At 45.7% G+C, this 72,089-nt stretch overlaps 1 protein-coding gene across 1 annotated transcript; it reads left to right on the forward strand.

The window, feature by feature from the left end:
• The first annotated feature begins 38,701 nt into the window (after positions 1 to 38,701).
• On the forward strand, positions 38,702 to 41,352 carry LOC125513845 (uncharacterized). Its single transcript, XM_048679052.2, has 3 exons — positions 38,702 to 38,997; positions 39,224 to 39,353; positions 40,491 to 41,352. The coding sequence occupies exons 1-3, from the start codon at positions 38,862 to 38,864 to the stop codon at positions 41,086 to 41,088; spliced, it is 864 nt and encodes a 287-aa protein (XP_048535009.2). The 5' UTR covers positions 38,702 to 38,861; the 3' UTR covers positions 41,089 to 41,352.
• Positions 41,353 to 72,089: the final 30,737 nt, after the last annotated feature.

The following is a 72,089-nucleotide window of genomic DNA, read 5'->3' on the forward strand; positions in this document are numbered from 1 at the left end:
CAAGAAAGTGAGTGGGAGCTCTATAGCATTTCTGATATTATATGTAGATGACATATTACTAATTGGAAATGATATAGAATTTCTGGATAGCATAAAGGGATACTTGAATAAGAGTTTTTCAATGAAAGACCTCGGTGAAGCTGCTTACATATTAGGCATTAAGATCTATAGAGATAGATCAAAACGCTTAATTGGACTTCCACAAACCACATACCTTGACAAAGTTTTGAAGAAGTTCAAAATGGATCAAGCAAAGAAAGGGTTCTTGCCTGTGTTACAAGGTGTGAAGTTGAGTAAGACTCAATGCCCGACCACTACAGAAGATAGAGAGAATATGAAAGATGTTCCCTATGCATCAGCCATAGGATCTATCATGTATGCAATGCTGTGTACCAGACCTGATGTGTGCCTTGCTATAAGTCTAGCAGGGAGGTACCAAAGTAATCCAGGAGTGGATCACTGGACAACGGTCAAGAACATCCTGAAATACCTGAAAAGGACTAAGGATATGTTTCTCATATATGGAGGTGACAAAGAGCTCATCGTAAAAGGTTACGTTGATGCAAGCTTTGACACTGATCCGGACGATTCTAAATCGCAAACCGGATACGTGTTTACATTAAACGGTGGAGCTGTCAGTTGGTGCAGTTCTAAACAAAGCATTGTAGCGGGATCTACATGTGAAGCGGAGTACATAGTTGCTTCGGAAGCAGCAAATGAAGGAGTCTGGATGAAGGAGTTCATATCTGATCTAGGTGTCATACCTAGTGCATCGGGTCCAATGAAAATCTTTTGTGACAATACTGGTGCAATTGCCTTGGCAAAGGAATCCAGATTTCACAAGAGAACCAAGCACATCAAGAGACACTTCAATTCCATCCGGGATCTAGTCCAGGTGGGAGACATAGAGATTTGCAAGATACATACGGATCTGAATGTTGCAGACCCGTTGACTAAGCCTCTTCCACGAGCAAAACATGATCAGCACCAAGGCTCCATGGGTGTTAGAATCATTACTGTGTAATCTAGATTATTGACTCTAGTGCAAGTGGGAGACTGAAGGAAATATGCCCTAGAGGCAATAATAAAGTTATTATTTATTTCCTTATATCATGATAAATGTTTATTATTCATGCTAGAATTGTATTAACCGGAAACATAATACATGTGTGAATACATAGACAAACAAAGTGTCACTAGTATGCCTCTACTTGACTAGCTTGTTAATCAAAGATGGTTATGTTTCCTAACCATAAACAAGTAGTTGTTATTTGATTAACGGGATCACATCATTAAGTGAATGATCTGATTGACATGACCCATTCCACTAGCTTAGCACCCGATCGTTTAGTATGTTGCTATTGCTTTCTTCATGACTTATACATGTTCCTATGACTATGAGATTATGCAACTCCCGTTTACCAGAGGAACACTTTATGTGCTACCAAACGTCACAACGTAACTGGGTGATTATAAAGGAGCTCTACAGGTGTCTCCAAAGGTACATGTTGGGTTGGCGTATTTCGAGATTAGGATTTGTCACTCCGATTGTCGGAGAGGTATCTCTAGGCCCTCTCGGTAATGCACATCACTTAAGCCTTGCAAGCACTGCAACCAATGAGTTAGTTGCGAGATGATGTATTACATAAAGAGTAAAGAGACTTGCCGGTAACTAGATTGAACTAGGTATTTGGAATACCGATGATCGAATCTCGGGCAAGTAACATACCGATGACAAAGGGAACAACGTATGTTGTTATGCGGTCTGACCGATAAAGATCTTCATAGAATATGTAGGAGCCAATATGAGCATCCAGGTTCCGCTATTGGTTATTGACCGGAGACATGTCTCGGTCATGTCTACATTGTTCTCGAACCCGTAGGGTCCGCACGCTTAAGGTTACGATGACAGTTATATTATGAGTTTATACATTTTGATGTACCGAAGTTTGTTCGGAGTCCCGGATGTGATCACGGACATGACGAGGAGTCTCGAAATGGTCGAGACATAAAGATTGATATATTGGAAGCCTATGTTTGGATACCGGAAGTGCTCTGGCTGAAATCGGGATTTTACCGGAGTACCGGGAGGTTACCGGAACCCCCCGGGAGCTAAATGGGCCATGATGGGCCTTAGTGGAAAAGAGAAGAGGCAGCCCTACATGGGCCGCGCGCCCCTCCCCTCCGTTGGTCCGAATAGGACAAGGAGAGGGGGCCGGCCTCTCTCTCTCTTTCCCCCCCTCCGCGAATCCTATTCCAACTAGGATTGGGGGGGATCCTACTCCCAGAGGGAGTAGGACTCTCCTGGCGCGCCCTCCTTGGCCGGCCGCCTCCCCCCCTTTAGTCCTTTATATACGGAGGCAGGGGCACCCCAGAGACACACAAGTTGATCCACGTGATCTATTCCTTAGCCGTGTGCGGCGCCCCCAGCCACCATAGTCCTCGATAATATTGTAGCGGTGCTTAGGCGAAGCCCTGCAGCAGTAGTACGTCAAGATCGTCACCATGCCGTCGTGCTGATGGAACTCTTCCCCGACACTTTGCTGGATCGGAGTCCGGGGATCGTCATCGACCTGAACGTGTGCTAGAACTCGGAGGTGCCGTAGTTTCGGTGCTTGATCGGTCGGATCGTGGAGACGTACGACTACATCAACCAAACGCTTCCGTTGTCGATCTACTAGGTATGTAGATCATACTCCCCCTCTCGTTGCTATGCATCACCATGATCTTGCGTGTGCGTAGGAAATTTTTTGAAATTACTACGAAACCCTTCACATTTAGCTTGCACAGATGGTGGTTTTACAGTGCACTTGCATCACACACAGTTAAGCCAGTACCTCCACCCTTTGCTCGCGCTTGCGCGGTCGTGGTGATTTTACAGTGCACTTGCATCGCACACGGTTGAGCCAGTACCTCCACCTTTGCTCACACTTGCACAGACGTGGTGATTCACAGCACACTTGTATAGCACACGGTTAAGATATTATACCCGTGTCTGTTGAGCGTCATCAGAGTCTTTGCAGCAAAAAATAACGTTAGAGAGGGTCAAAAGACAGCCACATTAGCATGTGGCCCAAATATATATGAGTGAAAAGGGTGGTCTACGATGTTCAAAATTCCAATGCACAACTTTGACCACGTGGGCCCACGGTTGGGCGCATCGTCGAAGATCGATGAGAGGGGCCAGAAGTGAAGAACCACCTAGAAGTGGCCAAATATATGTAGGAATATTGGGGATGTTTAAAACTTTAAATACACAATGCATAACTTTGGTGGCACCTGCCTCGCAAACCTGGAAGCACCCTTGGATATATATATATATATATATATATCTGTGTGTGTGTGTATATATATATATAATGACATAATGTCGTACCTAGCTAGGGTGCTTGGCCCACCACCTCCCACTTCGTGTCAGCGGGGTGGATGCACGTAATGATCGATACTTTGGTCATACATGCATGTCGCCATGACCTACCATAAGACGGACCAATGAATCTATCATTTTGTCAAACGACAGCTGGTGTTGTCGATAAACCGCTTGGGCCAATAGATTGAACCATCATAAAAATTGCACGAGAGGGACCACAAAACCAACACCTCTTGCATGCGGCCCAAAATGATGTACGTTGGGAAGGGGTGATGTGTGTTTTCAATATAGAATAATGTACAATTTAGATGTGGTGCCTACCTCTCGATACAGACAACAGCCATGAAGGCAAGGTAGTTAAGGACGAGATACGCAGGGTATGATGTAGGTTGAACCCAGCAATCCGACCCTGTGAGAGGGAATCCTAACAACGCATGAGCTCGAGCTTTGGTTGAGCGACATGTGACGGTGACCGGCCCTAACACGAACTAGGAGGAATCCATTCATGGCCAACACATGCCCCTCATTATCGGTCAAAGGGGTGATATATATACACTCGAGGAGCCCACAGATATGTGTGTCATCACAAAAAACTGCACAAGGGAGATGTGGTCGATCAGAAGACCCCGTATACACTACATGTGCCCCGAAAATATGTATGGGTACGGTGGTGTGTGATGTGTTTAAATCCCAAATGCACAACTTCGATGGGCCACCAACTACATTACAAACCGAACACCGTACCCGACTCCAAGCCTGGTTCTATACGTACGATGTCAGTTTCCCAACTTCGAGGCGGCGGTGGGGGGGGGGGGGGGTCGTCCCACGCATGCGCTCAAACTTTATTTGGTCTAGCATGGGACACATCTATATCTATACCCCTATATAGTGTGCGAATAACTTTGAAAGTTGGTCGTTGGATGAAGCCAATCCGATGGTACAGAGATGGCAAATCCAAGCACTACTGGCCATTGGATATCATCTACATTCCACCATATTCTGCCACATGTACAATCTAGAAGACTCCATGGTTGAACTTAAGCATAATGCACAAACCTCAAAACACAAGCACTTCTCCTTTGTTCTCTAGAACCTTCCATATCTTAATTGCCCAAACTTTTTTTCTAAATGAATTCTCACTTTTGTATTTACTTTATGCTTTACAATGCACAATTCCATGAATCTTAAAATAGAATTTTTTTATAAAACTAATTGATTTTGGATGAGATGAACTATAAGAATTAAATGAACATCTACATCATGCATATATGACTCAAAGCTTACATGCTATAGTGTGGTATTTATTCATAATTTGGTTACCAAATCTCATGCGTGCAATGCACGTATATCTTACTAGTATCAATAGGAAACAATCATGGTCAAACCCTTGTCGTTGTTGGGTCAAAGGGATAGATTGTGTCGGCCCCCCTAATTGTCGGTAAAGGATAGTATATATACCTCGGGGAGCCCATAGATATGTGCCGCGTCTATAAGCCGCACAAGGGAGACATGCTCAAGAAGAACACCTTGCCCCCTATACCATGCATGCAACTTGAAAAAGGTTTATATAATCACCATGACAAGTCAAGTCAGTCTTTCTTTAATTTTTTAGAGGAAAAAATAACCCAAAAAACATAGTAGGTTTATATAATCGTCATGACAGGTCAAGTCAATCATTCTTTAATTTTTAGAGCAAAAAATAACCCATAAAAACATAGTCTACAAATTAGCAAAACAAGGATCCCAAGGTTTATATAATTGCCATGATAGGTCACTATAGAGATATAATATATCTCTATAATGACTGTGTCATGGCATTTAAATGAAGCTTGAGATATCCAACTTCCCACCGGGTCACCCATCCTTGGACTACTCCAGCCCGAGCATGCTTAACTTCTGCGTTCTATTTGACTAGGCTAGCGGATGGGAAGCCGACCCTTGCTGATAAGAATTGCCTCCTTGCCATTAAGGTGTATCACGATGGTCACCCTATGGGACCTACTCCCTCCTATCACACACATTTGTGCGTTTAGAAACTGTGTGGGATATTTACATGGACGGTGTGTCGCCTCTAGCCTTCTATGAGAACTGACACTGGTAGCGGGAAAATGATGGGAGAAGAGGCGGGAAACCGATGAGAGAAGTGGCGAGAAACGGCAGCCTATTTAGAAAATCTAGTAGAGAAGGAAGCGTGAGCTAGCACAACACATGCGCACAGTGCTTACCCATGTACTGCATGTGATGTCGAAAGGGCTCGGAATTGTTGTTTGATCTGGGAGCATCCAACGGTGCACACATACGATCCATGGGGTTTGGGTTCTGGCCAATAAGAATGCACGACTCAGATCGCGCACACAGCAGGGGGAGGGGCATCGGCCACGGTTTGGTAGGCACACGGCTTTCATAAGTGAACCGTGTGCTATTTGAAAACATTTCGTGAGAAGAATCTCGGTTTTTAATTCCCCGTAAATCCAAAACTAACCCAAAAATAATGAAACCTGGCATGGTGTCACGACATGGCACATATATGTCGATGAATTTTTTTCGTCCATTTTGGCGCAAGTTTTATTACAAGCCTCTTACAAATCGGAGCTTCTCTCAAAGAAGCCTCGTGGTTCCGATAGGGAAACGTGTCCCCTTGTGGGCGAAACGTAATCACTGCCTCTTTTCGCCTTGTATTTTCTTCCACGGGCAACATGGAACGACAAGATATCCGTGCTGAAATTTAAACTTATGCAGGGTTCGTTTGGCCTTTTTATACAGTAATTGAGTTTCCTAGGCATTTAATGTCCATAATTCAAATCTGAACTTCAAATACATGCTCTGGTTCACCAAAATGGCTAGAAAATTTATACATGTGTCCTTGGGTGCATGTTTAGGTCCCATGCCAGGAATGGGAACGAATTACAACCGTACCCGCGTCCTGGCTCGTCCTCAAACATTTGGAATCTCGGTTTTTAAATCCCCGTAAATCCTAAACTCACCAGAAAGTCATCAAAGGTGGCATGAGGTCATGTCATGGCACATATATGTCGTGGTAAAACATTGTCCAATTTCGGCCAAGCTTTATTACAAACCTCTTACAAACCGGAGCTTCTCTCAAAGAAGGCTCGTGGTTCCGATAGGGAAACGTGTTCCCCTTGTGGGCGAAATGTAATCACTGCCTCTTTCCGCCTTGTATTTTCTTCCACGGGCAACATGGAACGCATGATATCCGTGCTAAAATCTAAACTTATTTAGGGTTCGTTTGGCCTTTTTATACACTAATTGAGTTTCCTAGGCATTTAATGTCCATAATTCAAATCTAAACTTCAAATACATGATCCATTTCACCAAAATGGCTAGAAAAATTATACATGTGTCCTTGGGTGCATGTTTAGGTCCCATGCCAGGAATGGGAACGAATTACAACCGTACTGGTGTCCTGGCTCGTCCTCAAACATTTCGAATCTCGGTTTTTAAATCCCCATAAATCCAAAACTCACCAGAAAGTCATCAAAGGTGGTCATGTCACGCCATGGCACATATATGTCATGGTAAAAACATTGCCAATTAGGGCCAAGCTTTATTACAAACCTCTTACAAATCGGAGCATGTCGCAAGAAACCTCGTGGTTTCGATAGGGAAACGTGTCCCCTTGTGGGCGAAACGATAATCGCTCCCTCTTCTAGCCTCGTATTTTCTTCTACACATGACACGGAACAACGGGGGATTCACGCTGAACTTTGAAATTATTCAGGATTCGTTTGACCTTTTTTGTTCATTAATTGAGTTTTCTAGGCATTTAATATCCATAATTCAAATCCAAACTACAAATACATGCTCATGTGCACCAAAATGGCTAGAAGAACGTACATGTTTCCTTGGGGTGCATGTTTAGGTCCCATGGAACGAATGGGAACGAATTCAACCGTCTCGCCGTCCTGGCTTGGCCACAAACATTGCGAATTTCAGTTTTTAAATCTATATAAATCCAAAACTCACCAGGAAATCATGAAACTTGGCATGGTATCACTACATGATACATATAATTGTCCAATTTGGGCGAAGCTATATTACAGGCCTCTTACAAACTGGAGCCTGTCGCAACCCTCGTGGTTCCGGTAGGGAAACATGGCCCTCTTGTGGGCAAAACGATAATCGATGCCTCTTCTCGCCTTGAACTTTGAAATTTGAAACTATTCAGGGTTCGTTTGGCCATTGTATATATTACTAATTACTAAGTTTCTACGCATTTAATGTAGTCCATAAGTCAAATTTGAACTAGAAGCACATGCTCCAGTGAAGCAAAATGGGTGGGAAATCATACATGTGTCATTGGGTGTCATTTAAGGAATGGGAATTAATTACAAACTTGTCGTTGTCCTGAAACATTGATAATCTCGGTTTTTAAATCCTAGTAAATCAAAAACTCACCCCAAAAACATGAAACTTGGCATGGTTTCCTGACATGGCACATATATGTCGTGGTAAAAAATCATCCATTTTGAGAAGAGGTGCACACATTAGTAGCCAACGAATCCCTTTTTGAAAGAAAAAGCTAACACGTTAATATCACAAATGGTTGTATTATACTAACTGTGTCAAAATTTAAACATACTCGGTGGCGTGTGTGCAGCTGTTTGATTAGACGGGATGAGCATGAGAAGTCCGCCGTGCAGGCTCGACGAGACGTGTGCGAGCAGTCCGCCGTGCAGGATCGACGGGACGCGTGCATCCTGTCCACCTCGCAGGCTCGACGGGACACGTGCGAGCAGCAAGGCCGCCCATGCCCACCGGGAAGCGAGATCTTTGACGTCCATGCACCAGCCGCCGCCCGCCTCACTCACAACTTCTCCATTAATGGGTTAATTAAAGCACCTGGACGGAGGGTGTTTGCTTGTGATCCCATGGCAGCATTTGTTTTGTTCGTGTTTTCAACTCGTATTCCGCCCTAATTTAAATTGCCACATGGATAATACGATCACAAATAAAATGGCAATGGATAATACGACGACAAATTTACAATGACGCAGATAATAATTGTATTACATATTCCAGATAATTTAAAATGCCACATGCGGCAAAGCTCGGAAGACACGGGGGCAAGAGAAGGAGGAAATTGCAGACAACGATCTGGGTCGCTACTGTCTCTACTCGTCGATGGATCGCCGGGCAACGACATCCTCCAGCTCCTTCTTTAATTCCTCACGAATTTGCTTGAAAGCAGCCACAGATTCCTCCACCTCCTGCTCGCGCTCGATCCGAAGCTTCCTCCAGTCACCCATCAGTTCCTCGGCGACCGCTGTTAGCGTCATCCCCGAGGCACTGCTCTGCTCATGCAGCATCTTCCAGCCGGCGGCCTCCTCCTCCTTCTCGGAGAGCGCCTTGAGGAGCTTCGCATTGGCACCCATGAGTTGCTCAATGAGGTCGGTCGCCTGGTCAACTGAGGCATCGCTGATCATGAGCAGTTTCATCAAGCCGTCGACCAGCTCCTGCTGCATAGTGACGCCAGCGAGAATGTCGTCGTCGCCGACGAAGGACTTCAGGTACGTCGGCTCGTCGTGATGGCCAACGCCGCGAATGTGCTTGTGAGAGCCCTCATGTGCCCGTGAGAACTCGTTCGAGGGCTCCGCGGCGCGCCAGGACATCTCTGCTGTGGCAGCGGCTGCGGCTTCACGGCGGGACCTCTCTAGTGCTTCCGCAGCCTTGGTCTTTGCTGCCTGGTTATATGTTGATACGTCTCCATCGTATCTACTTTTCCAAACACTTTTGCCTTTGTTTTGGACTCTAACTTGCATGATTTGGATGGAACTAACCCGGATTGACATTGTTTTCAGCAGAATTGCCATGGTGTTATTTAGGTGCAGAAACAAAAGTTCTCAGAATGACCTGAAACTCCATGGAGATTATTTTTGGAAATAATAAAAAATACTGGCAAAAGATCAAGGCCAGGGGGCCCCACACCCTAGCCACGAGGGTGGGGGCGCGCCTGCCCCCAGGGCACGCCCCCTGCCTCGTGGGCCCCCTAGAGCTCCTCTGACCTCAACTCCAACTCTATATGTTCATGTTCGGAGAGAAAAAAATAAGGGAGAAGGATTCATCGCGTTTTACGATATGGAGCCGCCGCCAAGCCCTAAACTCTCTCGGGAGGGCTTATCTGGAGTCCGTTCGGGGCTCCGGAGAGGGGAATCCGTCGCTATCGTCATCATCAACCATCCTCCATCAGCAATTTCATGATGCTCACCGCCGTGCGTGAGTAATTCCATCTTAGGCTTGCTGGACGGTGATGGGTTGGATGAGATTTATCATGTAATCGAGTTAGTTTTGTTAGGGTTTGATCCCTAGTATCCACTATGTTCTGAGATTGATGTTGCTATGACTTTGCTATGCTTAATGCTTGTCACTAGGGCCCGAGTGCCATGATTTCAGATCTGAACCTATTATGTTTTCATCAATATATGAGAGTTCTTGATCCTATCTTGCAAGTCTATAGTCACCTACTATGTGTTATGATCCGGCAACCCCGAAGTGACAATAATCGGGACCACTTCCGGTGATGACCGTAGTTTGAGGAGTTCATGTATTCACTATGTGTTAATGCTTTGGTCCGGTACTCTATTAAAAGGAGGCCTTAATATCCCTTAGTTTCTTCTAGGACCCCTCTGTCATTTGCATTCATTACTGATTATTTTACACTGAGTATGACTTGACTAGATCTCTTTTACCATGAATTACAATGTCTAGTCGGTCCCTGATCTTTAAAGGTGCTCCGCATTTATTTTTGCGATCTCAGAAAGGGCTAGCGAGATACCATCTTGTTATATCATATTATGATTGTTTTGAGAAAGTGTTGTCATCCGAGATTTCTTATTATTGCTCGCTAGTTGATTATGCCATTGATATGAGTAAACATGAGTGTCGGTGTCAAAACCGGCGGATCTCGGGTAGGGGGTCCCGAACTGTGCGTCTAGGCCGGATGGTAACAGGAGGCAAAGGACACAAAGTTTTACCCAGGTTCGGGCCCTCTCGATGGAGGTAAAACCCTACATCCTCCTTGATTAATATTGATGATGTGGGTAGTACAAGAGTAGATCTACCACGAGATCGGAGAGGCTAAACCCTAGAAGCTAGCCTATGGTATGATTGTTGTTCTGTATGTTGTCCTACGGACTAAAACCCTCCGGTTTATATAGACACCGGAGAGGGTTAGGGTTACACAAAGTCGGTTACAATAGTAGGAGATCTACATATCCGTATCGCCAAGCTTGCCTTCCACGCCAAGGAAAGTCCCTTCCGGACACGGGACGAAGTCTTCAATCTTGTATCTTCATAGTCCAGGAGTCCGGCCGAAGGTATAGTCCGGCCATCCGGACACCCCCTAATCCAGGACTCCCTCAGTAGCCCCCGAACCAGGCTTCAATGACGATGAGTCCGGCGCGCAGATTGTCTTCGGCATTGCAAGGCGGGTTCTCCTCCAAATTCTGTGTACCTGTTGAATAAAGTCCGGTTTCTTGTAGATGTTGCGCTCTTTGCCTTCTACGCCCAATAATGGCCGCTTCCCACGTGTCAAACGAATATGAAAAGTCTGAGTGTTTTTACATTCACACTCCTAGCCGCGTAAATGAGCTGACCTATTTAAGGGGGCGAGGATTTAGATCCAAACCACATCTTCCCCCCTTCGCGAGTGTTCATCAGAGCGCATCCGACAAAGATCCATTCCACCATGGCCAGCCGTCGCAACTCCTCCTCTCGCCCTTCCAGCCCTCAGCCTGGATATTGGGAGAGATGCTCCATCCCACATAGCGAGCTAGTGACGCTCCAGACCAAGGGATTTCTCCCCCCGGCCTATATGGTCCCGGTTCGAGCCGTCCTTGCCATCTATAATGGCGGAGAGCATGCGGAGAGTGCCCCTAATCCCTCCAAAGGAGAGCGGGTGTGCCTCGTCCCTTATTTAATAAGGGGGCTCGGATTTCCAATCCATCCATTTCTCCGGGGGCTCCTGGAGTTCTATGGCCTCCAGCTGCACAATCTCATGCCTGCCTCCGTATTGCATATCGCGGGCTTCGTAGCCCTCTGCGAGCTGTTTTTGGGTATCGAGGCTCATTTTGGGCAATGGAAAAGGTTATTCTGCCTTGTGCCTCGCTCTAAGGAGGGGTCAATGTATCAAGTGGGCGGAGCCAAAGTGTGGCGCATCGCCGGGACCGGATATCTATCCAGAACCCCAAAGAAGGTGTCCGAAGACTGTCCCTCAGAATGGTTTTATATAGAGGATGTCCCGCTGCCGGATCCTGTTCGGATTGGCCTCCCTGAGTTCGACAGTGCTCCCTTAAAGAAGCGCCTAAGCTGGCGTCCATGGAGCCCTCAGAGGGAAAGTGACAGGAACATCATTTACCTGATGGGCCGAATAAGATTGTTAGCCCATTCCGGACTGACCATGATCGGGGTTATGGCTGAATGCATCATGCGGGGGGTGCAACCGCTTCAGTATAGAAGCCACCCCATGTGGGACTTCAACGGGGAGGACGACGCCACCTGCTACGGCCGTAAGGGGCCGGATTCAGCTGCCGCTCTACTAAAGATCTTGTCCACTTTGTATAAGGGAGAAGAGGAGGAATTTCTCCGCGTCAACCCACAGGGTGGATTCTCTATGCACAATCCCTCAAGCTGGGTAAGCGGTCGCATTTACTTGCCCATCCGTTTTGTATTCCCATTGTTAAATATTCAGTCTGACGACTTCAACGCAGGAACTGCGCCGGGCTGTTAAGGAAATAAGCAACCCTCCTCCACAACCCGAGGACCCAGGACGGTCCCTCGACCCGGCCTCTCAAGAGGATCCGGACATATCTGTGGAGCTGATTGATGGAGTGTTCCATCAATTGAGCAAGGACAACGCCTTGGTGGCCATTACGGCCGATTACCCAGGGCTAATCCCGGCCTCCCAGGTAACTGAGATCGAAGTCCCAGTACCCCGAATAGGTGTCCGCCCTCTCGTGTTTTCAGTTTCCTGATTACAACCGAACTTTGCAGGGGAGGTTTTTGAGGCGGAAGGCCGAACCTGTGGCGATAAGCCAACGAGGGGTCGCAGGGCTCCGCGGGCAGAAAAGAAGTGCAGTCCGGACCGAGGCGTCAGCGCAAAGGTATGGCGCGCCCCCTTATCCCAGGTGTTATACCTTCGAGGCACATTGACACTCGTGCTCTCTTCAGGACAAAGAGACCTCGTCGGACTATATCCGGAGAGGCTGCTAATCACGCCTCCACCAGCCAGGCTCCAAAGCCTGGTCCGGAGGCGGAGGCAAACGCAAGGCGCGCTCCAGACGCTCCTTCGATGGAGGATGTGGATGGGTTGTCTGCCACCAACTCTGAGGTGGAGAGTGCCATGAACCACAGGCGTCGCCGGACAATCCTTCGCGATGCTTGTTTCTCCCAAGGGGCATTAGATGCCTTCAACTCGGGAGATGCGTACCTTTGTGCCGCTCAAAATGGTCTAGCCAGAGCCACGGAGCATTATGTAAAAGACATACGGGTAAGAAAATTTTACCAGTAGCCCCCGAGACTTGAAACAGTTAGAATAACTGATTTAAGGATCATTTGTTATGCAGGTTCTTACAAAAAAGAATTCCCTACTGTCCAGGGAGCTAGAAGAGTGCAAGGCCCAACTTGAGGCCGCACTAGCCGCAGCAGGGGAGCCCAAGGAGACCCCCTTTGGTAATATACACTTCGAAAGATAAGTATTTTGTGAAGCACGGCATGGGTGCGAATCTGACAAATGAAATTGCAGATGGCGCCGGATTGATCCGGAAAGGCAACACCTCCTACGCCAGCTAAAGGCTGGTGAGAAGGTGCTGACAAAGGTGAGGCGGGAGAAGAACGATCTCCAAGATGCCAACACCAAGCTGGGCATCGAGCTGAAAGATGTTTGTGCCCAGCTGTCAGACTCCGTGAAGGAGAATCAGCGGCTTCGGCGCGGCATATTTAGTAAGTGCTTGAACGAACCTTTGAAAGAAAGTTCGGCGGGGAAGTCGACTAATAGAGCAATGTCTGTAGGTGTCCTAACAGGTCGTCCTGCAGAGGAGATGCCCGGTTCTATGGGTGACCTTCTTCCCGAGCTCTCGCAACTGCTCGATCGAGTTCGGCAGGCGATGCAAGGCGTCACCTAGGCCCTGTGGCCATCCATCTCCATGCCCGAAGGTCTTGGAGAGCTTGCGGAGAAGCTAAAGGGAGCACGGCGGCACTTCCGTTTGTGGAAGATATCGGCCTGCCGTTAAGGCGCTAGGGAGGCCTGGGCCATGGTGAAGACGCGGTACACAAAGGCTGACCCCAACCACATGGCCGAGGTCGGTCCTGTAGGGCCCGATGGGAAGGAGATCCCTGTAAGCTTAGTATACGGCCAAGTAGAGTTGGCCGCAAAGTATTCCCAGCAGGACTGTAAATTAGACAGCCTGTTAGATGGTATTGAAGAGGAATACAATCAGTCAAAATGACTATGTAATTTAATTCACATTTATAATGCCTTCTAGCCGGATTGTAGATCATTTGTCATGGCCGACCTTTTCGCTTCAGCCTCGGGACCTGACGGTCCGGAGTGTGTCCGAATTCCCATGCGGTTATATAGGAACCAGGGAATGCGTGGAGACCAGGCGTAGGGGTCATTAGTGCATGAACAGACAAGTGCCCGACTAGTTATGTTATATTACATGGTTAGTAAGAAACATCTTCCAGGGAGAATAGTTCCGTTAGGGGTTCCTTTCCCTGGGAGGCATGCCCTAAAGTGCATGTCTATGCTGCGAAAAGAAATGCAGGAAAAACATCTGGGGGCGTATAGATAAATAAAAAAGGATCATCTTTAGTTCACCGACCGAATATTCCCTTAAGAACGCTAGCTTTCGGCTTCACCCAGTCTGAGGTACACGTACGGCTGACCCGGCAGTAACAATCGCAGAGGTGCTCCCTTTACCACCTAGCCGAACAATCGGGAACGTAGGGGTAAGCACAGGAGCCAGGCAACCCAGCTTGGCCAAAACTTAAGTCATATCGATGCATATAATGGTGAATAAAAGGTACATGCGGAAGTGTGACACATGTGTTGGGCATGAAGCCCGTATAGATAAGCTTCTGTTTAAAGAAGCCCCAGGTTTAATGAGCGCGGATAGCGCGTCACTTTGTGAGCCTAGGCTATAAAAGAGAGAGAGAGAAGAAGAGGAATGTAAGACAGAAAGTATATAAAAATGGAGAGAGGAAGGAGACGAACACAGAGTCTGGCGCTAGGCATAGAATCTTCGGAGACAGGCTGCGTTCCATGGGTTCGGCTCGAGTCGGTTATCCGATGCATCTCGCAAGCGGTACGCTCCACCAGTCAGGACTTGGTCGATTATAAAGGGACCTTCCCACTTGGGCTTGAGTTTGTCCTTTTTCTTGTCCGGTAGTCGTAGAACTAATTCGCCAACGTTGTAATTTTTGGCCCGTACTTCTCTGCTTTGGTATCTTCGAGCCTGCTGTTGATAGAATGCGGAACGGGCTTTTGCCACGTCACGCTCCTCCTCCAATGCGTCCAAGCTGTCCTGCCGATCGAGCTTGGCTTCTCTTTCTTCATACATGCGCACTCGAGGTGAGTCATGAATTATGTCGCAAGGCAAAACTGCCTCTGCGCCATACACCATAAAGAATGGTGTGTATCCGGTGGTGCGATTCGGCGTGGTCCGCAGCCCCCAGAGTACGGAGTCGAGCTCCTCTACCCAGTGCGTGTTAGATTCCTTGAGGGACCGCACTAATCTGGGTTTGATGCCGCTCATGATAAGACCATTTGCACGTTTGACCTGACCGTTAGTTTGTGGGTGATAGACGGAAGCATAATCGAGCTTGATGCCCATGTTTTTGCACCAGAGTTTTACCTCGTCGGCCGTAAAGTTCGTGCCGTTATCCGTGATGATGCTGTGGGGGACGCCGTAACGATGTACAACCCCGGATATAAAGTCTATCACCAGTCTGGATTCAGCCATCTTAACAGGCTTGGCTTCTATCCATTTGGTGAACTTATCCACCATGACCAGTAAGTATTTTTGCTTGTGAGTTCCGCCTTTAAGAGGTCCAACCATGTCAAGCCCCCAGACTGTGAAGGGCCAAGTGATGGGGATAGTTTGGAGGGCGGTGGGTGGCATATGGCTTTGGTTTGCAAAGAGCTGGCAACCAGTGCATCGTTGGACTAAGTCATGAGCGTCTGCCCGGGCCGTCGGCCAATAAAAGCCTGTACGGAAGGCCTTGCTTACAAGGGACCGAGCTGCAGCGTGATGACCGCCGAGTCCGGCGTGAATTTCAGCCAGGAGGTTCTGCCCCTCCTCTTCGGAGATGCACCTTTGAAGGACTCCGGTAGTGCTTTTCTTATAAAGCTCTCCTCATGGACTCTGTAGGCTTTGGATCGCCGCACTATGCAGCGTGCCTCAATTTGGTCCTCGGGGAGTTCCTGCCTAGTAAGGTAGGCGACGAATGGTTCTGTCCACGGGGCGATGACGGCCATTATTACGTGGGATGAAGGTGTTATTTCATTGGCAGAGCCTCCGATTGTGTCGGAATGTTCGGTGTCGGGCAGTGTGGTTGGGTCCGGGCTGTTATTGTTCGGCTCCCCTTCCCATACTACGGATGGCTTGAACAGCCTTTCCAAGAAGATGTTGGGGGGGACTACATCGCGTTTTGCGCCGATGCGTGCCAGGACATCTACCGCCTGATTATTTTCCCGGGCTATATGGTGAAATTCAAGCCCCTCGAACCGAGCTGACATTTTTAGGACGGCGTTGCGGTAAGCTGCCATTTTTGGATCCTTGGCATCGAAGTCTCCATTTATTTGGGATATTGCGAGGTTCGAGTCCCCGCGCACCTCTAGGCGTTGAATGCCCATGGATACTGCCATCCGGAGACCATCTAAAAGGGCCTCATATTCGGCTGCATTATTGGAGTCCGTGTACATAATCTGGAGTATGTATTGAACTGTGTCTCCTGTGGGGGACGTCAAAACGACGCCAGCCCCCAGTCCGGCCAACATCTTGGAGCCGTCGAAATGCATGATCCAATTTGAATATGTGTCGTACTCTTTAGGGAGTTCGGCCTCCGTCCATTCTGCGACGAAGTCGGCCAAGACTTGTGATTTGATGGCTCGCCGTGGCTTATAAGTTATGTCGAACGGGAGGAGATCAATGGCCCATTTTTCAATCCGGCCCGTTGCGTCGCGGTTGTTTATAATATCGTTAAGTGGTACTTCCGAGGCTACTATTATTGAACACTCTTGAAAGTAGTGTCGTAGCTTCCGAGATGCCATGAATACCGCGTATGCAATCTTTTGATAATGCGGGTACCGTGATTTGCAGGGAGTGAGGACAGTGGACACATAATAGACCGGCTTTTGAAGGGGGAATTTGTGTCCTTCCGCTTCTCGTTCGACGACGAGCACTGCGCTTACAACCTGATGTGTTGCTGCAATGTATAATAGCATTGGTTCGCCAATGTTTGGAGCGGCCAGGACTGGGTTTGTTGCCAGTATGGCTTTTATTTCGTCGAGTCCGGCCGTGGCTGCATCCGTCCATTCGAAGTGTTCGGTGCGCCGAAGGAGGCGGTAAAGGGGTAGGGCCTTTTCTCCCAAGCGGGAGATAAAGCGGCTTAGAGCCGCCACGCATCCGGTTAACTTTTGTATTTGTTTGAGGTCCTTTGGGATATCCAGTTGCGACAGAGCTCGGATCTTGGCTGGATTTGCTTCAATTCCTCTACCGGATACAATGAAGCCCAAGAGCTTTTCGGCTGGAATGCCGAAAACGCATTTTTCCGGGTTGAGCTTGATGTCGTATGTTCGGAGGTTATCAAATGTGAGCCTCAAGTCGTCTACTAGAGATTCGACATGTCTTGTTTTGACAACCACATCATCTACATATGTCTCCACTGTTTTGCCGATCTAGTTTGCCAGACATGTCTGAATCATGCGCTGATATGTTGCGCCGGTGTTTTTGAGCCCGAAGGGCATCGTGTTGAAGCAGAATGGGCCATATGGTGTGATAAATGCCGTTGCGGCTTGGTCTGGTTCTGCCATCTTGATTTGATGGTAGCCGGAATATGCGTCGAGGAGACACAACGAATCGTGTCCTGCGGTAGCGTCGATAATTTGATCGATGCGGGGGAGGGGGAAGGGATCCTTTGGGCAAGCCTTGTTAAGGTCTTTAAAATCAACACACAGGCGCCAGGATTTGTCCTTCTTTGGTACCATCACCAGGTTTCCTAGCCAGTCCGGATGTTTTATATCTCTGATGAAGCCGGCCTCCAATAGCTTTGCTAGCTCCTCTCCCATGGCCTGTCTCTTAGGTTCGGAAAAACGCCGAAGAGCCTGTTTAACAGGTTTGAATCCTGTTTGGATATTTAAGCTGTGCTCGGCCAGCCTGCGTGGGATTCCTGGCATGTCTGAAGGGTGCCAGGCGAAAATGTCCCAGTTCTCTCATAGGAACTCTCGCAGTGCGGCGTCTACATCAGGATTTAACTGTCCCCCGATGGAAGCTGTTTTATTGGGGTCCGTTGGATGGACTTGGAATTTGACTATTTCGTCCGCCTATTTAAAGGAGGTGGACTTGGATCTTTTGTCGAGTACCACATCGTCCCTATTCACCGTAGAGCGCAGCGCAGTCAGTTCCTCAGCCGCTAGGGCTTCGGATAGTGCCTCGAGGGCCAGTGCGGCTTTCTTGTTTTCGGCGCGGAGTGCTATGTCCGGATCACTAGCGAGAGTGATGATCCCGTTAGGCCCGGGCATCTTGAGCTTCATGTACCCGTAATGGGGTATTGCTTGGAAGATTGTAAACGCTTCCCGCCCTAGCAGAGCGTGATAACCGCTGCTGAACGGAGCCACATGGAACATGATCTCTTCGGACCTGTAATTATCCGGCGTGCCGAACACCACATCTAGTGTGATTTTTCCTGTACAGCGCGCTTCCCGACTGGGGATTATTCCTCTAAAGGTTGTGCTGCTTCGCTCAATGTGGTTCCAGTCTATTTCCATTTTTTGAAGGGTTTCCTCATAAATGAGGTTCAATCCGCTGCCGCCGTCCATGAGTACCTTGGTAAGACGAAAGCCGTCCACTATTGGACTGAGGACCAATGCGGCTGGTGCTCGGGCTGTTCGGAATTTAGGTTCATCACTGGCGTTAAAGGTAATAGCCGTGTCACTCCATGGGTTTATTATTGCTACTTGGTAGACTTCGGCAAGGCTGCGGAGTGTCCTTTTTCGCATATTATTTGATGCGAAAGTCTCGAAGACTGTTAATACCATATTGGTGTCTCTGGGGTGGCTTTCTGTGGCCTCCGGAATTAGGAGATTTTCGCCAATTTTGGCCACCTGCCGGAGTATCCAACATGCTCTAAGGCTGTGAGTTGGTGTGGCGTCCTCTGTACTATGAATTTTACAGGGTCCATTAAGCCATCCTTCCAGTACGGTTCCATGCCCTGTAGAGGGTTTTTGCTTTTTGGTGTTTGACCCGGGTGTCTGGCGATGATGCACCCTTTTATTTCGGACTGGGTTTGTATTCAGGGCCGGATCGTCCCAAAATTTTATTTCGGTTTTCCAGGCGCTTTCCATCGCACAGTACTTTCGTACGATGGACGCCAAGTCAGCGAAGCGTGTAATATCACGGCGACTTATGGCGTTGAGGATTCCCTTGTCCGTGCAATTATTGCAAAAGATTGAGATTGCGTCTTCCTCGCGGCAGTCCTTTATCCTGTTCTTAAGCAGGAGGAATCTGGCCCAGTAATGATGTACTGTTTCATTGGGATCTTGCCTAATTTGGGATAGATCGCTTATGTTCGGGTGGGTGGGCGGAATTAAATCCGAAGCCTCACCCCATCTGAGGCTCAGAGACCAAGGAATTTCCGAACTCGAAAATTTGGATTCCTGGATGCTGTCTAATGAATCCAGCCCGTCGCCTGACTATAAGTTCAGGTCTTGAGTGATATCCTCCCCTCCGCGGGTATCCAGTTTGGAGGGATCGGGAATCCAGACGTAGCTAGTCCTTAAGATAGATGAAGGGTCTCCGCACTGTCCCTCTACCACGGCAACGTGATGGGTGACTTGGGGAGAGTTAATCCCTCTCAGATCGGGTTTAGGCCCAATCTGGTCGTAATCTGTAGCGACTCCCAGGGCGGCGATGCGATCCAAGAGCTCGTTTATTGAGGAGAGCTCCATTGGATCTAACTGCTCGGCGAGTTCCGAGCTGACATGAAGATTGTTTTCGATGGCTCGAGAGGTCATCGTCGGCGCAGAAGCCGAATAGGCGGTCATATAAAAACCACCTAGCCGGAGGGTTTGTCCGACAGCCAAAGCTCCCTTAGCAACGGTGCCGTCTTTAAAGACGGGGCGAGGCATCCTTCCTGATGGCGACGACACAGAGGAACTCTCAATGAAAGCACCAATGTCGGTGTCAAAACCGGCGGATCTTGGGTAGGGGGTCCCGAACTGTGCGTCTAGGCCGGATGGTAACAGGAGGCAAGGGACACGAAGTTTTACCCAGGTTCGGGCCCTCTCAATGGAGGTAAAACCCTACATCCTCCTTGATTAATATTGATGATGTGGGTAGTACAAGAGTAGATCTACCACGAGATCGGAGAGGCTAAACCCTAGAAGCTAGCCTATGGTATGATTGTTGTTCTGTATGTTGTCCTACGGACTAAAACCCTCCGATTTATATAGACACCGGAGAGGGTTAGGGTTACACAAAGTCGGTTACAATAGTAGGAGATCTACATATCCGTATCGCCAAGCTTGCCTTCCACGCCAAGGAAAGTCCCTTTCGGACACGGGACGAAGTCTTCAATCTTGTATCTTCATAGTCCAGGAGTCCGGCCGAAGGTATAGTCCGGCCATCCGGACACCCCCTAATCCAGGACTCCCTCAATGAGACCTAAGCGTTATTGTGAATATGGTTAGTTCATAATCTTTGCTGAAAACTTGAATGCTGGCTTTACATATTTACAACAACAAGAGCAAACAGAGTTTGTAAAAGTTTTTCTTTATCACTTTCAGTTTCTCAAGTTAATTGCTTGAGGACAAGCAAAGGTTTAAGCTTGGGGGAGTTGATACGTTTCCAAACACTTTGGCCCTTGTTTTGGACTCTAACTTGCATGATTTGGATGGAACTAACCTGGACTGACGTTGTTTACAGCAGAATTGCCATGGTGTTATTTAGGTGCAGAAAAAAAAGTTCTCAGAATGACCTGAAACTCCATGGAGATTATTTTTGGAAATAATAAAAAATACTGGCAAAAGATCAAGGCCAGGGGGCCCACACCCTAGCCATGAGGGTGGGGGCGCGCCTGCCCCCCTGGGCATGCCCCCTGCCTCGTGGGCCCCCTAGAGCTCCTCCGACCTCAACTCCAACTCTATATATTCGTGTTCGGAGAGAGAAAAATAAGGGAGAAGGATTCATCGCGTTTTACGATACGGAGCCGCCGCCAAGCCCTAAACTCTCTCGGGAGGGCTTATCTGGAGTCCGTTCGGGGCTCCGGAGAGGGGAATCCGTCGCCATCGTCATCATCAACCATCCTCCATCAGCAATTTCATGATGCTCACCGCCGTGCGTGAGTAATTCCATCATAGGCTTGTTGGACAGTGATGGATTGGATGAGATTTATCATGTAATCGAGTTAGTTTTGTTAGGGTTTGATCCCTAGTATCCACTATGTTCTGAGATTGATGTTGCTATGACTTTGCTATGCTTAATGCTTTTCACTAGGACCCAAGTGCCATGATTTCAGATCTGAACCTATTATGTTTTCATCAATATATGAGTGTTCTTGATCCTATCTTGCAAGTCTATAGTCACCTACTATGTGTTATGATCCGGCAACCCCGAAGTGACAATAATCAGGACCACTTCCGGTGATGACCGTAGTTTGAGGAGTTCATGTATTCACTATGTGTTAATGCTTTGGCCCGGATATGGTTTAATTCTCTTGATCCTGGTTGTGTGCGTAGTCCCTAGGATATGATTTATTACTTCTCTGCTAAATATTTCCCTGCTCATAGGAAACAAGCTGCCTTAAGGGACATATATAATTTTGTGCAAATTGAAGAAGAGAGTCTCCCACAAGCTTGGGGGAGGCTTCTCCAATTACTTAATTCTTTGCCTGATCATCCTCTTAAGAAAAATGAAATACTTGATATCTTTTATAATGGACTAGCCGATGCTTCTAGAGATTACCTGGATAGTTGTGCTGGTTCTGTTTTCAGGGAAAGAACACCGGATGAAGCTGAAATTCTATTGAATAATATGTTGACAAATGGAAATAATTGGACACTTCCTGAGCCAACTCCTGACCCTGTTCCTAAACCAACTCCGAAGAAAAGAGGTGTTCTATTTCTCAGTCCTAAAGAGATGCAAGAGGCAAAGAAATCTATGAAAGAAAAGGGTATTAAAGCTGAAGACGTTAAGAATTTACCTCCTATTGAAGAAATACATGGTCTTAGTTTACCGCCTGTCATAGAAATGCATAATTTTAATCCATCTCCTATTGAAGAAACACATGGTCTTGATAACCCGACACAAGTAGTAAAGGTAAATTCTCTCTATAGATATGATAAAGCTAAAATCCCTCCTACTAAGTATGCTAGCCAATGTTTGGATGAGTTTGATAACTTTATGGTTAAGCAAGAAGACTTCAATGCTTATTTTGGTAGACAATTGAAACAAAATGCTTATATGATTGAACACTTGGGTAATTATATGTCTAGAGTTAAAGGTGAACTTAAACTCATTAGTAAACATGCTTCTGTGGTTACCACTCAAGTAGAACAAGTACTTAAACCTCAAAATGATTTGCTCAATGAATTGAATAGTAAGAATAGTGATTTTGCTGTTAGAGTGGCTACTAGAACTGGTAAGATGACTCAAGAACCTTTGTATCCGGAAGGCCACCCTAAGAGAATTGAGCAGGATTCTCAGAGAAATAATATAGATGCACCTAGTCCTTCTAAAAGGAAGAAAATGAAAAATGATAGGACTTTGCATGCGTCTAGTGAACTTATTGATGAAACACCTGAGAATCTAAATGATATTTCTATTTCTGATGCTGAAACACAATCTGGTAATGAACATGAACCTAGTAATAATGTTAATGATAATGTTCATGATGATGCTCAACCTAGCAATGACAATGAAGTAGAAACTGAACCTGCTGTTGATCTTGATAACCCACAATCAAAGAATCAACGTTATGATAAGAAAGACTTTGTTGCTAGGAAGCATGGTAAAGAAAGAGAACCATGGGTTCAGAAACCCATGCCTTTTCCTCCCAAACCATCCAAGAAAAAGGATGATGAGGATTTTGAGCGCTTTGCTGAAATGATTAGACCTATCTTTTTGCGTATGCGATTAACTGATATGCTCAAAATGAATCCTTATGCTAAGTATATGAAAGAAATTGTCACTAATAAAAGAAAGATACCGGAAGCTGAAATTTCCACCATGCTTGCTAATTATACTTTTAAGGGTGGAATACCAAACAAACTTGGAGATCCAGGAGTACCCACTATACCATGCTCCATTAAAAGAAACTATGTTAAAACTGCTTTATGTGATCTTGGAGCCGGTGTTAGTGTTATGCCTCTCTCTTTATATCATAGACTTGATTTGAATAAGTTGACGCCTACTGAAATATCCTTGCAAATGGCTGATAAATCAACTGCTATACCTGTCGGTATTTGTGAGGATGTGCCTGTTGTGGTTGCAAATGTTACTATTTTAACGGACTTTGTTATTCTTGATATTCCCGAGGACGATAGTATGTCTATTATTCTTGGAAGACCCTTTTTGAATACTGCAGGGGCTGTTATTGATTGCAACAAAGGCAATGTCACTTTTCATGTTAATGATAATGAGCATACGGTACACTTTCCGAGGAAACAACCTGAACTTCATAGTATCAATTCTATTGGAAAGATTCTATCGATTATTTTTGGAGGTTTTGAATTTCCTCTCCCTACTGTCAAAAAGAATCATGATATTCTAATTATTGGGGATGTGCATATCCCCGTTGAGGTAACTTAGTGTTATTCGAAATTTCTCCGGTTCCATGTTATTCGGGATGAGTTTGTTAACAAGACTTGATCAACCTTGTTAATGGATTCCTTTTGATGATCATGAGATGGATGAAGTTAGAAAGCACAACCTTCTGTACCCTCCTTTTACTTTTGTTATTTAGCTGAAATAAAGTAAAAATAGTATTTTATGTCTGTTATCTGAATTATCCGTGCAATATAAAAATACCCCAAAAATAAAAGTTCTCCAAATGCCCTGAAATTTAAATATGATTTTTTTCTGAAATATTTGCGAATATTTGGCACTAAGAACACAACACCCCCTTCCTCGTGGGCCCACGGTGGCCCTCCTCCACTTATTCCTGCACCCACACACTTCTTCTTCCTCCCAAAAAAATCACCATCCAGCTCAAGCACGAGTTCTAGCTCATTTTGCTGCGATTTTCGATCTCCTTGATCAAAGCACCTCCCACAAAACTACTTTGGGGGATTGTTCCTTGGTATGTGACTCCTCCATTGATCCAATTAGTTTTTTCTCTAGTGCCTTATTCATTGCAAATTTGTGCTGCCTAGGTGACCATGTTCTTGAGCTTGCATGTCAAATTTATATGGTTCTAAGTAGTTATAAACTTCTAATGCATGATATAGGCTCTAGGCACTTGTAGGAGTAGTTGCTATCAATTTTGTTGAGCTTGGTTCACTTTTATTTGAAGTTACTAAAAATTTCAAAAAAATTCAGAAAATAATGAAGAGATTTTTGAGGGGTTCATCGAGCCGAAGCTCGAAGGAAAAGCAAAGTGAAGAAGCAGAGAGGCCCAAATATAATCTGCCTCGCACCGCAGAGGTTCGGCCGTGTGAATGGCCTTCCGATGATTTCTTGAGAGCAACCAGGATTTATGATGATTTTTATGAATTGGCTAAGAATGCAAACCTCACCGACTTCCTCCGTGACCAATGCGAACAGTATCTCTTAGTCACCAATACTTTTGTGCAAAACTTCTACTATTATCCTAAGGAATCACCTCCTTCAGTAGAGTTTCATTTATATGATGTGGTTAAGAAGATGTCACTATATGAATTTTGCAGGGTTTGCAAAATACCTTTTGAGGGTAGCTTAGAGGAACCACATCGTACAGATGTGGACGGGTTTATTGACACTATTACCATAGGGGAACTAGGAAGGTTTCCGATGTAAGAATCACTAGCATACATTTTCCTGTTTTACGCTACTTTGCAATATTTGCTAGTCGTTGCTTAATTGGTCGCCGAAACTGTGGAAACCTTAGTGTTCCTGATATTATTATTATTTTGTTCCATGGTTTATTCCGTGACGACTCTGTTAGTATGGGCGGTATTATTGCTAAACGATTAAGTCTGAAGGCTGGCATTCGAGCCGAGTCGAGCCAGCTCGGCTCGACTCACTAGAGCTCGTTTCATTAACGAGCTAGCTCGACTCGACTCGTTATTATTAACGAGCTCAAATCCAAGATTGGCTCGACTCGTATAACTCGCGAGCTGGCTCGTTTAGCTTGTTAAGCTCGTTAAATATATGAACATAAAACCCTCAAACATTATAAATATTATTATGTATATATTAAACATATATATCACTAAACAATAGTAATTTCCTTATAATGCATGAGTCTCCTAGGCGGTTGGGCCTTCAACGGCTAGGCCTTGTGTTGTGCGCCTGGGACATAGGGTGCTGAGTGGCTGATCTTTTTTTATATTGGAAGTAGCTGATCTTTTGTACCAAGTCTAACGAGTTACAAGAGTACTCGTGAGATTGGCTCGTTTAACTTGGTCTATAAACGATCTTAAACTAAAGCTTGGCTCGACTCGTTATTCTTCGAGTTCGAGTCGATTCGAGCCGAGTCACAAGCTACTCGTTTAGCTCACGAGCTTCGAGCTTTTTTCCATACAAAGGGCCCCATCTTTGGAGGTGTCTATGCTTCATGCCTTGCTGCATACTATAACATACCTATTAGGCACTATGAAAAAGAAGAAAAATTGCTGCCTACTGTTTATTTAGATTATAAGAGTATGGTAGCGCATAATTTTATTGTAAAGAATAGGGAAAGGGAGCTTAAATACAAATTGTTCTTTGATAAACATCATCCTCAGACTATCACCTTGCCTGCTCCTTCCTTGTTGGATTTATCTACAGACCAGTATCTCATTCCGCTGGAGGCTATTCACGCCTACCGGAACCCTACATCAGCCACAGAGCCAGAGTCGGAACCACAATTTGATCCTCCATGACAGTCTAATTACCAGTGGGATCCGGAGATGATTGCCAAGCACTGGCAATCAGAGTCTTGTTCTTCGCAGTACGACCCCAACTATTACTTTGGATATCCGCCAGGCCAACCATGGCCATAGACCAACTTAGGCCAAAAGCCTAAGCTTGGGGGAGTACGTATTTCTCACCGACATTACATTCATGTTCACACACTAATTGCTAGATGTCGTTGCTCATACTTTTTCACTGTAATATCCATGCTAGTTTATTTTCTCTTTTTATGCTTCCTTCTTGTGTGTTTGATAAACCTTAAGAAAAACCAAAAAAATTAGTTTTAGCTTTTAACTAGCTTACTTTCCATGCTTTTAGTAGTAATTAAAAAGAAAACCCAAAAAGATTTCCTGTTCTTCTTTTGCTTGTTGGGAGCTTTCCCGTGTAAATAGTTTTATTTCTTTTCTTTTCTTTGAGGGTCGATAGGAGAAGACCATAATTAAATTGTTAAAGTGGCTCTTATATGCATTATTGTTGATCTGACAAAAGAGCCCATATTGCCTTGTCTTCTCCTGTTTATTGAATGCTTGCAGATTCCAGCTTAGTCTAATGCACGTGCACTATTATCATTATTCACATCTTCGGTCGTGCAAGTGAAAGGAAATTATGACGATATATGATGGACTGATTGAGATGAGAGAAGCTGGTATGAAGTCGACCTCTCTTGTTTTTGTAAATATGATTAGTTCATCGTTCCTGATTCAGCCTATTATGAATAAACATGTTTGCAATGACAATTAGAGATTATAGTTGCTTATGCCATGCTTAATTAGCTGGGAGCTTATAATGGTTTACCTTGCGTGCCAACATTCTATTAAAATGGTTGTGATGTGGTATGATAGGGTGGTATCCTCCTCTGAATGATTTAAGTGACTTGACTTCGCACATGTTTACGCATGTAGTTGAAACAAAATCAACATAGCCTTCATGATATTTATGTTCATGGTGGATTATATCCTACTCATGCTTGCACTCAATGTTCATTAACTTTAATGCATGTTCATGGCTGTTGTTGCTCTCTAGCTGGTCGCTTCCCAGTCTTCTGCTAGCCTTCACTTGTACTAAGCGGGAATACTGCTTGTGCATCCAATCCCATAAACCCCAAAGTTATGCCATATGAGTCCACTATACCTTCCTATATACAGTATCTACCTGCCGTTCCAAGTAAATTTGTATGTGCCAAACTCTAAACCTTCAAATAAACATTCTGTTTTGTATGCTCGAATAGCTCATGTATCAACTAGGGTTGTCCGTATCTTCCATGTTAGGCGGGTTATTCTCAAGAGGAGTGGACTCCGCTCCTCACTCACGAGAAAATGGCTGGTCACCGGGATGCCCAGTCCCATGCTTTATGCAAATCAAATCAAAATAATTGTAAACAAAACTCCCCCTGTGACTGTTGTTAGTTGGAGGCACTCGTTGTTTCGAGCAAGCCATGGATTGATGCTTGTTGGTGGAGGGGGAGTATAAACTTTACCATTCTGTTTGGGAACCGCCTATAATGTGTGTAGCATGGAAGATATCGCCATCTCTTGGTTGTTATGTTGACAATGAAAGTATGCCGCTCAAAATATTATTCATCTCTATTTCAAAACTGAGCTCTGGCACCTCTACAAATCCCTGCTTCCCTCTGCGAAGGGCCTATCTATTTACTTTTATGTTGAGTCATCACCCTCTTATTAGAAAGCACCCGCTGGAGAGCACCTCTGTCATTTGCATTCATTACTGATTAGTTTACACTGAGTATGACTTGACTGGATCTCTTTTACCATGAATTACAATGTCTAGTCGGTCCCTGATCTTTAAAGGTACTCCGCATTTATTTTTGCGGTCTCAGAAAGGGCTAGCGAGATACCATCTTGTTATATCATATTATGAGTGTTTTGAGAAAGTGTTGTCATCCGAGATTTATTATTATTGCTGGCTAGTTGATTATGCCACTGATGTGAGTAAACATGAGACCTAAGCATTATTGTGAATATGGTTAGTTCATAATCTTTGCTGAAAACTTGAATGCTGGCTTTACATATTTACAACAACAAGAGCAAACAGAGTTTGTAAAAGTTTTTCTTTATCACTTTTAGTTTGTCAACTTAATTGCTTGAGGACAAGCAAAGGTTTAAGCTTGGGGGAGTTGATACGTTTCCAAACACTTTTGCCCTTGTTTTGGACTCTAACTTGCATGATTTGGATGGAACTAACCCGGACCGACGTTGTTTACAGCAGAATTGACATGGTGTTATTTAGGTGCAGAAACAAAAGTTCTCAGAATGACCTGAAACTCCATGGAGATTATTTTTGGAAATAATAAAAAATGCTGGCAAAAGATCAAGGCCAGGGGGCCCACACCCTAGCCACGAGGGTGGGGGCGCGCCTGCCCCCCTGGGCATGCCCCCTGCCTCGTGGGCCCCCTAGAGCTCCTCCGACCTCAACTCCAACTCTATATGTTCGTGTTCGGAGAGAAAAAATAAGGGAGAAGGATTCATCGCGTTTTACGATATGGAGCCGCCGCCAAGCCCTAAACTCTCTCGGGAGGGCTTATCTGGAGTCCGTTCGGGGCTCCGGAGAGGGGAATCCGTCGCCATCGTCATCATCAACCATCCTCCATCAGCAATTTCATGATGCTCACCGCCGTGCGTGAGTAATTCCATCGTAAGCTTGCTGGACGGTGATGGGTTGGATGAGATTTATCATGTAATCGAGTTAGTTTCGTTAGGGTTTGATCCCTAGTATCCACTATGTTCTGAGATTGATGTTGCTATGACTTTGCTATGCTTAATGCTTGTCACTAGGGCCCGAGTGCCATGATTTCAGATCTGAACCTATTATGTTTTCATCAATATATGAAAGTTCTTGATCCTATCTTGCAAGTCTATAGTCACCTACTATGTGTTATGATCCGGCAACCCCGAAGTGACAATAATCGGGACCACTTCCGGTGATGACCGTAGTTTGAGGAGTTCATGTATTCACTATGTGTTAATGCTTTGGTCCGGTACTCTATTAAAAGGAGGCCTTAATATCCCTTAGTTTCTGCTAGGACCCCGCTGCCACGGGAGGGTAGGACAAAAGATGTCATGCAAGTTCTTTTCCATAAGCACGTATGACTATATTCGGAATACATGCCTACGTTACATTGATGAACTGGAGCTAGTTCCATGTCACCCTAGGTTATGACGGTTACATCATCGATCGCATCCGGCATAATTCTCTATCACCGATCCATTGCCTACGAGCTTTCCATATATTGTTCTTTGCTTATTACTTTTCCGTTGCTATTGTTATCATTACTACAAAACACCAAAAATATTACTTTTGCTACCATTACCTTTTACCACCGTTACCACTACTATCATATTACTTTGCTACTAAGTACTTTGTTTCAGATATTAAGTTATCCAGGTGTGGTTGAATTGACAACTCAGCTGCTAATACTTGAGAATATTCTTTGGCTCCCCTTGTGTCGAATCAATAAATTTGGGTTGAATACTATACCCTCGAAAACTGTTGCGATCCCCTATACTTGTGGGTTATCATATGTCCACCATAAACTCCTCCTACCGGTCATGACGGAACGACTTGACAGGAAAGACCAGTTTTGTGGGTGATGAGGAGAGGAACTGTGAAGTAAATTTTGAGCGGGTAGTTTTTATAGCTTGGTGCTAAGTGTGAACACATATTAGTTTGATAGGTTTGAACAGATTTGCAATTACTTATTGCGTTCTAATCTGCAATGTGACGAGAAGCAAGGTGCAAATTTATTGATGGCAGAAGGTTGACCACGTGGTCGCTCGCCATTGAGGCGGCCGTGGCGCGCTCTGCTCACGTCCGTCCGCGCGTTTTGTTCGCCATTGAGGTGGCCGCGGCGCGCTCCTCTCTGGCGTCCCTGCACGCTCTGCTCGCCGTTGAGGCAAATTTACAATGGCAACGGTTAATAATTGTCTTACATATTCAGGATAATTTAAAATGCCACATGCGGCAAGGCCCAGAACACTCATGACCTACATATGCATATAATTATAATAAAATATAAGCTAAAAGGCTGAGATGGCGGCCTTCCGACGATGGTCTTCTCAGACTCCATGATCAGCATAGCACCCTTGCAGCCGTTCACTCCAAGTGTCCCGACCCGCCTCCTCCTACGGAGCTGCTGGCGCTGGGAGGCTCTTGGGGCTACTGGGCCTCTTCCAGAAGAGCTTGACAGCGTGCAATCGCGTGCATGACAACTCCGTGGAATCACTCCATTTCCATGTGTCTAGCCTGGTACCAAATTCCGTCCATCACCTGCATCCTCAAGATATCACGTTGGCGATGTTCTACTTCGTCGGGGACGTCAACTCCACCAAGGATGCGCTCGAGCCTGGCCACCACATCATCGGGATCGAGGTTGACACGACCACCGCGGGCAATGATGAAGCCATAGGCTGCTTGTGTCTTGACTGAATCGCAGAGGTCCTCTGCCCATTCCTTGCGGGGCATCAGGCTCTCGATGAGCACTCGTGACGTCGGCTCTTTCGGTGGGTCGTCGATCATGCCGCTAAGCATCTCTGGATCTTTTGCACGGTGGATGGCAAACTGCTCATCACACCTCCTCTGCAATATGTCGTTTATGCTCCCAAGGACTGTCACGCCGATATCGTTGTCAATGGGCCATGGTGTCTGCACCAGCTGATGAAGCTCTTGCTCCCCGACCTGCTCCGGCTCGTTCTCCTCGCCGAAGATGTAATGCAGGTAGGCGTCGACGTCGAAGCTTTGGTCGTTGCCTGGCATGCTTAGAATAACTAATGGTAGATGGGTGAGGACTAGATCTGCGTAGAGTTTCGCGGCGGTGCGTTGCCGCCTGGGTTATATGCAGCAAGCCATTAGCCGGTGGCAGGAAACCGATGAGGGAAGAGGCGTGGATTTTACAATTCACCCATGTGGAGCGCGGGAAGCATTCGGTGGAGCACGGGAATACTAAGTGGAGCACACACACAACCCGAATACCGTATCCGGTGCCACGTGTTATTATCACACGTGTTAACATAAGGAAATGTATGTGTAACTTACTAATCATCACACACGAGTACTCGCAGACGCATCGTGTGTGATACTACTAGCCACAGCAAGCAACTAGTTTGCATTTTTCAAAGTTTTTTGTACACACAGAATCGCACACGAACTAACTGTATTAACCATCTGTGTTGTAATTTTTCATCGCAAATAGTTCATTTGAGTCGATTGTTTGCCACGTATCACACACATCTTGTTAAGTTGAACCATTTTTGTTGTGTTCACTAATTGAAAACAGTTCGTCCGAGTGAACCGTATGCCCTATATCACACACACCTTGATCTGACAAACCATTTCTGTTGCACTCCCTAATAGCAAACAGTTCATCGGAGCGAACTGTATGTCGTATATTGCACAAACATTGATATGGCTGCCGTTTCTGTTGTTCTGCCTCATCGCAAACAGTTCAAACGGGTTAACTGTGTGCCCTGAATCGCACACGCAACTAAAATTTGAACCGGGTTTGATGGCTCCGCTATCACAAACGTTTTGCACCTTTTTGACGGGTTTTTTTACATCCCCGTTTGTGATTAATGCATCACACACAGTTTCGTCAAAGGGTCTCTGGTCGTAGTATCGCGTTAGCAGCATCCTGCAGTAGTGTTAAGCCACCATATGAATCTATTATGAGGGCCACCAATGTAATTAAAGCTAAAGATGACAATACTCAGAACCATGCCTTACACCTGGCTAGGGGTGTAAAACAATAGAGCTTGTTGGGAGGCAACCCAATAGTTATCTTAAATTTTTGTTTTTTCTTTCTGTTTTTGAGTATTCGCACAATTATTGCTATTGTTATGATTGTGTTTTTTATGTTTTAATTAGTGTTTGTGCCAAGTAAAGCCTTTGGGATGATTTGGTTCATAGTTGGCTTGATTCTGTGAAAAAACAGAAACTTTTGCGCCTAGTATTCGAATTTTCATAATTCACTGGAATGTGATAAAATTCTGAATTTTATTATTGATATACAAATTTCCCACATTTTCCTAATTTTTTAGAATTTGTGGAGTTATAGAAGTATAGTGTTTGTTCAGATCATTACAGACTGTTCTATTTTTTATAGACTCTATTTTCTATTGCATTGTTTGCTTGTTTTAATGATGCTATGGATTATATCGGGGGGTATAAGCCATGGTGAAGTTAGAACAATAGGTTTTATGCAATAATAATATATGAATGGGTTCATAACAGTACCTAAAGTTTATGATTTTATTATTATACTAACGAATCTCACAAGGTTTCTGTTGAATTTTATGTGCAGAAGTTTTCAAGTTTTGGGTGAGATCACGATGGATGAAGGAATATGGAGCGGCAAGACCCTAAGCTTGGGGATGCCCAAGGCACCCTGCTACTTGTGAGCTGCATTGGGATTTCCTCGAATAGGAGAGGCTGATGCAGTACAGTAGAGATAAGTATTTCCCTCAGTTAAGAACCAAGGTTATCAATATAGTAGGAGAACCACACAACACCTCGTTAGCCGTATCGACACACAAGATAACACATCCTTGCACCCAACGTGAACAAGGGGTTGTCAATCCCTCGGTGGTTACTTGCAAGATTAAATTGTATGGTGATAGATAGATAGATCGAACAAAAATACAAAATAAAATAAATAAAGGAAAATTGCAGCATGGTATGTTTGGTTTTAATATATGATAGAAAATAGACCTGGTGGCCATAGTTTTCACTAGAGGCTTCTCTCTTGAAAATAGCATACAATGGGTAAACAAATTACTGTTGGGCAATTGATAGAAAAGCAAATAATCATGATGATATCCAAGGCAATGATCATGTATATAGGCATCAGGTCCGAGACAAGTAGACCGAAACGATTCTGCATCTACTACTATTACTCCACACATCGACCGCTGTCCAGCATGCTGCTACTTCTTGAGCTTGCGTTGATTTTTCCCTTGAAGAGGAAAGGGTGATGAAGCAAAGTAGAGATAAGTATTTCCCTCGGTTAAGAACCAAGGTATCAGTCTAGTAGGAGGAACACACAAGTCTCCAATAATTGCACCTGCACAAACAAACAAAAAGTTGCACCCAACGCGATAAAGGGGTTGTCAATCCCTTCATGGTTACTTGCAAGGATGACATCTGATAGTGATAGGTATAAAAGATAAGTACAAGTGTGAAATAAAATAAAATTGCATAAATTGCAGCTAGGTATTTTTGTGTTTTTGATTTTGTAGATCTGAAAATAATATGATAAAACATAGACCTAGGGGCCACAGTTTTCACTAGAGGCTTCTCTCTTGAAAGAAAGCATACGGTGAGTAAACAAACTACTGTTGAGCAATTGATAGAAAAATGCACAATTATGACAATATCTAAGGCAATGATCATGTATATAGGCATCATGTCCGAGACAAGTATATCGACTCCTGCCTACATCTACTATTATTATTCCACACATCGACTGCTATCAGCATGCATCTAATGTATTAAGTTAACAAGAACGGAGTAACGCCTTAAGCAAGATGCCATGATGTAGAGGGATAGATCCAATCAATATGAACAACCCCATTTTTTATCCTTAATGGCAACCATACAAATATGTGTCATGCCCCTTTCTGTCACTAGGATTGAGCACCGCAAGATCGAACCCATTACAAAGCACCTCTCCCATTGCAAGAAAAATCAATCTAGATGGCCAAACCAAATCAATAGATTAGAGAGAAGTACTAAGATATATAAATCATGTATAAAAGAGTTCTGAGAAGACTCAAATAATATTCATAGATAATCTGATCAAAACCCACAATTCATCGGATCTAAACAAACGCACCGCAAAGAAGATTACATCGAATAGATCTCCAAGAACATCGAGGAGAACATTGTATTGAAGCTCAAAGAGAGAGAAGAACCATCAAGCTACTAGCTATGGACTCATTGTTCTGTGGTAAACTACTCACACATCATCGGAAGGGCGGCAAGGTTGATGTTGAAGCCCTCCGTGATCGAATCCCCCTCCGGTAGAGTACCGGAAAAGGTCCCCAGATGGGATCTCATGAAGATGGAAATTTGCGGTGGCGAAAAAGTTTTTTTGGTGTACCCTCTGGTCTTCGGGGAATATTTGGGTATTTATAGAAGAAGAATTAGGGTTAGCGGAGCCACGGGGGCCCACAAGCTTGGGGCGCGCCCCCTGAGCTTGTCGTCGCCTCATGGCCCTTCCGACCTCCTCCCGAAGCTTCCATGGTGTCTTGTGGTCCAAGAAAAATCGCCAAAAAGTTTCGTTCCATTTGGACTCCGTTTGGTATTGATTTTCTGTGAAGACAAAAACAAGGGAGAAATGACAACTGACATTATGCGCTAGGTTAATGAGTTAGTCTCAAAAAATAATATAAAATAGCATAATAATGCATATAAAACATTCAAGACTGATAATATAATAGCATGGAACAATAAAAAATTATAGATACGTTGGAGACGTATCAAGCATCCCCAAACTTAATTCCTGCTCATTTCGAGTAGGTAAATGATAAAACAGAATTTTTGATGTGGAATGCTACCTAACATGTTTATCATGTAATCTTTTTTATGTGGTATCAATATTCCAATCCATAAGATTCAAAACAAAAGTTTAATATTGACATAAAAACAATAATACTTCAAGCATACTAAAAAGCAATCATGTCTTTTCAAAATATCATGGCTAAAGAAAGTTATCCCTACAAAATCTCAGAATCTTGTTATGCTCCCTCTTCTCAACACAAAGTATAAATCATGTACTACCCTGGTGTTAGCCAAGCAATTGGTTCATACTTTTTAATGTGCTTCAGCTTTTTCAACTCTCACGCAATATATGAGCGTGAGTCATGGATATAGCACTTTAGGTTTAATAGAAGGTGGTAGTAGACAAAAAAAGAAGGGAGAAATTCTCACATCAACTAGGCAAATTAATGGGCTATGGAGATGTCCATCAATCGATATCAATGTGAGTGAGCAGAAATTGCAATGCAACGGATGCATTAGAGAAGTGTATGAAAGCTCAAAAGAAAACTAAGTGGGTGTGCATCCAACTTACTAGCTCATGAAGACCTCGGCCATTTGAGGAAGCCATCATTGGAATATATAAGCCAAGTTCTATGATGAAAAGTTCCCACTAGTAATATATGAAAGTGACAAAATAGGAGACTCGCTATCATGAAGAACATGGTGATGCTTTGAAGCCCAAGTGTGGAAAAGGATAGTAACATTGTCCCTTCTCTCATTTTTTTTCTCTTGTTTTATTGGGTACTTTGGCCTCTCTTTTTTCTTGGGCTCATTTGGCCTTTTTTATTTTTTGTATTCCTCACATGGCACAATACTCTAATATTGATGATCATCACACTTTTATTTATTTACAACTCAATGTGACTAATACATAAGAACTCTATATGAATGCCTTTGGCAGTGTACCAGGATGTACAAGGATCTAGTATAGCAAAGATATCAAAAAACAGAAAAGCCATTAAAATATCATGCTAGTTATCTTACGATCATGCAAAGCAATATGATAATGAACGCTCAATTCATGTATATGATGATGATGGAAGTTGCATGGCAATATATCTTGGAATGGCTATCGAAATGCCATAATAGATAGGTATGGTGGCTGTTTGAGGAAAGGTATAAGGAGGGTTTAATGCACCGGCGGAAGTTGCACGGTACTAGAGCGAGTAGCAAAAGTGGAAGGGTGAGAGTGCGTATAATCCATGAACTCAACATTAGTTATAAAGAACTCACATACTTATTGCAAAAGTTTATTAGCCCTCGAAGCAAATTACTACTACGCATGCTTCTAGGGGGGAGGTTGGTAGGAGTTAACCATCGCGCGTCCCCGACCTTCACACATAGGAAGACAATCAAGGATAAATTGTGCTCCAACTTCATCACATAACAGGAAGACCATACGTGCATATGCTACATGAATCACAATCGTTAAGGCAAATATTCTTACTATTCCACAATTTACTGGTAGCATGACTAATATTACCATCTTTATATCTCAGAACAAATGCAAAAAATCAAACTTCTCATATATTCAATGATCTTCATGGAAGTTTTTATTATATCCCTTTTAAATACCCATCATATTAGGGCTAAATTCATAATCCAAGCAAATTGACATACTATTTATAAGACTTAAAATAATATAAGTAAAGCATGAGAGTTAATCAATTTTTTTTTAAAATATAACCACTGCCGTGCTCCAAAATATATAAGTGAAACACTAGAGCAACTGCCTAGCTCAAAAGATGCAAATGAAGCTCACAGAGTATTCTAATAAATTCACGTTTAATGTGTGTCCAACAAGAACGATTGTGGCAAACTAAAAAACAAATAAAGCAAAGACTCATCTACTAGTAATACACAACGCTTTAAAGAAGAAAAATAAAACATTGACAATCTCAACATGAAAAGAGGTACTCACTCCACCCGCAAAAAAGAAAAGAGGTACTCACTCCGTCATAGTTTACAAGGTGCACATCAACAATCTCTGTGACCAAGAAGACCCGTGACTGGATCTAGTTTCCTTTGCGCGTGACTGAAAAATACTCGCGCAATAATCCCCACAGCGCCTAATTACTTGAGAAGTTAATGCGTACTAACCCGAGCCAGTGAACCAGAAGTCCTCACGCATGCACTGGCGGAGACCGATTCCATCGAGAAACGGATGGATTCCACCGCGCATGCTACTACGGTTTTTCTACCCCACGTACACACTGTATGGAGCGGTTACCATGCCATAATTAAGTGGCCATTACATGAGGCGCGCCTCAAATTCATCTGTTCGTGGAAATGCATGAGAATCAACGCGTCGTGTAAACTGTGACGGAGTATGGCAACTCTGGTAGGAGTAGGAGTAGAGTTGGTCTTACCCTGGCAATGCAATATCCACGAGAATCTTCCTTGGAGTGTGGTATGGAGAAAAGAAAATGAGAAGGGCGTTATCGAGGGGTTCCATCAAGGGGGGAAAAAGCTAATGCATGGCAGGACCACGCTACCATGACAGTGCACACTAGTACATCATCGTCATGGCACGGCTTCTCATTTTCCCTGTCGTGCCGCATGCACGGCTTATAAAATTGTTGCTACACCCGTTGGAATCAATCATGTCAAAGCTTCCGTCCGCCTCGTGCCTAGACGTGCATGGTCACGTCGCAGCGCACACGACGACGACACGAGGCATGCAGCTTAGCTTAGTGCAGCCCCCCTAAACCGCCCGTCTAATTAATCTCCAGTTCGGTGAGACCCAGCCCACATCCACATGCACATACGTCCGTCACCCCAGTTAACCATCCCATACGTAGACATCGACTGTTAGCGCCTCTGTTGGGAGACTAACACCAGTCACCGATTCTTAACCATTGATAAGAACCGGTCTCGTGCCTAGTACTGGTAGTATACTGCATGCATGCACGTCTGCCGGGTCGAATTTCTCGTCCCTGTTCGACCAGCTGGGCTGGGCAGGCCCCATGCCCGACGACGGGCGGTGGCCACGTCCACGTACGCCGCGCGCCGATTTCCCCCGGGATATGCATATGCCGCTGGCCGCCGATCGGCTCCGTCGAGGGGATAACCTTTCCCTGACAGCCAGGCAGCAACTCTGCTCCGGGGCTGGCTACGGACAAACCCGGACGTCAAACACGCGCATGCGTATACACCCACGCACGCAGGGATCATCAAATGACAAGGCCACCGGCTGCATGTATGCCACCCATCTGACGACGCCCGTTCCCACTGACCGCCCGCGGCCGCGTCGTCGGTGCCCCGGAGTTGCGCCGCATGCGGCGAGGCCGCGTGGAAAACGCTGGAAGCCCCCGACGCTTTCGCCTTTTGCGGTGCGCGCGCGCGGGCACGGGCACGGGCACGGACGGGACTGACCGACGCGCGCGCGCACGCACGCGGCCGTGCATGCTCTGCTGCGTCGTTGGTTGAGCTTATAGCCAACCTAAACACGGACGAGGGATCGTCCAGTCGGTGCAGTACGAATTCACGGACACGCTTTGGTGATGTAGGGGCGCTAAATTGGGCGATGACACGCTGGGATCTTCTGGAGACCAACAGTCAAGTTTGACACTTTCAACCCTCATCATCATGGAGCGTTGATTGTATATAGCAGGGCTGCAGCTTGTTTCTTCTTTTGGACTTTCTGCGCGTCTGTGTTGAATGGTGATAGATAGATAGATAGATAGATAGATAGATAGTGCCTGCTGTACTCTGCCCCGCTCCCCATTCTTGGCTTCCATTACAAGCAAGTCGCTCTCTTTCTGGTTCAAAGGAAAAGGGCCAGCCATAAATAGTTTTGCTTTCTAGACCGATCCTGGCTGCACTTTAGAACCAAGACATAGTAATCAATCCAAGTAAATCAAATGTGTCTTACTGATGTCTTGTAGCTGGCGCGGATGTTACCGTTTGATATTTGCCACTTACGACCTGACGAGGCGTGTCCTCCATAACAGTTTGAAAAACATACACCGGACGAAAGCAATATTTTTTCGAAAATCTGTCACGTCATCGCGGACGATTTGCCGGTTTTCCCCACTACTTGTGTACTCTCACCTTACTTATTTTCCACTTCATTGCCGATCGCAGCTGGCCTTGATTTTGATTCATTATCACGCTTCGTGGTCTCCTGACGTTCTTTAAAACCTCACTCTCTCACGCTCGTCTATTTAACATTTCAATAATGTGCAGAGCAAATGTAAACCATGATTTCTCGGAGTAGAAGGCATCAGCCGCCCTTAAGGCATTATTATATTACAATAATTTTTCTTAGGCGGCAATTGCAGTAGATTATAGCTCCTATTGTTTACAGATTTTTTTCCTGTTCTAAAATAATAACTTCAGTACATTAACACCAGTGATCGCAAAATTGAGGTAGTGGTGATGATAACACGTAATTTGTTTATTTCCCAGACGACACAAACACACCCCCTTTCCATGGCTATAAAACTCGCACCTACTGCTCCCCTCTGGAAACGCCAGAACGCTCCTCCATCTCCATCCCAAGGCTTGAGCCCGAAGCCTCTGCCGCCCCTGCTGCTGCCTCCTGTAGACCCACCTCTCCGAGGTTTCGTGCCGCGCTGCGCCGTTCGTCCGCCTGCAAGCAAGCAAGCAAAGCAATGGGGTGTAAGGCGTGCGACAAGCCCAGGCCGAGCTACCGGAAGGGGCTGTGGTCGCCGGAGGAGGACCAGAAGCTGCGCGATTACATTCTCCGGCACGGCCACGGCTGCTGGAGCGCGCTTCCCGCCAAAGCCGGTAAGGCCGACCACCGCTCCCTCGTCCGCATTTGTAGAAGCACAGAAAGGAGGCATAATTCAGGAGAATTCGGTGCATTTGGGTCGACTGAATTTCGTCCTCTCTCCGGCCAGCTCGTCCGAATTGGCCTTGATCTGTTCGTGGGAGTGATTAGTTTCATCTGTCCCGAAAGGGAAATGCACATTGGCTGGCTGGTTCTGACTTCTGACCATGATTCCGCGCGCAGGGCTCCAGCGGAACGGCAAGAGCTGCAGGCTGCGGTGGATCAACTACCTGCGGCCGGGGCTGAAGCACGGCATGTTCTCGCCGGAGGAGGAGGAGACGGTGATGAGCCTCCACGCCGCCCTCGGCAACAAGTAAGCAGCCCCGTCCAGCACACACACCATTTACCTACTTACTCTCTGCACTGTACTTTACTGCACGCAAATGATTGAGACGATCGATCGAAAGACACTTCTCCACGTCGTCTGTCTGCTACTCCTAGATGCCGCTGCCATGTTTTCCTTTTAGGTTTCCCCCCGCACACACTAGGCGGGTGGTAGCACTCCCACCGTAGCCCACCGTTTGGACGTGAAAGGTACCAGTGTAATTGTCCCTGCTCGGCTGGCGGCAATCCCGTTCTAGAACACGCTAATTCGAGTGAAGGAAGGAAAGAAAAGAGGGAACGGGAAAGGGAGACCGGTGATGGCAGCCACCGGGGCCTTTTCCGTAGTGGAGTTGATGCTGACGCTCACGCTCCACGGACGCTCCAAATCCACCAGATTTTCCCCTCTGTCTGCCCGGTGCACACTGTGATGATTACACCTGCTTTTCGCTCCGATTATTATTAGCTTGTTAGTATAAAATATTTGTGGGCTTGGTTGGCCGGACGCTAAATGGCATACAGTCCAGTTGCGTCCTAGCGCAAGTTTGCTCAAAATCATTATCTATCTTGGAAAAAACATTCTTCTTTTTGTGAGTATATCCTCTGGCCGTTGCTGCAGAAAGCACCGCCGGCCCTGTTGAATTTAGCTGTACAGTGGAGCGGCGAGAGAGAACATGGCGTCGACTATTTGGACCAATCCTTGCGAGTTAGTAATGGAAACAGCTGCCTTGACGATCCCGACTGGCACGTAGTAGTGTGGCCTCGCGAGGAGATTAGATTCTTTATTGGGCCTTGCAATTATGTCCCCCGAAAAATATCCAAGTATGATCGTCGGTGGTCCACAACTCCACATGAATAGACTACGTACACCACGCTCGTCCCTCTCACCCAAGTGACACATTTTGTTTTGTTTTGCTTTGTTTATACTCCGAGCCACAAAAGGAGAAAAGAACGAGAAACTTGAGAAAGGGCGAAAGAAACGTCAAGTTGTCAATGCAAAAGCTGAAATCATTTTCCCGCCGACCGACAGAAACCAAAGTTTTTTTTATCTGACATAAACCAAAGTTAAGTGCACCGCAAGTAACTCGGGCCCGCTGGCTTAATTATTGACGCGAAACTTGTACCGCAGGTGGTCGAGGATCGCACGGCATTTACCGGGGAGGACCGACAACGAGGTGAAGAACTACTGGAACTCGTATCTCAAGAAGAGGGTCGAGGGCGGCAAGGAGACGCCGCCGGCGGCGAGCTCCGCCGCGGACTCGGATGGGTCCCAGAGCCCGAGCCCAGGGGAGTTCAGTGCGGCGCAGGAACGGCCGTCGAACTCCGGCTCGTCGGAGCCGCCGCACGAGTCGTCGTCGGCCGACTCGAGCTGCCTGACCGTGACCGAGCCTACCGCCTGCAGGGCCCACGCGCCCGTGGCTCCCAAGGTGATGTTCGCGGATTGGCTCAACATGGACTACATCGGTGGCCAGGTGGCGGCGGCGGCACCTGGCCCGGAAGCCGCGGGGGTGGTTGGCGCAGGAGGCGGCGATCATCGTCAGATCACGAGCCAGGGGTCCGCACAGGTCGATGGGCCACCCGGCGTGGAGGACCCCCTGCACGGCGGCTTCGGCGACAGCGGCACCTGCTGGGAGTTCCTGGAGCAGTTCGACAGCATGGATCAGATGCAGGCCGGCGGCGGGTTCTGCGACCTGCTCTCCATGACCGAGTTCTTCGGCCTCAACTAGAGCATCGCCGCCAAGGGAGAAGAAGGACTATAGAGTTTCTTGAAATTTGTTAGACATTTCGTCAGGTTTAAGGCGCGTTTGTAATGCTGCAGTGTAAATTATGGCCGTATATGCAATGTATGTATGTATAGAGCAATCGATTTGACAGCATGTATACTGGTGCATGTGCAATGCTGTCCGCTTTGGTTTGGTTCGGAGAGCAGAGCAGAGCACCGACAGTAAGATGGAAAGGGTTCAGGAAGAATGCACATGTTGTTGATTTGATATGCTCCTACTACTAGTTAAGGGTTAATATTATCTTCCCGGATCCCGCTTTAATAGAGCACTGTGAAGAGAAGTGCCAAGCTCCCTTCCACTTTAACAACTGTCAAGGGACCCTTGACCTTTCACGTTTTGGCTTTAAGCTGTGCCACTGATTAGTTTATCTTACAATTATTGAAGCCAGACCCAACTTGTTGTAAGAAATTCATGCATCGTCTTTCCTCCCAAAACCATACATCATGTTTGTGAGCTGTGACTATTTATACTAGGCTAATGATTTCTTCCGGTCGACCGGCTAAGAAGCTTCGGTCGGTCGACTCGCTCGCGAGGCTCTCTCCCCTACATAAGTCATGTGTTTTATCGAGCTCGCTCGCCGCTTAAGCTCTCCCTCGTTCGCGCGCCTGCCACCTACTGCCGCTCATTTCACGTTTTTTTCCTCTGCTGCCGCATCTCATCACCCAGCATTTGGCCCCGTCGACCTAAACAGGCACTCTCCCTTTAACCCTATCCCAAATCAGATATGGCTGCATGCTGAGAGGCAAGCCAGACAGTGTGTGGGCATCATACTTGGGAGGTCGAGGGGGGCTATGAGGGTGACGCCATCGCGTGCTGGAACCTGGTCGACACTGATGCTTTTTCACCGATGGGATGGTCGACTTGAAGGAAATATGCCCTAGAGGCAATAATAAAATTATTATTTATATTTTCTTATATCATGATAAATGTTTATTATTCATGCTAAAATTGTATTAATCGGAAACTTAGTACATGTGTGAATACATAGACAAACAGAGTGTCGCTAGTACGCTTCTACTTGGCTAGCTCGTTAATCAAAAGATGTTTAAGTTTCCTAACCATAAACATGAGTTGTCATTTGATGAATGGGATCACATCATTAGAGAATGATGTGATTGACTTGACCCATCCGTTGGCTTAGCACTATGATCGTTTAGTTTATTGCTATTACTTTCTTAATAACTTATACATGTTCCTAGGACTATGAGATTATGCAACTCCCGAATACTGGAGGAACACTTAGTGTGTTATCAAACGTCACAACTCAGCTGAGTCATAACGTAACTAGGTGACTATAAAGATGCTCTACAGGTGTCTCCGATGGTGTTTGTTGAGTTCGCATAGATCGAGATTAGGGTTTGTCACTCCGTGTATCGGAGAGGTATCTCTGGGCCCTCTCGGTAATGCACATCACTATAAGCCTTGCAAGCAATGTGACTAATGAGTTAGTTGCGGGATGATGCATTACGGAACGAGTAAAGAGACTTGCCGGTAATGAGATTGAACTAGGTATTGAGATACCGATAATCGAATCGCAGGCAAGTAACATACCGATGACAAAGGGAACAACGTATTTTGTTATGCGGTTTGACCGATAAAGATCTTCGTATAATATGTAGGAGCCAGTATGAGCATCTAGGTTCCGCTATTGGTTATTGACCGGAGATGAGTCTCGGTCATGTCTACATAGTTCTCGAACCCGTAGGGTCCGCACGCTTAACTTTCGATGACAATCGGTATTATGAGTTTATGTGTTTTGATGTACCGAAGGTAGTCCGGAGTCCCGGATATGATCACGGACATGACGAGGAGTCTCGAAATGGTCGAGACATGAAGATTGATATATTGGAAGGTTATGTTTGGACACCGAAATGGTTTCGGATGAGTTCCGGCAATTATCGGAGTACCGGGAGGTTACCGAAACCCCCCGGGGGGCTTAATGGGCCCACACGGGCTTTAGTGGAAGAGAGAGGAGAAGGCCAAGAGGAGGGGCGCCCCCCCCCAAGCCCAATCCGAATTGGGAGGGGGCCGCCCCCCTTTTCTTCCTCCCCTCTCTCCCTTCCTTCCCCCTCCTAGTAGGACTAGGAAAGGGGGGAACCTACTCCTAGTAGGAGTAGGATTCCCCCCTTGGGTGCGCGCCCAAGGTGGCCGGCCGGCCCCCTCCTCCACCCCTTTATATACGGGAGAAGGGGGCACCATAGACACACAAGTTGATTGTTTTGCCGTGTGCGGTGCCCCCCTCCATAGAATTCCACCTCGGTCATATCGTTGCAGTGCTTAGGCGAAGCCCTGCGTCGGTAACTTCATCATCATGCCGTCGTGCTGACGAAACTCTCCCTCGGCCTCAACTGGATCAAGAGTACAAGGGACGTCACCGAGCTGGACGTGCGCAGATCGCGGAGGTACCGTGCGTTCGGTACTTGATTGGTTGGATCGCGAAGACGTTCGACTACATCAATCGCGTTTCATAACGCTCCCGCTTTCGGTCTACGAGGGTACATAGACATACTCTCCCCCTCTCGTTGCTATGCATCTCCTAGATAGATCTTGCACGATCGTAGGAATTTTTTTGAAATACCGCATTCCCCAACAGTGGCATCCAAGCCAGGTCTATGTGTAGATGTTATATGCACGAGTAGAACACAAAGGAGTTGTGCGCGTGGGTATATACATATTGCTTGCCGTCACTAGTTGATTCTTGATTCAGCGGTATTGTTGGATGAAGCGGCTCAGACCGACATTACGCGTACGCTTACGCGAGACTGGTTCTACGGACGTGCTTCACACACAGGTGGCTAGTGGGTGTCTGTTTCTCCAACTTTAGTTGAATCGGTTTCAATGAACAGGGTTCTTTCTGAAGATCAAAAAGCAATCAGTATACTACGTTGTGGTTCTGATGCGTAGGTAAGAACGGTTCTTGCTAGAAGCCCGTAGCAGCCACGTAAAACTTGCAACAACAAAGTAGAGGACGTCGAACTTGTTTTTGCAGGGCATGTTGTGATGTGATATGATCAAGATGTGATTATATAAATTGTTGTATGAGATGATCATGTTTTGTAACACTGTTATCGGCAACTGGCAGGAGCCATATGATTGTCGCTTTATTATATGAAATGCAATCGCCATGTAATTGCTTTACTTTATCACTAAGCGGTAGCGATAGTCATAGAAGCAATAGTTGGTGAGAGGATGATAACCCACAAGTATAGGGGATCACAACAGTTTTCGCGGGTAGAGTATTCAACCCCAAATTTATTGATTCGACACAAGGGGAGCCAAAGAATATTCTCAAGTATTAATAGTTGAGTTGCCAATTCAACCGCACCTGAAATACTTAATATCTGCAGCAAAGTATTTAGTAGCAAAGTAATATGGAAGTAAGGGTAACGGTGGCAAAAGTAACAGTATTGGTTTTGTAGTGATTGTAACAGTGGCAACGGAAAAGTAACTAAGCAAAGATCAATATGTGAAAATCTCGTAGGCGATGGATCAGTGATGGATAATTATGTCGGATGCGATTCCTCATGCAACAATTATAACATAGGGTGACAAAGAACTAGCTCCAGTTCATCAATGTAATGTAGGCATTTATTCCGAATATAGTCATATGTGCTTATGGAAAAGAACTTGCATGACATCTTTTGTCCTACCCTCCTATGGCAGCGGGGTCCTATTGGAAACTAAGGGATATTAAAGCCTCCTTTTAATAGAGTACCGGACCAAAGCATTAACACTTAGTGAATACATGAACTCCTCAAACTATAGTCGTCACCGGGAGTGGTCCCGATTATTGTCACTTCGGGGTTACCGGATCATAACACATAGTAGGTGACTATTGACTTGCAAGATAGGATGAAGAACTCACATATATTCATGAAAATATAATAGGTTCAGATCTAAAATCATGGCACTCGGGCCCTAATGACAAGCATTAAGCATAGCAAAGTCATAGCAACATCAATCTCAAAACATAATGGATACTATGGATCAAACCCTAACAAAACTAACTCGATTACATGATAAATCTCATCCAACCCATCACCGTCCAGCAAGTCTACGAGGGAATTACTCACGTACAACGGTGAGAATCATGAAATTGGTGATGGAGGAAGGTTGATGATGACGATGGTGTGACGCCCCCGATTCAATCGTACATTAATCATACACGCAAACGTGTAGGATCAAGATCAGGGACTCACGGGAAGATATCACAACACAACTCTACAAATAAAACAAGGCATACAAGCATCATATTACAAGCCAGGGGCCTCGAGGGTTCGAATACAAGAGCTCGATCATACATGAGTCAATGGAAGCAACGATATTGGAGTAAAGACATAAGTTAAACAAGTTGCCATAAGATGGCTAGCACAAACTGGGATACATATCGAAAGAGGCGCATGCCTCCTGCCTGGGATCCTCCTAAACTACTCCTGGTCATCGTCAACAGCCTGCACGTAGTAGTAGGCACCTCCCGAGTAGTAGCAGTCGTCATCGACGGTGGCGTCTGGCTCCGGGACTCCAACGTCTGGTCGCAACAATCGGATATAGAAAGGGCGAGCAAAGCAACCGTGAGTACTCATCCAAAGTACTCGCAAGCAAGGAGCTACACTACATATGCATTGGTATCAATGAAAGGGGGTAGTATATGTGGATTAAACTGCAGAATGCCGGAATAAGAGGGGGGGTAGCTAGTCTTGTCGAAGACTACGCTTCTGCCAGCCTCCATCTTGAAGCAGAAGAAGAGAGTAGATGGTAAGTTAACCAAGTATCACCGCATAGCATAATCCTACCCGGCGATCCTCCCCTCGTCGCCCTGTGAGAGAGCGATCACTGGTGTATCTGGCACTTGGAAGGGTGTATTTTATTAAGTATCCGATTCTAGTTGTCCTAAGGTCAAGGTACAACTCTGGGTCGTCCTTTTACCGAGGGACACGGCTATTCGAATAGATCAACTTCCCTGCAGGGGTGCACCACATTTCCCAACACGCTCGATCCCCTTTGTCCAGACACACTTTTCTGGGTCATGCCCGGCCTCGGAAGATCAACACGTCGCAGCCCCACCTAGGCACAACAGAGAGGTCAGCACGTCGGTCTAAATCCTATGCGCACAGGGGTCTGGGCCCATCGCCCATTGCACACCTGCACGTTGCGTACGCGGCCGGTGAGCAGACCTAGCAACCTCCATTACAAAGGAAGTTGTGTTACATGGTCCAACCCGACGCGCGTCGTTCAGTCGCTGACATCACAAAGGCTTCGGTTGATACCACGACGTCGAGTGCCCATAACTGTTCCCGCGTAGTTGGTTAGTGTGTATAGGCCAGTGGCGAGACTCAGATAAAATACCCAGATCTTGTTAAGCTTGTTATTTTGAAGTAACCACGAACGCCGACCAGGGCCAGGCCCACCTCTCTCCTGGGTGGTCTCAACCCGCCCTGTCGCTCCGCCACAAAGATCCACATAGAGGGCCGTCGGGAACATATGCCCTTTCAGCCCCCAATTTGTGAATCAACCGCGGGTACTCAACGAGCCGACCCGACTTTAGTCACAACATGTATCATGTGTATTATATATAATATATACCCGTTCAACACCCAACGTGATCACGGCCCGATAGTATAGCATGGCAGACTGACAAGAATGTAGGGCCACTGATGATAAACTAGCATCCTATACTAAGCATTTAGGATTGCAGGTAAGGTATCAACAACTGTAGCAACAATGACAGGTTGTGCATCAGAATAAGATTAACGAAAAGCAGTAACATGCTACACTACTCTAATGCAAGCAGTAGAGAGAAGAATAGGCGATATCTGGTGATCAAGGGGGGGCTTGCCTGGTTGCTCTGGCAAGTAGGGGTCGTCAACAACGTAGTCGACCGGGGCACCAGCAACGGCGTCAGTCTCGTAGTCTATCGGAGAGAAGAGGGGGTAGAAACAATGAATACAATGCAAATAGATGCATATCAATGCATGACATGACAAGTAACGATGCTAGGTGTGCCCTAACGCAGTAGGAGGTGATACCGATGAAGGGGGAAAACATCTTGTAAAGTATCCCCGGTGTTTTGTATTTTCGGACAAATGAACCCGAGGGGGAAATTTACGTGTTTGCTATGCTAGGGATGTGTGGCGGACTAACGAGCTGCGTATCCGGATTCGTCTCGTTGTTCTGAGCAACTTTCACGTACAAAAATTTTCCATCCGAGCTACGATTTATTTTATATTAATTTTGAAAGATTTAAAACATTTTCAGGATTTATTTAATTATTTTAATTCAACATTATCCAGAATAGTGCTTGCTGACGTCAGCATGACGTCAGCAGTCAACAGAGGTGTTGACTGGGTCAAACTGACATGTGGGTCCCACTGGTCATAGACCGTTGACTAACTATTTGTTAACATTTAATTAGTAGGTTAATTAGAGTTAATTAGTTAACTAAACAGTGTTAATTAAGATAATTAATCAATCAATTAAATAATTAATTCTTTTAATTATTATTTTTAACAACGTTCTAGGGCCGTGGGCCCCATGTGTCATAGGGCCACGGGGTTTAGCGGGCACCGGGTGTAGGGGGGCGGGCATGGGCGCCCGCGGAGGACGAACCTGCCGGGGCGTGAGGCGAGGCCACCGGCGACGAGGAAGCCTGCCGGGCGAGGCAGTGGGGGGAGGGGCGTCCGCGGGTGGCGCGTATGGGGAGGCCACGCGGCCGGGTGGCGCGGGTGGAGGCAGGGCACGCTGGGAGTGGCGGCTAGCGACGGGCGAAGCAGCAGGGCGGCCCACGACGGAGGAAGGGGCGGCCGTCTCCTGCGAGATGCGGCACGGCGCACATCTGTGTGGGAGCGCGTGTGGGTGCGGCGGCGAGGGGAGCAGAGGCGCTGCGCGACACGGCGAGCACGGGCACGCGGATGCAGCGGGGTGCGTGGCCGGGGGCCAGCGAGGTGGGGGCTCCGGCAGGCACGCGCGGAGGCGCCCGCGACCTTGGGCAGCAACAGCAGTGGGCAGCGCAGGCGGCGCTAGGGGCGTGGCCATGGGTCGCGAGCGGCATGGTCGGGCGTCACGGCCGCGGGCGTGGGCGCGCGAGCCGGGGTGTGGGGCGCACGCAAGAGGGAGGCTGCGGGCGCCTGCGAGAGGGAGGCTACGGGCGTGTGCGGTGGCGCAGAGCAGGGGTGCCGAGGGAAGGCACGGGCGCATGCGCGGTCGAGCGGGCGCGGCCGTGGCCGTGGTGGCCGCGTGCGGCGCGGCGGCGGGGAGACGAGCGCGGCGGCGGGGCTCACCGTGGGGTGTAGGGAACGGGGCAACGGGGCTTGAAGAGGATGACGGGGACAGCGTGTCGCAGGGGAGGCAGGCCGACGAGGAGGAGGAGGCAGGCCGGCGAGGTCGCGTCTCGGGCGGCGGCATCCTGGCACGGGGCGGTGGGTGGCGCGGCGAGCCCTAATCCGATCTGGATCGGGGGGAGGGGAACAACGTGGGAGAGGAGTGGGGCGGATGGGGCGGTTAGGGTTTGGTAGTGGGAGAATAAGGAGTGGGGTAGGCTTTCCCGGTTGGGCCGACCTGGTGGCCACCTGGGCCACAGATGGCCCGGGGGTCTTTTCCTTCTTCTTTTTGTTTGTTTTCTGTTTTTATTTTTTATTTATTTTCTTTTCTGTTTTATTTCAATTTAATTTATTTAGGAATTTTCTAAAAAATGAGTTTTCTCCACAATAATTACCAGTGCAATACTTGGCACCCACCGAACATTTTTGTTTCAATGTTTGAAAAAATTTATCGTTTGACTCGATTTTGAATTTCAATTTTGTATCGGTTTCGAATCAACCCGAGGTTATCAATAGTAATCGAGGTGATGTGGCATCATTAGCGGAGTTTTATTGTAGCTTAATTATCCAGGCGTTACAAAACTCCTCCACTACAAGAAATCTCGTCCCGAAATTTTAGGAGGTAGGGGGAAACAGTGCGGGGTATTCATCACGCAGGCGGTCCTCGCGCTCCCAAGTGGATTCATCTTCCGAGTGATGCGACCACCGGACCTTGAGGAATTTGATCGCCTTCTAACATGTGCGGCATTCAGCTTGGTCGAGAAGGCGGACCGGATGCTCTTTATAGGAGAGGTCCTGTTGCAATTCAAGCACTTCATGATCCACTGCTCGGATTGGGTCCTTGAAGCAACGGCGGAGCTGTGACATGTGGAACACATCGTGAACCTGAGAAAGGTTCAGCGGAAGCTCCAGTTGATATGCCACTTTTCCACGCCTTTCGAGAATAGTTAATGGGCCAATATAGCGAGGAGCTAGCTTTCCCTGATCCCGAAGAGGTGTGCACCCTTCATTGGTGTAACTCGAAGATAAGCCTTTTCGCTAGGTTGATAGACCATGTCTTTGTGATGACGATCATACTGAGTTTTCTGACGTGACTGAGCAGTCTTGAGATTCTCGCGAATAATGCGGACTTGTTCTTCGGCCTGTTGGGTAATATCCGGACCGAAGAGTGGACGTTCCCCAGTTTCTGACCAGTTCAGAGGGGTTCGACACTTTTGTCCATATAACACTTCGAAGGGGGCCATCTTCAGACTAGATTGATAGCTATTATTATAAGAGAACTCGGCATACGGAAGAGATTCCTCCCATTTCTTGCCAAAGGAAATTACACAAGCTTGAAGCATATCTTCGAGAACTTGGTTGACGCGTTCAACTTTTCCTTGCGACTAAGGATGAAACGCAGTACTGAACGACAGATGAGTTCCCATAGCTTCTTGGAAACTTGCCCAAAATCTTGAGGTGAACAAGCTGCCACGGTCTAAACTGATAACCAGTGGAATACTGTGAAGTGAAACAATTCTGGACATGTAGAGAGTTGCAAGCTGACTAGCCGTAATTGTTTCTTTGACCGCCATAAAATGTGCAACTTTAGAAAGCCGGTTAATGATGACAAGAATAGCATCATTACCTTTCTGTGATTTGGGAAACCCAGTGATGAAGTCCATTTCTATATGGTCCCATTTCCATTCAGGAATAGTGATAGTCAGGAATAGTGATAGGTTGCAGAGTTCCAGCAGGCCTTTGATGCTCTGCTTTGATACGGCGGCAAACGTCACACTCAGCAACATAACGAGCAATGTCTTGCTTCATATTAGACCACCAGAATCTTTGACGGATGTCCTGGTACATCTTTGTACTACCGGGATGAATAGACAAAGGCGTATCATGAGCTTCTTTCATAACCTCCTGTGTCATATCCTGGCTTTCCTCTGAACATGGCACCACTATGTGGCCCTTGAAGTACAAGGTGCCATCATCCGCAATAGTGAAGAATGGGGGCTTTCCTTCTGCGAGGTAGCGCTTAATCTTGTGGGCTTGAGAGTCATACTTCGGTATCGTTTTGACGCTGTTCACGAGATCTGGTATAGCAACCAGGGTATTGAGAGAACCTTGGGTAACAACGTGGAGGTTCATCTTGCGGTACTCAAGGGGAGGGGGAGCGAGTGCACCCGGAGGAACGATATGGAGGTTTAGCTTTCTGAATTCTTCAACAAGCGAGGACTAAACTTTGTGAACCTGGACGTGGTTGCAGTAAGATTGCGGCTCAAGGCATCAGCCATTACATTAGCCTTGCCTGGTGTATAGGAAATGCCCAAGTCAAAGTACGCAACAGTCTCCATCCATCTCTACTGATGGAGGTTCAGGTATGGCTGAGTAAACAGATACTTCAGACTTTGGTGGTCAGTGAAGATCTCGCAACGATTACCAAGAAGGTAATGTCGCCACTGCTTCAGAGCATGGATGACAGCAGCAAGCTCGAGGTCGTGAACTGGGTAGTTTTCTTCGTGAGGGTATAGTTGACGAGAGGCATAAGCAATCACTCTGCGCTCTTGCATTAGGACACAGCCTAATCCTTGACGGGAAGCGTCGCAGTAAATGACGAAGTCCTTCTTAGTATCAGGTGGAGCAAGCACTAGGGCAGAAGTCAACTTGTCTTTGAGTGCCTGAAAACTTTCCTGACACTTGTTTGTCCATTGTAACTTGATACCCTTATGCAACAGGTTAGTCAGAGGCATGGCGATCTTGGAGAAGTTCTCGACGAATCGACGACAATAGCTGGTGAGGCCGAGAAAACTTCTGACTTGCTTGAATTTCTTCAGAGGAGTCGAATCGAGAATTGCCTGGACTCATTCAGGGTTGACGGCAATACCATCCTTGGAGATGACATACCCGAGATAGGTTACTTCGGGAAGCCAGAATTCACACATCGAATACTTAGTGTAGAGTTGATGCTCTCGAGGCTTTTCCAGATCAAGACGAAGATGTTCAGCATGTTCTTCTTTGTTCTTGGAAAATACAAGGATATCATCCAGATAAACCACGACGAACATGTCGAGGTAATCCATGAATATATAGTTCATCAGACGAAAGAAGGTGGCTGGAGCATTCGTTAAGCCGAATGACATGACGGTGTACTCATATGATACATATCGAGTCACGAAGGCGGTCTTTGGGATATCATCTTCACGAACACGGATCTGGTGGTAACCCAACCTCTAGTCGAGTTTGGAGAACACTGATGAACCAGCCAGTTGATCATAAAGATCATTGATCCAAGGGAGGGGATATTTGTTCTGAATAGTGGCTTAGTTAATAGGACGATAATCTTGGACTAATCGGTTTGTCCCATCCTTCTTCTTAACAAAGAGAGAAGGTGCTCCCCAAGGAGAGCAACTAGGGCGAATGAAACCTTTGCGAAGAGATTTGTCGATTTCCTCCTTAAGCTCAGTGAGTTCATGCGGCGGCATCTTGTAGGGTCGTTTGGCTATAGGGGTGGTGCCTGGTTTCAAGTCGATGATGAATTCGACAGCTCTAGCAGGGGGAATCCTTGGAAGTTCTTCCGGAAAGACGTCTCGGAATTCATGAATGACGAGAATGTTTTCAATGCCCTCGAGTGGTGCAGCATTCAATGCATAAAGCCGTGGCTCGACATTCTGAACCAGATGAGCCTGGTAAGTAACTATTTCATCAGAAGGGTGTAGCAGATGGACGGTCTTAGTGGCGCAAACTATAGAAGCAGTATGCGCTTTCAACCAATCCATTCCCGGAATGAGGTCGATGTTAGACGACTTCGGGATAATGGGAGAGGCATAGAATTCCAGCCCTTCGATTTCCACAGGGACGTCGATGCCAACCACGGAGGTTTGACATTGTCCCACGGGGGTTTTTACCACTACCGAAGTGTTCATCTCCTCACATCTAACGTCGTGCTTGTATGCAAAATCTTCTGACATGAATGAATGTGATGCTCCTGAATCAAATAAAACAGATGCAGGTACTGAATTTACAAGGAGTGTACCCATCACAGTAGCAGGCTGGTCTTGAGGTTCATTGAGATCAACGTGGTTGGCATGAACACGACCATAAGACCTAGCATTGGTGTTGCAGGGATGGTTGCTTCCACGGCCAGCTGCGGGAAGGGCCAGTTGATTCTGGTTCTGAAAGCAGTTCTTGACGAGGTGACCTGGTTGACCACACTTGTAGCACAGACCATTTTTGGGAGTGGGAACAGGAGCTCGGGGTGGTGGAGCTGGAAGTCTTGGCTGCCTAGTTGGTGGGGGAGGCAGACGCGGTGCAACATAGGACTGTCTTGAAGCAGGTGCAGTTGGCTGGTACATGCTGTTGGGAATCCATATCCTACGCTTCTGCGAGGACGGGCCCGAAGATGAGTCCGTGTCACGGTTGCGCCTATGAGAGCTCTGGTGTTCTTGCAGACCAGTTTCGACATTGATGGCCTTGTTCACCAAGGTGGCGAAATCAGCAAAGTCATGCACTAGAAGTGAGAGCTTGATGTCAGCTTGAAGGCCATCACGGAACTTCTCCTGTCTGCGTGCATCAGTTGCAATGTCTTCTTCAGCATAGCGGGATAAATCCAGAAACACCCGTTGATAAGCTTCGACAGTTTTGTTGCCCTGAGTGAGGCTACGGAACTCACGCTTCTTCCGGTCCATGACTCCCTGAGGAATGAAGCGGGCATGAAAAGCGGCTTGGAAATCTGGCCAGGTGATGATTGTTCTAGCTGGCAGAGTACGCCTGTGGTTGTCCCACCATTGAGCAGCGGGTCCTTTCAGGAAGAAGGAAGAAAATGTGACATAGCTGGCAGGGGCTACATCAGCAGACTCCATCTCATAGGTGATGTCACGGAGCCAGTCCTCAGCATCCAGAGGCTGAGGTGAGCTGCGGTACATAGTTGGGTTGAGGTGCATGAAATCCTGCAAAGTCACCTGGGCTAGCTGCTGGTTCATATTGGGGCGAGGAAACTGAGCCATAATATTCTCCATGAACTGGCGATTCAGCTCGAACTGTTGCATCATACCAGCCATGTACTCAGGCGGTGGTGGGGGATGGCCACCACGACCACGACCACCTGGTCTAACCATCCTGCTAAAATATAACAGCGGTAGTTCAGCATTGAGAAATTTGCAAAGACAAGCATCATTCACGATGAAGCATGCACAATGAAAGAAGCACGATAGAAACTACGTAGTAGTCGGCATATCTTACAAAAGGGATCATGCATAGAGTTCGATACACATAGTTCAGTACATAGACTAAAGACGTCATAGGCGGCACGCAGGCTCGCGGCGAATGCATCTAACACTAACAAGCAAGACTACATCAGTCCTAGAAGGAACTGTGGAGGTAGGTGTAGCCTGACAGCTGGTAGTGACGCGATGGGAAGTCCTCCACATCAGTAGCCTGGGGTCCACGGATACTCTAGTGTAGAACCCGATGCTCATGTGGCAGAAGAGGACCAAGTGCGGGAGAGTAGCCTCCCACATCTGGCCAGCCGACACCCTGGGGCATCACGGTCCTGGCAGGGTAGATCACAGAACGCGACAGATCACCAGATCGGACAAGGGGGTGCAACAACGTCAGAGCACGGTAAAGGTGCTGACGGGTGGTGTACAACTCGTGGCAAAGAGCTCGAGTAGCTCTATCCAGCCCATCAGCATGCAGAACCAGGTTCTGATGGTAGAAGGGCTCTCGGGTGATGGTGGAGTAGGTAGCAGTGTAGTATCCCTCCGCACCAAAATCGGATGCGATAGCAATATGCCTGAAAGGGGAGGTGTCCAACTCCCGATACTCTCCAGAAGATGTGTCAGAGCGGCATAAGCGGCATCATGGACTGCCATGTCGATAGTCACTCCAACACCATGAGCAGTATGCAACACGGTAGTGGAGTCATATTCCCGAGAGTAGAGGTGGACGATGGCACGGTACTGCTCCTGGTTAAAGTCCTGGTACTGCTCGTACACGGTGTACTCAGGGTGCCAGCGATAACCCAGATAGGTCATCATCTCAGCTAACACAGCAGGTGATTCTGAGACACCAATGGCCGTCGTGTGGTGCACGACCTGCCTCGTGGGTTCCATCTAAAAACAAAGATGTTTCAAAGGAGTCAAATGACAGTGTGGATAATGTTCAATATACTACTCTAAGGAATAGCTAGGGCTTATCCAACTTTGGGGTGAACGTGGTAACGGGATCCTAATGTTAAAGTTAGTAACTTCGTTTAACCCGAGTAGAAGAGAGTTCAGAGTCCCAGAGTAAAGATCGAGGAGTAAAAGATCCTAATACCACCCAAATGGCGATGTGGGCCCGTAAGACACACAACCATGTTAGTAAAAAGTTTTACAATGTCTAGACTCGACTTCGGCTAAGGAGTGTGGAAGGGGGATTCCTACAGGCAATCGGCTCTGATACCAACTTGTGACGCCCCCGATTCAACCGTACATTAATCATACACGCAAACGTGTACGAGCAAGATCAGGGACTCACGAGAAGATATCACAACACAACTCTACAAATAAAATAAGTCATACAAGCATAATATTACAAGCCAAGGGCCTCGAGGGCTCGAATACAAGAGCTCGATCATAGACGAGTCAGCGGAAGCAACAATATCTGAGTACAGACATAAGTTAAACAAGTTGCCATAAGATGGCTAGCACAAACTAGGATACATATCGAAAGAGGCGGATGCCTCCTATCTGGGATCCCCCTAAACTACTCCTGGTTGTCATCAGCGGCCTGCACGTAGTAGTAGGTACCTCCCGAGTAGTAGCAGTCGTCATCGACGGTGGCGTCTGGCTCATGGACTCCAACGTTTGGTCGCAACAATCGGATATAGAAAGGGGGAAAAGGGGGAGCAAAGCAACCGTGAGTACTCATCCAAAGTACTCGCAAGCAAGGAGCTACACTACATATGAATTGGTATTAATGAAAGGGGGTAGTATATGTGGAATGAACTGCAGAATGCTGGAATAAGAGGGGGATAGCTAGTCCTGTCGAAGACTACGCTTCTGGCAGCCTCCATCTTGAAGCAGAAGAAGAGAGTAGATGGTAAGTTAACCAAGTATCACCGCATAGCATAATCCTACCCAGCGATCCTCCCATCGTCGCCCTGTGAGAGAGCGATCACCGGGTTGTATCTGGCACTTGGAAGAGTGTATTTTATTCAGTATCTGGTTCTAGTTGTCATAAGGTCAAGGTACAACTCCGGGTCGTCCTTTTACCGAGGGACACGGCTATTTGAATAGATCAACTTCCCTGCAGGGGTGCACCACATTTCCCAACACGCTTGATCCCCTTTGTCCGGACAAACTTTTCTGGGTCATGCCCGGCCTCAGAAGATCAACATGTCGCAGCCCCACCTAGGCACAACAGAGAGGTCAGCATGCCGGTCTAAATCCTATGCGTGCAGGGGTCTGGGCCCATCGCCCATTGCACACCTGCATGTTGCGTATGCAGCAGGTGAGCAGACCTAGCAACCTCCATTACAAAGGAAGTTGCGTTACGCGGTCCAACCCGGCGCGTGCCTCTCAGTCGCTGACGTCACGAAGGCTTCAGCTGATACCAGGACATCGAGTACCCATAATTGTTCCCGCGCAGTTGGTTAGTGCGTATAGGCAAGTGGCCAGACTCAGATCAAATACCCAGATCTCGTTAAGTGTGTTATTTTGAAGTAACCACGAACGTCGACCAGGGCCAAGCCCACCTCTCTCCTGGGTGGTCTCAACCTGCCCCGTCGCTCCGCCACAGAGATCCACATAGAGGGTCGTCGGGAACGTATGTCCTTTCAGCCCCCAATTTGTGAATCAACCGCGGGTACTCAACGAGCCGACCCGACTTTAGTCACAACATGTATCATGTGTATTATATATAATATATACCCGTGATCAACACCCGACGTGATCACGGCCCGACAGTATAGCATGGCAGACTGACAAGAATGTAGGGCCACTGATGATAAACTAGCATCCTGTACTAAGCATTTAAGATTGCAGGTAAGGTATCAACAACTGTAGCAACAGTGACAGGCTATTCATCAGAATAGGATTAACGGAAAGCAGTAACATGCTACACTACTCTAATGCCAGCAGTAGAGAGAAGAATAGGCGATATCTAGTGATCAAGGCGGGGGGCTTGCCTGGTTGCTCTGGCAAGTAGGGGTCGTCAACAACGTAGTCGACCGGGGCACCAGCAACGGCGTCAGTCTCGTAGTCTACCGGAGAGAAGAGGGGGAAGAAACAATGAATACAATGCGAACAGATGCATATCGATGCATGACATGACAAGTAACAGTGCTAGGTGTGCCCTAACGCAGTAGGAGGTGATACCGACGAAGGGGGAAAACATCCGGGAAAGTATCCCCGGTGTTTCGCATTTTCGGACAGATGAACCAGAGGGGGAAAGTTGTGTGTTTGCTATGCTAGGGATGTGTGGTGGATGAACGGACTGCGCATCCGGATTCGTCTCGTCGTTCTAAGCAACTTTCATGTACAAAGTTTTCCCATCCGAGCTACGGTTTATTTTATATTAATGTTAAAAGATTTCAATCATTTTTAGGATTTATTTAATTATTTTAATTCAACATTATCCAGAATAGTGCTTGCAGACGTCAGCATGACGTCGGTAGTCAACAGAGATGTTGGCTGGGTCAAACTAACATGTGGGTCCCACTGGTCATAGACTGTTGACTAACTATTTGTTAACATTTAATTAACAGGTTAATTAGAGTTAATTAGTTAACTAAACCGTGTTAATTAAGATAATTATTTATTTATTTATTTATTTATTTTAATTATTATTTTTTAAACAAACGTTCTAGGGCCGTGGGCCCCATGTGTCATAGGGCCAGGGGGTTTAGCGGGGCGGGCATGGGCGCCCGCGGAGGACGAACCCGCCGGGGCGCGAGGCGATGCCACCAGCGACGGGGAAGCCTGCCGGGCGGGGCAGTGAGGGGGGGGTGGCCGCGGGCGGCGCGTGTGGGGAGGCGTGATAACCCATAAGTATATGGGATCACAACAGTTTTCGAGGGTAGAGTATTCAACCCAAATTTATTGATTCGACACAAGGGGAGCCAAAGAATATTCTCAAGTATTAGCAGCTGAGTTGTCAATTCAACCACACCTGGAAACTTAATATCTGCAGTAAAGTGTTTGGTAGCAAAGTAATATGATAGTAGTGGTAACGGTAGCAAAAGTAATATCTTTGGGTTTTGTAGTGATTGTAACAATAGCAACGGAAAAGTAAATAAGGGAAGAACAATATATGGAAAGCTCCTAGGCAATGGATCGGTGATGGAGAATTATGTCGGATGCGATTATTCATGCAACAGTTATAACATAGGGTGACACAGAACTAGCTCCAATTCATCAATGTAATGTAGACATGTATTTCGAATATAGCCATACGTGCTTATGGAAAAGAACTTGCATGACATCTTTTGTCCTACCCTCCCGTGGCAGCGGGGTCCTATTGGAAACTAAGGGATATTAAGGCCTCCTTTTAATAGAGTACCGGACCAAAGCATTAACACATAGTGAATACATGAACTCCACAAACTACGGTCATCACCGGGAGTGGTCCCGATTATTGTCACTTCGGGGTTGCCGGATCATAACACATAGTAGGTGACTATAGGCTTGCAAGATAGGATCAAGAACTCACATATATTCATGAAAACATAATAGGTTCAAATCTGAAATTGTGGCACTCAGGCCCTAGTGACAAGCATTAAGCATAGCAAAGTCATAGCAACATCAATCCCAAAACATAGTGGATACTAGGGATCAAACCCTAACAAAACTAACTCGATTACATGATAAATCTCATCCAACCCATAACCGTCCAGCAAGCCTACGATGGAATTATTCACGCACGGCGGTGAGCATCATGGAATTGGTGATGGAGGAAGGTTGATGATGATGATGGCGATAGATTCCCCTCTCCGGAGCCCCGAACGGACTCCAGATCAGCCCTCCCGAGAGAGTTTAGAGCTTCATGGCGGCTCTGTATCGCAAAACGCGATGAATCCTTCTCTCTAATTTTTTCTCCCCGAACACGAATATATAGAGTTGGAGTTGAGGTTGGTGGAGCACCAGGGGGCCCACGAGGCAGGGGGCGCGCCCAGGGGGGTAGGCGCGCCCCCCACCCTTGTGGACAGGGTGTGGGCCCCCTGGCCTTGATTCTTTCGCCAGTATTTTTTATCAATTCCAATAATAATCTCCGTTTATTTTTAGGTCATTCCGAGAACTTTTATTTCTGCACAAAAATAACACCATGGTAATTCTGCTGAAAATAGCGTTAGTCCGGGTTAGTTCCATTCAAATCATGCAAGTTAGAGTCCAAAACAAGGGCAAAAGTGTTTGGAAAAGTAGATACGACGGAGACGTATCAACTCCCCCAAGCTTAAACCTTTGCTTGTCCTCAAGCAATTTAGTTGATAAACTGAAAGTGATAAAGAATAACTTTTACAAACTCTGTTTGCTCTTGTTGTTGTAAATATGTAAAGCCAGCATTCATGTTTTCAGCAAAGATTATGAACTAACCATATTCACAATAATATTTAGGTCTCATGTTTACTCATATCAATGGCATAATCAACTAGCGAGCAATAATAATAAATCTCGGATGACAACACTTTCTCAAAACAATCATAATATGATATAACAAGATGGTATCTCGCTAGCCCTTTCTGAGACCGCAAAACATAAATGCAGAGCACCTTTAAAGATCAAGGACTGACTAGACATTGTAATTAATGGTAAAAGAGATCCAGTCAAGTAATACTCAATGTAAACTAACAGTAATGGATGCAAATGACAGCGATGCTCTCTAACTGGTGCTTTTTAATAAGAGGATGATGACTCAACATAAAAGTAAATGGATAGTCCCTTCGCAGAAGGAAGCGGGGATTTGTAGAGGTGCTAGAGCTCGGTTTTGAAATAGATATGAATAATAGTTTGAGCCGTATACTTTCATTGTCAACATAACAATCGAGAGATCTCCATATCTTCCATGCTACACACATTATAGGCGGTTCCCAAGCAGAATGGTAAAGTGTATACTCCCCCACCACCAACAAGCATCAATCCATGGCTCGCCCGAACAACGGGTGCCTCCAACTAACAACAATCTTGGGGGAGTTTTGTTTGCAATTATTTTGATTTGATTTGCTTAAAGCATGGGACTGGGCATCCCGGTGACCAGCTATTTTCTCGTGAGTGAGGAGCGGAGTCCACTCCTCTTGAGAATAACCCGCCTAGCATGGAGGATACAGACAGCCCTAGTTGGTACATGAGCTATTCGAGCATACCAAACAGAATGTTTATTTGAAGGTTTAGAGTTTGGCACATACAAATTTACTTGGAACGGTAGGTAGATACCGTATATAGGTAGGTATGGTGGACTCATATGGAACAACTTTGGGGTTTATGGAGTTGGATGCACAAGCAGTATTCCCGCTTAGTACAAGTGAAGACTAGAAAAAGAGTGGGAAGCGACCAGCTAGAGAGCGACAACAGTCATGAACATGCATTAAAATTAATCAACACCGAATGCAAGCATGAGTAGGATATAATTCACCATGAACATAAATATTGTAGAGGCTATGTTGATTTTGTTCCAACTACATGTGTGAACATGTGCCAAGTCAAGCCACTCGAATCGTTCAAAGGACGATACCACCCTATCATACCACATCACAACCATTTTAATAGCATGTTGGTACGCAAGGTAAACCATTATAAACTCCTAGCTAATTAAGCATGGCATAAACAACTACAATCTCTAATTGTCATTGCAAATATGTTTCTTTCATAATAGGCTAAATCAGAAATGATGAACTAATCATATTTACAAAAACAAGAGAGGTCGAGTTCATACCAGCTTCTCTCATCTCAATCGGTTCATCATATATCATCATTATTGCCTTTCGCTTGCACGACCGAATAGTGTGGATAATAATAATAGTGCACGTGCATTGGACTAAGCTAGAATCTGCAAGCATTCAATTCAAGAGAGAAGACAAGGTAATATGGGCTCTTTGTTAGGTCAAAAATAATGCATATGAGAGACACTCAACATTTTCATTATGGTCTTCTCCTCTCGACCCCCAAAGAAAATAAACAAAACTATTTACACGGGAAAGCTCCCAACAAGCAATAGAATAACGAGAAATATTTTTGGGTTTTCTTTTTAATTACTACTACGGGCATGGAAAGTAAACTAACTAAAAGCTACAACTAATTTTTTTGGTTTTTCTTAAGGTTTATTAAGGCACACAAGAAGAAAGCTAAAAGGAAATAAACTATCATGGATGATACAATGAAAAAGTATGAGCACCGACAACTAGCATGAGTGTGTGAACATGAATGTAATGTCGGTGAGAAATACATACTCCCCCAAGCTTAGGCTTTTAGCCTAAGATGGTCTATGCCCATGGATGGCCTGGTGGATATCCGAAGTTGAAGTTGGGGTCGTACTGAGATGCATCAGCTATTGCCTGACGAGCTGCAGCTTGGAGGCGAGCTGCCTCCGTCCTCCTCTCATACTCGGCCGCCTCCTCCCTAGTTATAACATATCTTCCTTTTTCCTGAAAGTCAAAGAAGGAAGGAGCAGGGAGAGCGACGTGATAGGTGCGTCGTCTGTAAAAGATTAGTCGGTACTGGAGGAACTGATTGTTCCTCTCAACAAACTGATGATGAACCATGGCATTATAATCTAAATAAGCATGAGGCAACTCAATATCATCTCCATGTATGGGTATCTCAAGAAAATCAGCTAAATGGGTTGCGTAAATTCCACCAAAGAAATCTCCATTAATTTTGTTATTATGCAACCAGCGTGCAACAATGGCCGCCAAGTTATATTGTCTATCTCCTAATACAGCACTCTTGAGAACACTAAGATCTGGCACACACATGGGACATGCCTCATCCTTACTATTTATGCATCTACCTATAAAGAGAGCAAAATAATGTATAGCGGGAAAATGAATGTTCCCTATGGTAGCTTGTGTGATTTCCCTAGATTCCCCCATAGTTATACTAGCAAGAAAGTCTCTATATTCAGATTTGCGAGGTTCACTAACATTAACCCACCGTGGGAGTTTACAAGCAGTGTTAAAATCTTCTAAGTCCATGGTATAAGATTTATCATAAAGATCAAACATGACAGTTTGAGAATTGCGTGATGATGAAAATTCAAACCTTCTCACAAAGGAATCAGTGAGGTAGTGGTACTGACGGCACTTATCTGCCATGAAGCTCTCAAGATCGGCGTTACGCACATATGCGTCAAATTCCTCCTTGATTCCTTCTTGGACCATGAAATCTTCTGACAGCCATTCACAAGGCCGCACTTGAGCATCCCTCGGTGGTTCATCGTCCGGCTCACGCATTGCGGGCCTGGGTCCTTGCTTCCTTGAAGAACCACCTTGGTACATTTTCCTAAACATATTTCCTCCTCTGAAAAATTTCTGAAATTTTTAGTAACTTCAAAATAAAAGTGAACCAAACTCAACAAAATTGATAGCAACTACTCCCACAAGTGCCTAGAAAGTATATCATGCATTAGAACTACTTGGGACCATATAAATTTGACATGCAAGCTCAAGAACAGGGTCACCTAGGCAGCAAAAATTCCAATGAAGAAATCACTAGAACAAAAACTAATTGGACCATTGGAGGAGTCACATACCGAAGAACAATCCCCCAAAGCAGCTTTGTGAATGGAGCTTTGAGCTAGGAGATCGAAAATGGCAGCAAGATGAGCTAGAACTCGTGCTTGAGCTGGTTGGTGATTTTTTTGGGAGGAAGAAGGAGTGTGTGGTGGCTAGAATAAGTGGAGGGGGCCACCAGGGGCCCACGAGGCAGGGGGCGCGCCTTGGACCCTCGTGGCCAGGTGCTGGCTCCCCCTGATGTGTTCTCAGTGCCAGATATTCTCAAATATTCCAGAAAAAATCATATTAAATTTTCAGGGCATTTGGAGAACTTTTATTTTCGAGGTATTTTTTATTGCACGGATAATTCAGAGAACTTACACAAATTACTATTTTTGCTTTATTTAATATAAATAACATAAAGTAAAAGGAGGGTACAGAGAGTTGTGTTTTCTAAATTCACCCATCTCATGTTCTTCAAAAGGAATCCACTAACAAGGTTGATCAAGTCTTGTTAAAAAACTCATTCTGAATAACATGGAACCGGAGAAATTTCGAATAACACTATGTTACCTCAACGGGGATATGCATGTCCCCAACAATAAGAATATCATATTTCTTCTTGACAGTAGGAAGAGGGAATTCAAAACCTCCAATAGTGATTGTAGAAATTTTTCCAATAGAATTGATACTGTGGACTTGAGGTTGTTTCCTCGGAAAGTGTACCGTATGCTCATTACCATTCACATGAAAAGTGACATTGCCTTTGGTGCAATCAATAACAGCCCCTGCAGTATTCAAAAAGGGTCTTCCAAGAATAATAGACATACTATCGTCCTTGGGAATATCAAGAATAACAAAGTTCGTTAAAATAGTAACGTTTGCAACCACAACAGGCACATCCTAACAAATACCGACATGTATAGAAGTTGATTTGTCAGCCATTTGCAAAGATATTTCAGTAGGCGTCAACTTATTCAAATCAAGTCTACGGTATAAAGAGAGAGGCATAACACTAACACCGGCTCCAAGATCACATAAAGCAGTTTTAACATAGTTTCTTTTAATGGAGCATGGTATAGTTGGTACTCCTGGATCTCCAAGTTTCTTTGGTATTCCACCCTTAAAAGTATAATTAGCAAGCATGGTGGAAATTTCATCTTGCGGTAGCTTTCTCTTATTTGTAACAATATCCTTCATATACTTAGCATAAGGATTCATTTTAAGCATATCGGTCAAACACATACGCAAAAACATAGGTCTAATCATTTCAGAAAAGCGCTCAAAATCCTCATCATCCTTTTTCTTGGATGGTTTAGGAGGAAAAGGCATGGGTTTCTGAACCCATGGTTCTCTTTCTTTACCGTGCTTCCTAGCAACAAAGTCTCTCTTATCATAACGTTGATACTTTGATTGTGGGTTATCAAGATCAACAACAGGTTTAATTTCTACATCATTATTATTGCTAGGTTGAGCATCAACGTGAACATCCTCATTAACATTATCACTAGGTTGATGTTCATTACCAGATTGTGTTTCAGCATCAGATATGGAAATATTATTAGGATTCTCAGGTGTGTCTACAACAGGTTCACTAGAAGCATGCAAAGTCCTATCATTTTTATTTTTCTTCCTCTTAGAAGGACTAGGTGCATCAACGTTATTTCTCTGAGAATCTTTCTCAATTCTCTTAGGATGGCCCTCGGGATACAAAGGTTCCTGAGTCATTTTACCACCTCTAGTGATAACTCTAACAACATTATCATTTTTCTTATTATTTAATTCATTGAGCAAATCATTCTGAGCTTTAAGCACTTGTTCTACTTGAGTGGTAACCATAGAAACATGTTTACTAATAAGTTTAAGTTCACCTTTAACACTAGCCATATAATCATTCAAGTGTTCAATCATATAAGCATTATGTTTCAATTGTCTACCAACATAAGCATTGAAGTTTTCTTGTTTAACAATAAAATTATCAAACTCATCTAAGCATTGGCTAGTAGACTTATTACGAGGAATATCACCTTCATCAAATCTATGGAGATAATTTACCTTTACTACCTGTGTCGGGTTATCAAGACCGTGTGTTTCTTCAATAGGTGATGAATTAAGACCATGTATTTCTTCCACAGGAGGTAAATTCTTAACATCTTCAGCTTTTATACCTTTTTCTTTCATAGATTTCTTTCCCTCTTGCATATCTTCAGGACTGAGAAATAGAATACCCCTTTTCTTCGGAGTTGGCTTAGGAGTTGTTTCAGGAAGTGTCCAATTATTTTCATTAGTCATCATATTATTCAATAGCAATTCAGCTTGATCAACAGTTCTTTCACTAAAAACACAACCAGCACAACTATCCAGGTAATCTCTGGAAGTATCGGTTAGTCCATTATAAAAGATATCCAGTATTTCATTTTTCTTAAGAGGATGATCAGGCAAAGCATTAAGTAATTGGAGAAGCCTCCCCCAAGCTTATAGGAGACTCTCTTCTTAAATTTGCACAAAATTATATATTTCCCTTAAAGCAACTTGTTTCTTATGAGTGGGGAAATATTTAGCAGAGAGGTAGTAAACCATATCCTGGGGACTACGCACACAACCAGGATCAAGAGAATTAAACCATATCTTAGCATCACCCTTTAATGAGAACGGAAATAATTTAAGGATATAATAGTAGCGAGTTTTCTCATCATTAGTGAACTGGGTAGCTATATCATTTAATCTAGTAAGATGCGCCACAACAGTTTCACATTCATAGCCATAGAAAGGATTAGATTCAACCAAAGTAATTATATCAGGATCAACCGAGAAATCATAATCCTTATCAATAATAAAGATAGGTGAAGTAGCATAAGCAGGATCATATTTCATTCTAGCATTCAGAGATTTTTCTTTCAGCTTAGCTAATAGTTTCTTAAGATCACTTCTATCATTGCAGGCAAGAAAGTCTCTAGCAGTTTCTTCATCCATAACATAACCCTCAGGCACAACAGGCAATTCATATCTAGGGGGAGAATCTTCATCATCACTTTCATCAATATTATCAGTTTCAATAATTTCATTCTCTCTAGCACTAGCAAGTTGTTCATCAAGAAATTCACCAAGTGGCACAGTAGTATCAAGCATAGAAGTATTTTCATCATAAGTATCATGCATAGCAGAAGTGGCATCATCAATAACATGCGACATATCAGAATTAATAGCATAAGCAGGTTTAGGTGTCACAAGCTTACTCAAAACATAAGGTGAATCAAGTGCAGAGCTAGATGGCAGTTCCTTACCTCCCCTCATAGTTGAGGGGAAAATCTTAGTTCTTTCGTATTTCAAGTTCCTCATAGTGACTAGCAGATATAAATCCCAAGTCACTCAAAGAATAGAGCTATGCTCCCCGGCAACGGTGCCAAAAACTGGTCTTGATAACCCACAAGTATAGGGGATCGCAACAGTTTTCAAGGGTAGAGTATTCAACCCAAATTTATTGATTCGACACAAGGGGAGCCAAAGTATTTTCTCAAGTATTAGCAGCTGAGTTGTCAATTCAACCACACCTGGAAACTTAATATCTGCAGCAAAGTGTTTAGTAGCAAAGTAATATGATAGTAGTAGTAACGGTAGCAAAAGTAATATTTTTGGGTTTTGTAGTGATTGTAACAATAGCAACGGAAAAGTAAATAAGCGAAGAAGAATATATGGAAAGCTCGTAGGCAATGGATCGATGATGGAGAATTATGGCGGATGCGATTATTCATGCAACAGTTATAACATAGGGTGACATAGAAGTAGCTCCAATTCATCAATGCAATGTAGGCATGTATGCCGAATATAGCCATACATGCTTATGGAAAAGAACCTGCATGACATCTTTTGTCCTACCCTCCTGTGGCAGTGGGGTCCTATTGGAAACTAAGGGATATTAAGGCCTCCTTTTAATAGAGTACCGGACCAAAGCATTAACACATAGTGAATACATGAACTCCTCAAACTACGGTCATCACCGGGAGTGGTCCCGATTATTGTCACTTCGAGGTTGCCGGATTATAACACATAGTTGGTGACTATAGACTTGCAAGATAGGAACAAGAACTCACATATATTCATGAAAACATAATATGTTCAGATCTGAAATCATGGCACTCGGGCCCTAGTGACAAGCATTAAGCATAGAAAAGTCATAGCAACATTAGTCTCAGAACATAGTGGATACTAGGGATCAAACCCTAACAAAACTAACTCGATTACATGATAAATCTCTTCCAACCCATCACCGTCCAGCAAGCCTATGATGGAATTACTCACGCACGGCGGTGAGCATCATGGAATTAGTGATGGAGGAAGGTTGATGATGACGATGGCGATGGATTCCCCTCTCCGGAGCCCCGAACGGACTCCAGACCAGCCCTCCTGAAAGAGTTTAGGGCTTGGCGGTGGCTCCGTATAGTAAAACGCGATGAATCCTGCTCTCTAATTTTTTTTCTCCCCGAACACAAATATATAGAGTTGGAGTTAAGGTCGGTGGAGCACCAGGGGGCCCACGAGGCAGGGGGGCGCGCCCCCCACCCTCGTGGACAGGGTGTGGGCCCCCTGGCCTTGATTCTTTTGCCAATATTTTTTATTAATTCCAAACATAATCTCTGTTGATTTTCAGGTCATTCTGAGAACTTTTATTTCTGCACAAAAATAACACCATGGCAATTCTGCTGAAAATAGCGTTAGTTCGGGTTAGTTCAATTCAAATCATGCAAGTTAGAGTCCAAAACAAGGGCAAAAGTGTTTGGAAAAGTAGATACGATGGAGACGTATCAAGGCCACGAGGCCGGGCGGCATGGGCGGAGGCGGGGCACGCCTGGAGCGGCGGCTAGCGACGGGCGGAGCAGCAGGGCGGCCCACGGTGGAGGAAGGGGCGGTCGTCGCCGGCGAGATGCGGCACGACGCACAACTGTGTGGGAGCACGTGTGGGTGCGCGGGCGAGGGGAGCAGAGGCGCGGCGCGACACGGCGAGCACGAGCACGGGGATGCAGCGGGGTGCGTGGCCGGGGGCCAGTGAGGCGGGGGCTCCGGCGGGCACGCACGGAGGTGCCCGCGACCTTGGGCAGCAGCAGCAGTGGGCAGCGCAGGCGGCGCCGGGGGCGTGCCCATGGGTCGCGAGAGGCATGGTCGGGCGTCGTGGCCGCGGGCGTGGGCGCGCGAGCGGGGTGTGGGGCGCGCGCGAGAGGAAGGCTGCGGGCGCGAGCGGTGGCGCGGAGCAGGGGTGCCGAGGGGAGGCGCACGTGCATGCGCGGTCGAGCGGGCGTGGCCGTGGCCGTGGTGGTCATGGTAGCCGTGGCCGTGGCCGTGGTGGCCGCGTGCGGTCCGCAAGATGCAAGTTTAGAGAGCAATCATCAAAATTACGGAAATCTAGCAAATCACATAAAGTCTTGGGAATAGTAGAGACACTAGCACCCAAATCACACAAAGCATAAAACTCATGATCTTTAATTTTAATTTTAATAGTTGGATCCCACTCATCATAGAGTTTTCTAGGGATATAAACTTTCAACTCAAGTTTTTCTTCATAAGATTGCATCAAGGCATCAACAATATGTTCGGTGAAGGCTTTATTTTGACTATAAGCATGTGGAGAATTTAGCACGGATTGCAACAAGGGAATACAATCAATTAAATAGCAACTTTCATAATTAAATTCCTTGAAATCCAATATAGTGGGTTTAGCAACATCTAGATTTTTATTTCTTTCAATCCCACTTTCATCAATTTCTTCATTAAGATCTAAATACTCCGAATTTTTAGAACGCCTTCTAGGTAATGGAAGATCATATTCAGTTTCATCAAGATTCCTATTGCAAAATAAAGATTTAATAGGAGACACATCAATAACTTTTAGATCTTCATCTTGATTTTCATAGGTATTGGAAGAACACGCTTTAATAAAGGCGTCTTTGGAAGCACGCGTCCTAGCGTTTCTTTCCTTGCACTCATCAATGGAAATTCTCATGGCTTTGAGAGACTCATTGATATCATGCTTAGGAGGAATAGATCTAAGCTTTAAAGAATCAACCTCAAGAGAAATTCTATCAACGTTTCTAGCCAAATCATCAACTTTAAGCAATTTCTCCTCAAGCAAAGCATTAAAATTCTTTTGTGAATTCATAAACTCTTTAACACTATTCTCAAATTCAGAGGGCATCTTATTGTAATTTCCATAAGAGTTGTTGTAGGAATTACCATAATTATTAGAAGGATTACTAGGATATGGCCTAGGATTAAAATTCCCTCTATAAGCGTTGTTACCAAAATTATTCCTACCAACAAAATTCACATCCATAGATTCATTGTTATTCTCAATCAAAGTAGACAAAGGCATATCATTAGGATCAGAAGAAACACTCTTAGTAGCAAATAATTTCATAAGTTCATCCATCTTTCCACTCAACACATTAATTTCTTCTATCGCATGCACTTTTTTATTAGAAAATCTTTCAGTATGCCATTGAGAATAATTAACCATAATATTATCTAGGAGTTTAGTAGCATCTCCTAAAGTGATTTCCATAAAAGTGCCTCCCGCAGCCGAATCTAAAAGATTTCTAGAAGCAAAATTCAATCCGGCATAAAAAAATTGTATGATCATCCACAAATTCAAACCATGAGTAGGGCAATTACGTATCATTAATTTCATTCTCTCCCAAGCTTGCGCAACATGTTCATGATCAAGTTGTTTAAAGTTCATAATATCGTTTCTAAGAGAGATGATCTTAGCGGGAGGAAAATACTTAGAGATAAAAGCATCTTTGCACTTGTTCCATGAATCAATACTATTTTTAGGCAAAGACGAAAACCAAGCTTTACACTAGTAGAAAAAGGTCCTGTTGTCCCGGTTCGTAAGGGCCTTTTGTCCCGGTTCCTGAACCGGGACTAAAGGGTCGGTACTAATGCCCTGTCCCTTTAGTCCCGGTTCAATCCAGAACCGGGACAGATGGGCCTCCACGTGGCCTGTGCGCAGAGCCCAGGCAGGAGGGCCTTTGGTCCCGCTTGGTGGCACCAACCGGGACCAATAGGCATCCACGCGTCAGCATTTCTGTGGCTGGGGTTTTTGTTTTTTTGAAAGGGGGGGTTGGGGGTTTTGGGGGGTTAATTTAGGTTTTTCATATATTGTGTTAGCTAGCTATAATTAATAGAGAGAAGTGTCCTCTCTTATGTCCGTGCTTGGTCGACGCTACGTACTATACATACGTATAGAGAGGACTAGACACGCTAGCTAGCTAGTAAGCAAACGAAGGAAACAGAAGATCGTCATGAACATATATGCATACAGAGAGAAGTGATATCGACCACCTCTCCTTCTCCGAGAGATTGGTCGAACAAGAAGTTCTCGTATATCTATCCGACACTACCGGCTACATATATACAATAATTATCTCTTACAAATATAATCTCCTAACATACGGACTCATGGTCCACATAGTATTCTCCGTCTTCAGTGATCACGTGGTCAAGAAAGAATGCCGCCAATTCCTCTTGAATTGCTCGCATGCGAGCTGGTGCTAGGAGTTCATCCCGCTTCCGAAACATCTAATTTGAAGAAGGGGGTCAATACATATATATATATGAATGAAAGTCAACACAAATGATGGTAATAAAATAAAATTGTGAATGTTGTTATTTACGCACTTCATATTGTTCGTCAGTGTAGACCCGCTCACAGGTCGTGTGGCGAATGGACTCGCAAATGTAGTATCCACAGAAATTATTCCCTTGTTCCTGCCACAACCACTTTACAAGAAATAGAGGTCAATCAAACTGATAAGCAAGAATGCCAAATGGTATTGATGAAACTAACGCTTGAATCAATAGGAGATGCGCGGAACATGCTACTATAGTACGTACTTTTGGGTGTCTAAATTGCAGCTTCTTCGGGAGTCCCGGAGCTTTTTTGGTGAACTTTTTCCAAACCCTGCCAGACAAAGAAAACAATTACTTGATATATCAGGAAATGAACAAAGTTGCTGATGTGGTGGATAATGATCGATTTAAATTACTTCTCGAGCATTTGAGTCATGTCCGCATAGTCCTGGGGATCTTTTCGTCTTGAGTCTAAGACGGTTACTAGTCCCTGCTCAAGCTTAATCTCTAGGAGAATATAGTGGAAACTGCACACACATGCATAACTCATCAATTACATTACTATAACCTTGACTAATATATAAGGGAAACCGAATACGCACAAGACAGTAACACTCACTTGAAGTTGTAAGGAAAGAGTATTATATCTTTGTTTTCATTTATTATCAATGATCGTAGCAAGTTGGCCCCGGTATCTGCGGGATGAAATTTAACCTCAGTTTCATCTATGAGATATGTGTTAATGAACCCAATATCACCGACTTGTCTTTTCTTCAATTCGGCGATCTTTAATCTGCATAATATAGTGAGGATAATTATAAATACATGCAATGAAAGAGTTGAGCTATATAGAGAGACTTAATGACAGAAGTAGTACTACTTACAGACAGTAGCAGGTGACCGTTGCTTTATCGAGGGCCAATTGATTGAAAAACTAAAAGAACTCCTCAAATGGAACAGGCAACAGATTAATTCCAACGAGGTCATGCTCCTTTTTAACTCTCACATACAAAGTACTCCTCCCCCCAGACTCTCTGCAGATTTTCAAGTACCAATCATGCAATCTTCGCATCATCGTTGATAGAGATCTTTCATCTTTGACGAGAGGCTTCCCGTACTCGTATCTTTGTATCTGCACCTCCATGAAATCATAATGTACATTGTCGGGCAGGTAATCTCCAAGATTGCTATAACCGGGCACCATCCTCGGATCATTAGCGACGATGTCGCTAGGCACCTTGAGCGGGGGGCACGATTGCTTCGCTTGTTCGCTGAGCTGTGCAATTTGTTTCCCAGGTTGTCGTTCTTTCAGCCTTTGATCACTGACAATACTTCCCGACCGCTCCGCTTCGACAAATTCCTTTCCAATAATGCGCTCATAGTTTCCTTTCGGCGGAGACTTGGGTGGTTTTGTCAGGGCAGCCAGAGTGCGCTTCACTTTCACCGGATCTACCTTCTCCTCCGGAGGTGGATGTTTCTTTGCTTTCACCCCTTAAAAGAAGTTCCTCACTTCTTCTCGCGCGATCTCGGCATTCTCCTCCGGGGTCCTCTCGTATGGTAACTTCTCTGGAGTCTTCAGAGAAGGACCGAATCTGTATGTCCTCCCGCCTCTGGCTGTACTGCTAGACGCCGGCAGAGCAGACAGAGCGGTTGTCTTCTTTACTTGCTTACGAGGCGGAGGAGAAGGACTGCGACGCACCGGAGCAGCCGGAGCGGCGGCAGGTCTCTTCCGTCCTTGCTGACGAGGCGGAGAAGGAGGAGGCTGGCTGCTCGGGCGCGCCGGCGCAGGCGGAGAAGGAGGCGGAGTGCCGCCACACGCCGGAGAAGGAGCCGGCCGAGTGCCCTGATCGTCACTCGCTGGAGGAGGAGGCGGAGTGTCCTGACTTGCCGGAGGAGGAGGAGGAGGAGGCGGAGGTGTCCAGTTCGGAAAGTTGATGAGCTCCTTCCGCCATAGGCATGGAGTCTTCTGAGCAGAACCCAGCCTAGTCTCCCCTTCACCGGTAGGGTGGTCAAGCTGGAGGTCCTCAAATCCCTTCGTTATTTCATCCACCATCACCCTAGCATATCCTTCTGGAATCGGCCGACAGTGAAAAGTTGCGCCGGGTTCAGTAGGATAAACAGAGCCAACAGCCGCCTTGACCTTCAAATTCATCCATTGCGTCATAAGGTGGCAATTTTGAGACTCCGTGATAGCATCCACGGGTTAGCTGGCAGGAGCCGTCAAGGCATGCTCCGGCTGAAGCAGCTCGGTGGAAGCCACGCTGCTTCTCCGCTGAGATGGCGGGGTAGCTTCGAGGGAAGCTTCGGCAGTTCGTTTGCTGCGATTTGCTTCTCGT

Source organism: Triticum urartu, chromosome 6A (assembly GCF_056163025.1).
Source record: "Triticum urartu cultivar PI428250 chromosome 6A, HENAU_Tu73, whole genome shotgun sequence".
Taxonomy (NCBI): domain Eukaryota; kingdom Viridiplantae; phylum Streptophyta; class Magnoliopsida; order Poales; family Poaceae; genus Triticum; species Triticum urartu.

What these genes read in the sequence shown, in the direction of transcription:
- LOC125513845 (XM_048679052.2), top strand. Translation starts at nt 38,862, where the DNA reads ATGGGGTGTAAGGCGTGCGACAAGCCCAGGCCGAGCTACCGGAAGGGG. An exon ending in CGCGCTTCCCGCCAAAGCCG is followed by an intron (nt 38,998 to 39,223) that starts GTAAGGCCGACC and finishes TTCCGCGCGCAG; the next exon opens with GGCTCCAGCGGAACGGCAAG. An exon ending in CACGCCGCCCTCGGCAACAA is followed by an intron (nt 39,354 to 40,490) that starts GTAAGCAGCCCC and finishes CTTGTACCGCAG; the next exon opens with GTGGTCGAGGATCGCACGGC.